This window comes from Danio aesculapii, chromosome 14 (assembly GCF_903798145.1).
Source record: "Danio aesculapii chromosome 14, fDanAes4.1, whole genome shotgun sequence".
In the NCBI taxonomy this organism is placed as follows: Eukaryota; Metazoa; Chordata; class Actinopteri; order Cypriniformes; family Danionidae; genus Danio; species Danio aesculapii.
Genome location: NC_079448.1, coordinates 13,485,217 through 13,542,340, shown reverse-complemented (window position 1 = coordinate 13,542,340; position 57,124 = coordinate 13,485,217). Strand labels below are relative to the sequence as shown.

Sequence of the window (57,124 nt, the reverse complement as noted above, 5' to 3'; positions counted from 1 at the left end):
CACTACCTACTGCGACACTGCGTCACCCCACTTGTCTAAAAATAAAAACCTAATTTTAAAAGATAATGTGATTAGCAGAAATATATTTTAGTAACACTATTTTGATGGTCCATTTGAGTATTAGTAGACTGTCTGCTTAATATCTGTTGATATGGCTTTTTTAACAGACATTTAAGAAACTTTACAAGTACATGTCAACTTACACTAACCCTAACCCCAACCTAACAGTCTACTTATAATCTAATAAGAATTAGTTGACATGTAGATGCAATGTAACTTACATTGAACAAATGGACCATCAAAATAAAGTGTGACCTATATTTTTGCTATGGTTACAAAATTTACAACAGTGGTCGATCAAAATCAGGTGTTATTTTGTATCAATGTAGAATAACTCCAATATAACTTCACTTTAAACAAAAGTTGCACATTGTTACTTTTGACCCCATCACAGTGACTAAAGTAACAGGTGGGTCAAAAGTAACACAACAATATTGCTAGATTTACTGGGTTAATCTTGTTTATTTTAAATATATCTGACTATGAACTAGTTAATGTTCACTGCAAACATATTTTGTCCATTGTTTTTAATTTTTACTTCGATCAAATGTTTCAAAAGCAATCGAACAATGCAAAATGTAAAAAAACTATATATATTTTTAATTTTTTGTATTATTATTGGCAATATATCCTTGACAATGGAAGTTCTACAGCCTCCGGCACCAAGACTGCAGCTCTGCACAAGAAGTTTGGCCAGAGGAGAAATGGTTGTGCCCAAATGAGCCGAGTTTCTCAAGTTTTTTTTGCCTTCACTTTTGTCAGTTGGTGAAGTTTGATCCTCGCCGTTGTCGCCACTGGATTGCATGCTTTGGGACTTCAATGTATTTGCTCTTCAGTGTTTGGACTTTCAGCAGTGAAAATGAAACCACACTGAGCTGAACTAAACTGAACTTAAACTCTGAAAACTGGACTGACAGTTTCAATCTACTATAATCTTCTATGTTAAACTGCTTGACGCTCTACATCTACATTGTAAAAGCGCTACAGAAATAAAGATGAATTGAATTAAATTTGAACATGCATGAATCTCAAAAAACAAATGAGTCAAAACACTGAAAATTAATGTGGAAGTGAAAAATAAGGTTCATCTATTAGCAGTGGGACATAAATAACAGGGTTACTCCAGCCTGAGCTCACGAGAAAACGTAAATATTTTACGTTTTGTCAGTTTAGTGGCTAATTTGTACGAATTTGTACTAGTTCAGTCGTACAAAATTGTATGATTTTAAAAAGGAGGCGTGGCACCTAACCCCACCCCTAAACCCAACCGTCATTGGGGGATGAGCAAATCGTACGAAAATGTACGAATTAGATCGTACGAATTCATACGAATTAGCCACTAAATCAAAAAGTTACGAATTGCCGTGAGATTGTGTTGGGTTACTTTCGTCCCCACAGGAACTCTTGCCATTTAAACCTGATTTACTTTAAAACTGAAAAACTCAAGAGATTTCAAACTTAACCTCTTCAGGCCCGAGGTTTTTTTTTACATGCAGTTTTTATTTCTTTTTGCTATTTGGGCTTATTAGAACCTAATTAGAATAAAAACCCAAGTATCATCTTTTAATATAAAAGTATCTTTTGATACTTTTAGAGAAAAATGATGTCCATATATGGGGACTCGTGGCCCCAATTTACATAAAACACTTTTTGCTGAATATTTTTAATGCATATTTAACATAGAAAAATCTTTTGAACATGCTTTGACTATCAGAGAGTAAAAACATTTTTTTCCCCATTTTGGACAGTAAAAAATAGTGTTTGGGACATTTCATGTGCTGCAAAACAGTTGCAGGATGACACTGTAAGTCTGTAACAAAATATATAAAAAATTCAAAGTATTTTAAATAGCCACTTAAGAGCTAAAATGTGCTGTCCACGTGTGGACACCCAGGCCCTAGGAGGTTATGGATGTGTTATTGCACTAAATAACTTGTAGTTTGATCATTAGTGTGACTCATGAAAAGAGAAACACAACTTGTAATAAGGAAAAACTACAATAATTAACTTTTCGCACTTAAGTAAAGTTTCTGCCATGAAAATTAATGCATGTGCAAGCTGATAGGTCACGTAATCTGTTCCTGCGTCATTAACTAGATGGCGCAGGAAACCTCAGCAGCCATTGAGCTTGCTCCTCATCAGTTGAAATGCTCCGCTTTGTTTTACGCTGTTAAACTGCTAAACGTTTTCTGAGACACTCCTCCACCCCAGCTCCACCTGTGTTTGATCTGCTATGAGGGTTACATATATTATGTTTGCAGCAGCGTGTTATATTTTCAGACGACTTGTCTGTGTATGTACTGAAAGTAGCAGGTCCCTGTACTTGCTCTGCCAAAATAATCAAAGCAGCAGCAGCGTAGCAGATCTATACCGCCAAGACAAAATACATCAACATTGCCATATAAATATTCAAACTAGATCATGACAGTGTTCATGACAGAAATACACAAATTTGGACCTGACAGCGGACACTGTCCCAAAATCACATGATATTTGGCAGCAACCAAGCAATAATTTTGTGTATTATTTATTTCTTGAGATGGTTTTCCCTCTTTCCTAATAACTGATTTCATTCACATATTTTGCAGTCATCTATTGTATATATTTTGTTATATTTGTTGTATTACTCGTTATATTCACATTGTGAAAAATTGCACACAGAAAAAAAAATAGTTCTGCATACTTTTGTTTGGTGTATACTTTTAGCAGACTCTTTGGTTCAATATTTAAATCTCAAGTTAATGAAGTTGAAACGTCTAGTGAAATGTGACAAAACTTTTAGTTATCATTACAATTTAAGTTTCTGGAAAAAAAGTTTCACTCTTAAATTGGTCATGCTTCTATTCCACCTTAAACATTAATGGAAAGTATATACAGGGTTCATACACATTTTTACTACAAAAATTCCATGACTTTCCCAGTCAATTTTTTATGACCTAATGTTTCATGTAATGTCTACATACACATTGTAAATAATAAGAAAAACAATGCACGTTTAAATTACAGCATATCATAAAACATGCAACAATCTCTTCAGTTTCAATTTATTTTTATAGCTCTTATATGTAAAATAGATCATGCTTACACAGCACTAATAATGTGAGACCATGTTTAGCCAAGAAAAGAAATGTAAAAACAACTAACCTCCATTCCAGTATATAGATATTTGTAATTTTAGATAATGTTAATAGTTTGTTAAAATAGTAAAAGTAGGTAAAACAACTACTATTGTAAAGCTTATGTATGCCATTCATAGGCATGTGAATGCGGCAGACCAGAAACTCAAGCACGTGTGACAAGTTTTGCATTTCACTGCATTCGAAAGTTCAAGCTTGGTGAAGTCTTACCTGCGAAGTCACATCAGTTAGACCAATAGAAGATGACTTAAAATAAGAAATTTAAAATATGGAGCAAATCGCTCACTTTTATTAAGGTCTAATCATATCGTATAACCCAGCTCCTTTTTAACCCTGTGCCGTACAACAGAATTTCTCAGGCACAAGCTCTAGTGTGACCGCAGCTTAAGTCGCTTTGGACAAAAACGTCTGCTAGATGACTAAATGTAACTGTAATTTCCATGACTTTTCCAAAACTTTGTGGGTTTTTCAGTTTTTTCCTTTCCAGTCCTGGAAAATGCATTGTCAAAATTTCATAATTTTTTCCAGGTTTTTCATGACTGCATGAACCCTGTATATAGTGCACATTTATGAGAATATGTAACTACACAATATGAACAGACCATTCAAGGCACTCGTTGAAATACCAAATAAACACACAACAAACCCATTTCTAGAGAACTATATTTACACAATACTCTTGTTTTTCAGAGAACAATAATAAAAGTATAAAATACTTAACAAAAATTTGCAACAATGTACATATAAAAATAAGATCAATCTTCTTCAGAACAATAGAAACTGCATACATACAAAAAAATATATAAATATACATGAAATCCTGTCACAGAATCTCAGATGAAGCAAGAGTTCAGGCGACGCAGCTCAGACCAGCACCTGACCTGCCTTCAATGTAACATCATCAGACACCAAAGGGAGAAACGCAGGAATATTAACCCTCTCCCCAACATGGAAATCTAGATCTCTGGTCTCACTAGTTTAGTTCCAGAGAGAGAGAGAGAGAAAAAGAAAGAATAACGTAGTGTAACATATGCATCTCCATTTTCACTCGAGAGTTAATCAGTTCTTTCGATTCCTGTAATAACCTGATTAAAACAAAATCTACCTTACAAGTTTAATGTGAAATTATCCAATGACTACAAACCACTTGAAACTTAAAAAATCACTTTTTTTTGCAATTCTTGTTGCAAGCTCCTTTAACTTTCTTTTTAAAAGGAGACAACCTGAAGAATGTTCATACAAACGTTGTCAGATTTGTGATAAACATCTCCTGCTGTGTCTTATAAAAGCAGGGGTGTCAGATCCTGCTCTGGACGCCACTTTCCACATTAGTTTTTCAAAGAATGTTAATGAAGCTTCAGTACACTGAATAAACTGCTTTTGCGAAGAGCAGTTTAGTACATAATCATCACTTATAGAAGTCATGAACAATTTTGCAACAAGTAAAGCCCAATCCAAATTCTATATTTTTTTTTTTACCCCATATGCCTTCCTCTTGGCCCTTGAAACATAATGTAAAAGGAAGGGCTTCAAATTCACCCCTAAGGGGACAAGCATGATTGTAATACACTAACGCATTAAAACATATGCTTGTTTGTTGTAAAAATTCTTAATAATACCAAAAAATGCTTGTGCATCTCCTGACTGTGCATCTCCAGCCATGTTGTCATTGTAGCTGGTGTACTCTGGAAAATTTTCATACTCATACAAATTTTCTAGTGTGGTCCTGGCAAATCTTCGCTTTAAGGGTCATCTTGCCCTTCCCCCTTAGCCCTGAATGCGCAAAACAAGGGTTAGGGGAAAGGGAAGGGCTAAGGGGCAGAGTTGGGATTTGACCTTAGATTAAGTTTACATACAGTCAGGTCCATAAATATTGGGACATTGAAACAATTCTAACATTTTATCTTCATATACCAACACAATAAATTTGAAATGATGACCAAGATGTGTTTTAACTGCAGACTGTCAGCTTTAATTTGAGCGTCTTTGCATCTAAATCAGGTGAACGCTGTAGGAACTACAACAGTTTGCATATGTGCCTCCCACTTGTTAAGGGACCAAAAGTAATGGGACATTTGGCTTTTCAGCTGTTCCATGGCCAGATGCGTGTTATTCTCCCATTATCCCAATGCAAATACCCTTAAATTAAAGCTGACAGTCTGCAGTTAGAGCACATCTTGATCGTTTCATTTCAAATCCATGGTGTTGGTGTATAGAGCCAAAAATGTAAGAATTGTGACGATGTCCCAGTATTTATGACTGACTAACCTCTCATTCAAGGTATGGCTGTGCAACACAGAGAATGATTCAATGGGCTAAAGACTGATGGTTAATTTGGTTTGAATCTAAACACTGCTGAAGTGTTGCCCTCACAAACTGGACACCCCATGAAAGAAAGAAGAAAATAAAATCATATGGGTTTGAACCGTTTGAGCACTATTTGAGAACTATTGCTTTAAACTGTAAATCATTTTGTGCCTCTTCAAGAGTGCAATTATAAGGCTTGCGGAAGTGTCAAGACCTTCCTGATACTGAACATAGCTTCTTCATGCCTACAGTGAACACAAAGGCAACCCAACTGTACGAACGGCTGAACGCATTCATGAGCAAAAACTCATTATATAGGAAAATTCAGTGGTTTTACTGAGCCACAGGTTCAGTAGTAGAGCGTTTCCCTCTTTGATATTTTCAGTCCAGAGAACACTTCTGTGAGGCAGGCTCTGTGCTCTACTTGACATCCATTATATACACCATTATATATAGATAGATATATTCAAAAGACAACACAGCAGATCTGACCATTTGATGCAAGCAGGTTCACCATTTCAGAAAACACCCAAAATTGGATGTTCACGCTATCTCGTCTATCGAAGGCACCAGCTTTGGGGTCACTTATTGGTGACTGGCCAAAAGCTCATCTATATCTTCCATCCACTGTTGTGTGGACTGATCCTTCAACAGAGAATCCACTAAATCAGTCTCGGCTGGAAACCCAGACAAGCTGCCTCCCGATTGGGTGTTGTAGCTGAACTGAAGCTGCTGATTGGCTGCCCTGTTGAGCTGGTAGGCCTGATTGCACTGAAGTCCTGTGGTGCGATTAGATACGGCCTGTGCTTGGCTAAAGGGCCCCAAGTCAGGCAGAACCTGCTGGGTTTGCGGTGGTGCTTGTGGCTGGCCCTGCTGGGCTGTCTGCTGGACTGAAGGTGGCAGCTGTTGGGGCATGCCTGGGTTATTTGTCCTTTGCTGGTTCATGTTAGTTATCATTTGTCCAGGATTCATACCTCCTAAGGTTCTACCTGCCGCACTATTCCCCATGCCCCCCTGGGGAAACGGGGTGTTGTTGGGAAGTTTAGACAACCTTGACTGCATGTGGAAGCTGGAGTTGGGGAAACCTGCTGGCATGGCTCCATTTGCAGAGCCAGATTGGAGAGCTGGATGCTGCTGGGGCGGCTGCTGCTGCCAGGACTGAGCCTGGACAGGCAAGGCACCTGGAATACTGGTCGGCATGGAGGTGGGCATAGCAGATCCCATGTTATTAGCCATTGCGTTCGCCATGCTGTTGGGCAGACGGGCCAGTTGCTGCTGTTGCTGTTGTTTCAACAAGGCGGCATTGGGCTGGTTTTTCAAGTGTGCTTGTTGCTGGGCTGCTAGAACATTCTGCCTGTAAGCAGCAGACATGGTGGACACTGGTTGTCTCTGCTGGTTGGAGTGGGAGGCATGCATAGAGATGTTGCCATAGAGGACCTGTTGCACATCGAGATTGCTGCAGGGTGGAAGGCTCATGTCTGCTTGACTGGCAGCTGTAGAGGGACCAGTATTTGGACCAGCATTCTGGCCAACTCCCATTCCCATCATGCCTTGTGTCTGAGAGAACATTCGCTGTGTTCCAGGAGCGGGGCCACTGAGAGAGTTTACATTTCCTATTGATTGAGATGCACCTAAAATAAGAAATAAGAAATTTCAAATGAGTCCTATGTTAACCAAAGAAGAAATCATGAAAACATAGGAGAAAAGATTGGTCTCGAATCTGGTCATGGAATGGATCATCAAATATCATCAGTAAACATTCATGACCCTTCCAAATATGATCAAAACCAACAATTTCACATTAGGGCTAATTTTCTAGTCTTGGAAATCGACCTGTAAAATTGTTTCTGGATATTTCTGGCACTTACCTAAGCCACATACTTCTATGTAAGCATCAGTGAACAGTTAAATTATAATATTGTATCAACACACAAGGATAAATACCTCACAAAATCTATAACATAGATTTAGAAAACATTCAAGCAATTCTGAATTATTCAAGCAATGAAGAATGAAGCAATTTCCTTCTTCCTTCATAACCCAGAACTCAGAACTGTTTTTCAGGCCAGTCAAGGTTAATTGCCAGATTTGGGAATAAAGCTTTCCAAACTCTTTCATCACATTTCTACCTAGAAAGCTTAGAAATAGCCTGTTACCAAGTGTAAGCATCAAAAATAGACTCCCAGATGAATTAAGTACCCTGTGTGTAACAGTAGAACACCTTACTATAGTGTACTTCTGACATTCAAATGAGTCTATCAATAAGCACACACAAATGCAAACCAGATGGGCTTGTTTGTTGACTAGTAACAAAAGGCTACTTGTGTTGACCTACCAAGGGAGGAAGCTCAAGTTAAATGGAACTTTACATGTCCAAAAAAGAGGGGAGGTGAAAGATAGTAAGGTCTGATGTTAATTCCTGACTGGGTCCAAACCACTATATAACTATACAATATGAGCAATGGTCAGACTCAACCACATTCCATTAGAAGTGTGTGTCTTGATAAATTCTTGTTGACAGAATACAACTGATCTAACATGAAAGGCAAGTTACAGCAGGTGTAAATGTGGTCATTTGATAATCAGGTAGAGAGAGAAAGGTAAATACCAGAGATGGTGTGTTCGCTGAAGTTGGAGGTGTGCTGCTGGGCCAGGCAGGGCGGAACATTGGTGAACTGGGAGACCTGCTGCTGCTGCTGCTGGAATGGGTTCTGCTGGGCCTGCGGGTTCTGTTGGTCCTGGTACTGAGGTGGTGGACGGGTCAGATGTCTCTGCAGCTGCTGTTCCTGCTGCTGCCGCTGCTTTTCCTAAAACAAACGCTTCGGTTATTACTACAAATCTATGGTTAGCTTACAGAATCTCACAGACTTCAATGAAAATTAAAAATCTGCCATTTATGCATCCTTTTTAAGAGGTTTTAAACCTTTCTGATTTTCTTTCTTCAGTTGAACACAAAAAATGATATTTTGGAAAGCGCTGGTTGCAGGAACCCATTAACTTCTATGGTATTTCTTTCCATCCATATGAAAGAAAATGGGCTCCAACAACCAGCATTCTTCAAAATATATTTTTGTGGTCAAAAGAAAGCAAATCAGAAAGGTTTAAAACCTCATGAGGGAGAGTAAATGATGAGATAATTTTCATTTTTGGGTAAATTACTTGCCTAAATTATCACTAAGTATTTTTGTGAGGACGCTGCCCCCTAAAGGCAGCTCTATGAAGTAGGAAGGTTTAAACAGACTCTCAGATTCTACAAACATCAAACTTACAATACAAAACATTTTAGTATTGCTTTTAATCTATGAGGTTTTGTCAATTTTAACTATCTGTGTTTTGGTATTTTGGTATGTTTCTCTATTGTGGTTTTATTCTTTCTGTAAGCGCTTTGAGCCTAAGGTCTCAAAAAAGCTGAGAAAAGATAATTATAAATAAAATGTATTATTATTCTTATTGTTAATAATAATAATAATAATAATAATAATAATAATAATAATAATAATAATAATATGTAGATCAGGGGTGCCCGAACTTTTTCTTATGAAGGGCCAAAAATCAAACCCTCAGTTTTTTGAGGGTAGTGGGGCGAATGTAAATATATCAAACTGAATTACGTTAAAATTGTCATGGATAATTTCCCAAATAATTTATTTATTTGATATTAAAAAACAAAAACTAAATGCAGTATATAAAAAAAATATTTGCTAATAAACTTATTATATTAAAAACAATCCCACTTATAACAGAATGGAGTTCAGTGGAGCACCTGTTTTTGTCTTGATATGCTCTCTGATGTTTTCTGTCTGTTGAGTGACAGTATTCACATTTCATGAAATCAGATTCATTGACAGATACATTTAATTGAAACATTTCATTTCAGTTGGCTTTTTTGTAGTTGAGCGATAAAACAAACAAACAAAAACAAGGTTATATTAAATTAGAAAAGACAATCTCTTCTCAGATGTGATAGTTTGGCCCGTGGGCCCTAGTTTGGGCATCTCTGGTTTAAACTATGTAAAAAAAAATATTTTAACATACACACTACAGGTTAAAATGTAAGTTTTTAAAATTTTAAGTTTAGTTATTAAGTTTTATATTAAGTTTTGAATTATATTTTTAATTTGATCTAGAATATTAGATCTCTATTCTAATTGTAAAGACTTTGAGATGTGTTTTTTTAACAGTGTTTTATGCTCATCAACTCATTTGTTTCATGAATAAAAATGGCAGTGAAAAGTAATGTTATCATATTTTTAATATTATATATTAAATGTAAATACTTTGCATACAATAATCATTCGTTCCTGTGATAGAAAAGCATCATTTATAGCATCTATTAATACTTTTCTGTCACATGACTCTTTAGAAATTAGAATAATACGCTGAATTAATGCTTAATAAATACAGATTAGTCTTGGTGTACAATTAATAATAATAGTACCATAATAACTATTTTTATTAATTATTAAAAGGTATTTTAGATATAATGTATTTTAAATCACCTCAGTTTTCTCCAATATATTCCTATTTGATGGATTATGAGTTATTTCATTTTAACATTTTGAGTTATATCTTAACATTTTAAATGCGTTCACGGTTAATCACCGTTGCAGAATATTATGTTAGTTTTATTTTTGTTTTATTTTATATACTATTATATTAGTTCTAGATATATTTAGCAGCAAATCATTGATTTCTGAAAGATCATGTGACGCTGAATACTGAAGGAATTACTGCTGAAATTTAAGCTTTGACGTGACAGAAATAAATTAGGTTAAAAAAGGAAATGATCCGTCACACTGTAATAAACTGGAATATTTCAGAATTATCGGATTATAATTGTTAGGACTAAGGAATGTATTTACTGAACATTGGTGTCTTTGTACTATTGGCAATGCATCAAAGTGATAAGAATAAAGAATAAAGCACCTGCTCAACCATGATCTGTCTCTGAAGCTGAAATTGTTTCTGTTGATTCATCAGCTGGATTTGCTGCTGCTGCTTCAAGTAGGCAGGATTATTATGATGAGCCGGGATGCTGTTGCTACTTGTTTGTGGGGTCATGGTGCTGCTGGGGCCGGGAACATGCGTGTTAGGAGGGTAGGAGCCTGAATCCTGCTGAGAAAAAGTGAGAGGTGCTTCTTATTAAAAAAAAAAAAAACAATCAGGTGTACAGACAATTTAATGATCCATTGCTAAAGAAAGTTATTTACACAGTTCCTCTTTTAGACTGATTTAGACTTGAAAGAAATGACTCCCCCTGCTGGCAGTGTACATTTCTAATTTGGAGTAAAAAAAAAAAAACTACTACAATTATTATTTTTATTTAACGAACAATAGTATAACCATACTCTTCTGGTCATCGCTGATTTTATATGGACACATAGCATTTACCAAATTATGTTTTATGTTCAACAATTTACGGCTGTTACAGTGTAAAGTTTGTGTAATAAAGCAATTCCTTTCTGAAGTTACTTACATGTTGTATTTGTAATGTTTATTTGGTGATTTTCTCGCAGATTTCTTACACATGACCCTGGTCTAAGGCTGCACGATAAAAAAAAAAAAAAAATCTGATATCGCAACATATTATTTTTCTGCGATAAATATTGCGATAAAAATACAGTTTCACAAGATAGTTGAATAGCTCAATTTGATGGTTTTCTGGGGAGTCTAACAGTATTCATGTACAGAAATCAAATAATCACAATGCGAAAAAACACTTTTCTTACTTGGTCTCATTTCTAGTCAAAATATCTAAAAAATATCTTCGATCAAGTAAAAATATTCTTTTGTTTTAAAATTTAGATTAGATAGAGATTAATAATAAGTCAAATAATCTTGTTTTCGCTTTGAAAATTAGATATTTCGACTAGAAAATTATTTTAAAAAATGTTTTTGTTGTTGTTGTTGCATAAATTGTTTAAATACAGTGATTAAATACAATTCTGTAGCTCCTGATCAACTATAATTCAGACTTAACATTGTATATCTTTGCGATGTGACTATTGTGGATGCGCACATTGGCATATCGATGCTGAAACGATATATTGTGCAGCCCTACCCTGCACCACAAAAGCAATCTTAAGAGTAAATTGCAAAAAATTGAGATTCATCACATGAATTAATAAGATTTCAATTAATGTTTAATTTCTTAAGATGTGGCATAATTTAACTAAGAAAAATCTGAAATGTGAAAGTTCAAAATATTACAAATATTGAGAAAATCGCCTTCAAACAGGTCAAAATTAACTTCCTAGCAAAGCATATTAATAATCAAAAATCATGCTTTGATAATATTACGAAACTAAATTAACAAATTGTCTTCATGGAACAAGATTTTTATTTAACATTCGAATTATTTTGACATAAAATAAAGATAGACATGTTTGACTCCTACAATGCATTTTAGGCTATTCCTTCAAAAAAAGCCTGTGCAACATAAAACTTGTTTTGTCATCCAGGATCAGATATATCCAAATACCTTGTTTTTTTGTACAAAGAAATGTATATATGAAATGTATATGAACATATCATTGCAGAAATAAGTAAGAATTTCATTCATTCATTTTCCTTCGGCTTAGTATCTTATTTATCAGGGGTCGCCACAGCCGAATGAACTGCCTAAGTAAGAATTTGTGTAAAGGCTGATTTATACTTGCGTTGATTGATCGGTGTGACCCACGGCGCATGCCTTGTGCATAGTGGTGCATTTATACTTCTGCCTGCTGTTTGTTTTGCTCTGCAATAACACTTCCAAAATGCTAGCTGGCAGTGATGTTTTTATGTTCCTCTGTGTCGAGTTTCTTTGCGGGTGTTTTGCTTTTTCTGAAGTCTGCCTTAATGTATAAGTAGCTAAAACTCGCTTATTCAGAGGCAATAGTATATAAGACAAAAGTATGAGCAAGGCGTTTACATGAGTTGCTTTTTTTTTTGTAAAATGTTATGCACTGACGGTCACCATTAAGATAAAAAAGTAGATATTAGAAATTAGTTAGTTAAACTATTATGTTTAAAAATGTGTTGTAAATAAATCATGTGTTGAAGACAAAAATCAAAAATGAATGGAAGCAAAACTAAACAAGTTGATAATGACTTACATGAGCGTGACTGAAAACTACATTTGATCAATGTGTTACATCTGCTCTTTGGTACTTGCCGACTGTTTATAAATTCAATACTGCATTTCCTAACGTAAAACCATGTACACTAGATTTCTGATTAATAGTGGTCTCTGCATAGCCGAGCACTTCCTATATTATAAGTGTTAAAATCGCTATTACCTGTGTCATTTGGGCGTCAACCACTGACGAATGCGGGGAACTAGGCTATTGCGCGCAGCACCGTCACTGACAGAGAGAACAAGTGCGCACGTTGCTGTGTCAGAATCCTTGCTTGTAAAATACACTTTAGAATGCTTAGTTTAAGCAAATTTGATGAACGCGATCATGCGCGCAGCACCGTAATGAAAGAGAGAGCGAGTGTCAGAGAGAGCGAGTGCAAGTGTCACCTAGAGCGCGCAAAGAGAGGCCTCAGTCATATCTCCGCAGTCTGGCACCGTTGGCTGATCTCGCTTCTCTGTGGCGTTTTGACACAAAAATATGCGTCCAAATTTAGGTGGGGGCAGAGGGGGGGGCCAAGCCTGTAGACACGGGGACTGGTGGAAGAGTGCTCTTTTAATAGAATTTGATACCGCACGTTAAATTGAAAGAAAAAACCTCCGCATTTTTCAATGCAGGTGCCTGTGCTCCTTTTGAGGTTATTTAAAAAAAAATAAAAATTTACTGTTTACATGGTAGTCTAGTCTCTAAAGTCTCTAGTCTAGTATTGTCTAAATCATATTAAAATCGGAGCATTAGTGTCCATGTACGAACTCATTGAAATTGTCATGTGATCTCAGAGACGGTGCATTCCTCTGCCTTTGAGCCCTCAAATGTGTCATTAAGTTTGACGTGTTTCCCCTTTTACACGCAACTTTTGTAAATCATCTGCTTCACGTTTTTGTCAGAATCCTTGCTTGTAAAATACACTTCAGAACGCTTAAAAGCAAATTTTGATGAACATGCGTGTTGATCTGCGTGCTGTTCTGAAGAGAGTCGCACTCGCTCACCGAATGCGCTGTACTGCGTGCGTTGTGTGGGTCCGTTCCCTATAAGCAACAAGAACAAACGCCTGACATCGCCTGTTTGTATTCCTCAAAGTTGTTTAGAATTAAATGTTTAGAGATGGTGTGACAACGTGTACCTATGTGTGCCTTTGTTGCACCCCTTTCTTACGTCCTTGTCGTAGCACCAGTGGCACCGAAATTAAGCACCGAAATTCATATGCTGATTTGATACGGTACATACCGCTTACAAAGGTACCAGTGCTATAATGGCACCAGGTTTTGGTACCCAACCCTACTCAAAAACTATGACTAACTACGACAGTAAATACGACGTGTGCAATGACGTTTAGTGCAAGCTCTGTGATTGGTCAGCTTGGTATCTGGTGGAGCCCGATAGAGCGATTGTGTTGAGTCCTGTGAAAGAGCTCCAGATGAAAACTTTTGTTTTGAGTTTACCTTATGGTTAAAGTCGTACACCGGTTCCTGTATCAAATGCTAGCCTTTGGGAAGTGCTCATGCAGAGCGACACAAACAGCGAGCAGAAGTATAAATGCACAACTACGCACAAGGCAGGCGCCGTGGGTCACGTCGATCACTTGATGCAGAAGTATAAATCAGCCTTTACATTTTTTTGAGAGGTGTGCGTCAGCGTCGGCATCAGCCACGACGAGGGATATGCGAGTGCACGAAGGCTGCGTCAGACCAGTGCGCTTGATGCAGAAAAATAAATCAGTCAAAAAAAAAAAAAAAAAAGTCAAAGGCACAGTACGCAACTTTCACCACTAGAGGGAGCATGATCACAACAAACGAGTGAGTAATTTGATGATGCTGTAACTGAATGTGAAATCATGCATCCCCATTTTATATAAAACCAAACCAGAAATTGATTTTTTATCATGTCATTACTTAAAATTTCTCTGGATTTGAGCATTCTTTAAAATATTTGGGATGTCATTTAAGTACATAAGTCAAAATATAAAACACTGTTCTCAAGATTTTTAGATATTTGAACAGAAAAATATCTTACATGATGTGCCTTTATCCATATTAAACACCTAGGCTTAATATTAAACAAGTATAAGATCATGTTTTGTTCCTACTGACTTTGTCGTGAAGTAGAACTAGGACACGTTCTTGGCAGGTTTGGTGAGATTTCCCCCTCCTACAGTATAATTAATGCAATCTGCACCGGCTGAATGTTTCAAATTCCCTGCTTTGAAATTCCACATTTACATTCAAGTATCAAAGCAGCTGAGCAGCACATCTCTTCTCTCTGATCTGATCTGACTTGATCATGAGGCAAAAAGCTTCCTCAGCACCTCGGAGCTGGACTACAGACAGAGGCGAAGATGGTTTAAAAATAAATTAGAGATGCCAACGCTGGCAGCCGCCCTTTCGCAACAAACACCCAGCACACTCTTGCATGCTCTCTCTCTCTTACACACACACAAACACACACACCAAAGGTATTTCGAGGTCAGTGACGACACTAAACAGTGTTATCTGAAACGTGAGCGGAGGACAGAGATTTTACAGAAGAGAGTTAACAACAAGTGAGCGATCTATGCAGGAAAAGTTTAAATCTTGCAAGAAACTGAAAGGCAAATGGGTTAAATGGCTATATTTAAACAGAAGGAACGGTTAAAAACAGAGGCTGATCCGAAAATACTCGGCTCAGGATGACGGCCAGAGGCGGGAGAGCAGAACGCATGAAAGACGGCTTTGTCGCCCCCTCCTCTCTCTCTCTGGCTCTGTCTGTCCTTTTCTCTGTTGACTTGTCTCTTACAGCCCATCCCAGCCCCCACCGCAGTGTGTGTGTGTGTGTGTATGAATGGCTGTCTGCTCTCTGCTCCTTAGCAACCAGCTGCCTGACCCAGACAAACTGTTCAACCCCGGGGCGCATGAGGCCCACTGCCAAACACACGCACACACTACTAGAGGTGGATAAAAAAAACTGAATATGATTGTGTAGTGGAGGTTGTTTGATTGTTCAGTTTTGCACCAATAACTGGAACAACTGGTTGTCTGCTAATGTCTATATCTGCACGACTGTTTGATTTGAATGAAAAAAATAAGATAAAAATAAATAAATAAATAAATCACAAGAATCAACCATGATACACCCTGAAATTCTAAGGGTCTATCTGACATGGTCAATTTGTTAGATTTGTGACAACTTATTTGCATTGTGCATTTTTTTGTATTTAGAATAATAAAGGTTACATCTACAAAGTCCAAATCTAACTTGGTTCGGTAAGATTCAATATTTGAGCCAATCAGGACTTCAAATGCCCAGACGAGGACCAATCAAGATCATGTCAGAGACAAAGAGGCCTTTTATTTATTAGTTCTCTGCATTTGACTACCTCCAAACATTCCCATGTACATTACTTAAGTGCTTATATTGCATTTATAACTGATTAATACATATTTTATGTAAAATAGTTTATATTTTTTAAAGCTTAATAAACTGTTAGATTGTTTTTTTAAAGCATTGTCTGTTTTCTTGCACTTTTAAATGTCTTCGGGTGCTTTCACACCTGTTGATCAATTGTTTTGTTCCAAAGCAGGGATTAAAATTGTTACAATGTTGCACTTTGTTCTTGGTGGGTTCAGTTTCACACTGCTAAGTTTCTAAACTGACCAAAATAGCTAAAACAACTCATGTACGAGTAAACTCTCCTCATATTGGTCAGAGTGTTCCGGTTTATTTTGCCAGTTCCACTGTGTCCTTATTTTAATTTATGGCAATGATCAATAAGAAATTACAAGCGAAAAGCTGTGCTTTAATTTTGAATGGTGACACCCACAGACATCACCAAACATAAATCAGAGGTAAGACTTTCTCATACATAGCCGTTGGCTTGAATGTCAGATAAACCAAGGCTGCAGTTCGGTCAATTTTCCTAACGGATAAACAGCTCTCGGTAATAGTTCAGGATGCTTTCACTTTCGCATTTGACATGAAACACACATTTACCGGTAGGGATGACATCCAACACTACTCATAATTCTTTCTTCATATATGCCTATTACACATCCATAATACACTGTGATATAGCCTGGTTCGTTAGTAGGCATGGGGCGGAATAAGTTTCGGATGGTATGATAACCTTGGATAAAAATATCAGGGTTTCACGGTATTGTAATTACTGCTCTAAAATATGTTCTTTTTAAATGTCTGGGTAAAAATAAATACCTTTTCCCCCTTCGAACGCAATATATGTTATTTTGAGAAACATTTAAAACAGTAAACATGTCTGGCTGAATAATTCAAATGAGTCATTGACTTCTGCTGTCTTCATTTGTTTCAAAAACAGATTTCTTTACAATTTAAAATGGCATCTTTGGATATCTTTTTTGCTGGAGATACTGTTGTCTTAAAAAATGTAAATAAAAATGTCTTACACATACCTTAGGAACAATATAGCAGAAGATATTGGCGGTTTTAAAACCATGACTTTCCAAACCGTGGAATACCTTGAAAACGGTTATCGTTCCATGGCTATTCGTTAGTTTGTTGGATCGTTTTGCTTTCTCACTACAATCGATCTGCTCCAGAGTTCATTTCAATCAAGCCGAGATCACCTCATTCAGGCGATCCTGGACCAATTGTCAATGGCACGGATCCGAGTGCGATTGCTGGTTTCACATATGCCAAACGAACTGCGCTAACGCGGAAAATGCGCCTGGTTCCCAAACAAAAGTCTAGGTGTGAAAGCACCCTAAAACTATGCATTTGTACACAGTTCACATTAGGCATGGGACGAGAACCGGTTTCAAGGTTTATTAATTTTCTGTTATATCGTTCCTAGGGTATATGCAAGTTACTTTTTTTTTGCGACTATTTTATTTAGTTTTTAAATCGCTTATAAACCAACATCCAAGCATGCTATAGACCTAAACAGTGCAATGGCTTACTGTATATCCAAAGAAAAGAAAGATATGAATCTTTTATCAAGTTGTTTTTAAAACTAATGAAGACAGCAGAAGTCAGTGTTATATTTTAATTATTAGCCTGTCATGTTTACGGTTCCAAAATGCTTTAAATGTTTCTTAAATACAAATATATTGTGTTCAATGGAGGGAAAAGGTTTTTTTGTATCCAGACATGTAAAAAGAACATAATTTAGAGAGTAATCACACTACCGTAATACAGTGAAACTGTGATATTTCTATTCAAGGTTATCATACCATGCCTAGTTCACATAATTTTTGTTACAGTATTTGGAATTCAAAAACTTTAAGGCTCAATTTCTCAAAACTCACAATGCAGTTAACCAAAAGTGATATAATGTTAATAAATAATATATTTTAACGTTTTGGTTGGTCTGAGGGTGAGTAAATTAACAGCAAAATTTGGGTGAACTATCCCTTTAAGATTTATTTCAGTATTACAAATGGCAGATATAACTCTATATGGATGTGTCAAATGTTTTCCTGGAGTGACTTCTCACACCACAACCATCACTTTTAAATTTGACACTTTCACATGAAGCAAATCACTTTCACATATTACAATTGATAAATTAATCATGTTTATAATTTCTTACTCTTAGCTTATTCTGAGCATTTCATTTTCACTGTGGTGATGCAGAAAGACATTATTATTACTATTTGTAATATAATAATACTCAGACATTTTAAATCAGTTTTTGAAAACACCCAAAAAAGTCACTTCTAACACTCAATTATCCACAGCTTTTCATTCATCTTACACTCCATTACTATGATGACAAGAACAGAACAATAACATCTGACCTACACTGTTTGAACACGTGAGTTTCAGTGATTAACAAGCTCTGACATGATTTCACATATAACATCTACCAACAAAATGCCCTTTCTATGAATAATGACTAAAGAATAATGTTCAGATTAGCCTAACGCTGAGAGTCCTTCACTTAGAAAACTAGAAAGGGGTTATTTTAATCTTTTTGTGATGATTCACATGCATTTTTCTCTAATGTTGAAATAATTTAAAGATTAAAAAAAAAAACACATCCAGCAGGTTCCTGTTATGATATTCCACAGAACACAAATTTATAAAAAATATATTATTTTTAGTTGTAAATTAATTTTAAGAAAACTAATAATTTAAAATGTAGAGATTGCATTACTTTAAAAGAAGATTGAGTGATTTAAAAAAACTGCAATATAAACAAAAATTAAATAAAAGTAGAAAGGGTGCATTTCAGGACTTGGGCCCCATGGCTGGAATTGCTTAGGGCCCCAAAATCAATAAGTCTGCTGCTTAGTATACTATTTTGTATTCTTGTTTTTTTACATATATTATTGCATTACTTCACATTACTTTCATTTTATTTATATATTTATATATTTATATATATATATATATAAATAAAATGAACGCCTCAGCTTAGTTTACAGTGATCAGGGAGTTATTTTAGTACTATAATTCTCCAACTGGAAAAAAGGTTAGTTGGTTAGTTTATTGGCTGTACATGTAATCGTCAAAACTATATCTGCTGTGTTAATGATGGAGCAGTGCATGTTCAGAGCAAGAGAAGGCCACAATGTTCCCACTTTCAACAAATCTGGCCAAAATTATGTCGCTCCATCCCACATTCTGCTCACATACACGGCAAAATTCAATACATATTGTGATAAACTGCTTATTGTCTTTTTGACAAGACATGTTACAAATTAATTTAACCAAATTTTGATCCATTCCTCTTTCCAATACAAAACGTTCTTCTTTTTCTGGTGGTTTCATTAACATCTGTTGATCATGGTTTAAATAAACCATACAAAATGAAACCTGGAATAAACCATGCCATTCACATAAATTATATTTTAAAACAATGCTTTGACCTTTTTGGATGAGAAATAAACCTCTCTTTTTTGGTCCGAGATAAATATCCTGATTCTGACAGGGTATGCAACAAAATAAGGGCAAGTAAATGATAAAAGAATTTCCATTTCTAGGTGTTTAAAACCCCCTAAATAGAAATAAATGTGAGGTGTGCAGTCTTACCACAGTATGTGGGAGATGTGCTGGTCTGAAGTTCATGCCAGGTGTCCTTTGCTTCTGGATCTGTTGCTGTCGCATCATGTTTAGGATAGCCTGGTTCGGTTTGTTGTGGTTCTGTGTGGTCGGAGGGCCCCTGGGTGCCCCTGGTGGTCCGTCCTCATAATGAGACAGTGGTTTAGTGTTGTTGAAGTCCAACATGGCAGCCTGGGCACCTGGGTTGGAAGGATGGCCGAGGGGCCCTGTGGGTGCTGCTGGGTGACTTAACATGTTGGCATGGCCACCCGGTTGCATGTAGCCAGCTGGAGCGCCCGCTTTAGGAGAACCTTTGTTTGGCATGAGCAGGGTCTTGGGATTGGGAAAGTCTTGAGGGTACAAAGAAGGACTGGTAGGCTTCTCAAGTCCAAACGTTCCACCCATTTGACTTTGGGTGGGAGCGTTTTGGGGCCAAGGTGTAGAGTGGCTGGGTTGCTGGTGGAACTTTGTTGGTTGCTGTTGCGGAGGTTTCTGTTGCGGTGGCTTTTGAACCACATGCTGCTGACTGTGCAATATCGCTCTCTGCTGTTCACGAGCCGCCAACTGCTGCAGCTGCTGAGCTGGAGACAGGTCTTTGGGGGGAACGGGCATCAAGTGATTCGGGAGTGCTCTGCTCTGAATGGACGCCTGTTGCGGATGTGGAACAGGCAGGGCTGGCGATGTGGCCGGAGCTGTTACAGGAGAGTTTGTATGAAGTGGAGGTCCAGATGAAGTTGGTCTCATCTGAGGTGAACCGTTGCAAGAGTCTTGCTCGAAGGCAGAGGTAGCCGTAGCAGGAGAAATTTCAGTCTTCACGCTGGGCAGATCTTGTGGTATCAAGCTCTGAGCTGCAGCAGATGTGAGCTCTGGGTCTTTGCGATCTCCAAAACTAACGCTGAAGAGCTCCTGGATGTCCTCGTAGGGTACAGAGCGATTGAACTCCTCCATAATCTCACTCCAGTCCTGATCATTCAGGTTAAGGTCAGGGAAGAGGCTGTTGTTTCCATTTGCGCCTCCCTGGGGAAGTATGCAGGACAAGGTATCATCTACCGGCTCCTGCTTCGGTTCTTTTAGACGAAAATCGGACTCTGAACCACGCAGTGCACCATTGTCTGTTAAACTTGCTCCGTTGTGCTCTGAACTGACCACTCTGTGGTTCCCATTGGCCATCGTGGCATCAGTGTTCACATTATGTTTGGTGTCCAAGGGTGATAGAGGAGGCACAACACCATTTGAGACCCCATTAAGACCACCCAGTGCATCCTCAACATAGGCCTTTTTATTGGGGGGGTAGCCATCGGTGTAACCATTCACCTGGTCACGGCCTAGAGGTGATTCAGCACTCTCCAACTTCCTCTTTACGGTCTCCTGTAACTGCACATAGAAGACAAAACAAATTATATTAGTTAACAAGCGGTTTGTGCAGGTTTTCACTTATTTGTTACAGATTTGTACAATGTGGCATGCGAACAATACTTGACTTTTGCTGAATTAACCAGACTTTATCAAGCTGTTGATATCTTAAGATCAATATTTTGAATGATTTACTAAGAACCTCAATGTTTGCGATGTGATCACATAAAAAAGCTCCGCAAAAGATGTTTCTACTGGGAGATGAGACCAACATCAATGTTTTTTCTATTTCCTATCAGACACTAGTCAATTGCATGGCTTTATTACAGTATAGATAATAAAATGCATGGTTGAAAGTATGGTTAAATAGTTTGCATAGAAGGTTTAGGCAAAGTTTATCCTAAGTATTTAATACAAAATATTGGTCTCAGGATAAATCAGGGCAGAATTTAACCACTTAATCCTGGTCACTATATCAAAGAAACCATCTGTTGCTGCTTCTGTTTCATTTTTCTATCCGTTTTTAAGATTCAGAACCGCATGCGCATCATAAATCATATGCAACATTTGTTAGCAAAAAGTGAATGCTGTATGGACCAAGATAGTGTTTTTTGTACATTAATGGCAATTGGTTGTAAAACAAGTTCATATTCTTAACAGCTTGCTTGTAAAAGTGAATTAATCAAACTTCTGAAACGACTGCCCTATATAAACTATTATCATGTATATAATAGGCACGAGATGACAACCGTTATCAAGGTAAACCTCCGTCTGGAAAAGTCAAGGTTTTAAAACGGTCCAAATTTTCTGCTATAACGTTCCTATGGTATATGTAAGATTTTTTTAATGCTTTTTAAGACAATAGTATCTCAATATATATCCAAAGATGCCGTTTTAAATTATAAAGAAATCTATGTTTTTGAAACTAATGAAGACAGCATAAATCAAGGATACATTTAAATTATTAAGCTTGACATGTTTACTGCTTCAAAATATTCTAAATATTTTTTAACATAAAAATAGTGTTCAAAGAGTAAAAAGCTTGTGTTTCTTACCTAGACATTTAAAAAAATAATATATTTTAGAACAGAAATCACAATACTGTGAAACTGTGATATTTTTATCCAAGATTATCATATCATCAGAATCTTATACCAGCCCATGCCTAATTTATAATATAATATTTATACACATTTATTATTTTCCTATTAAAAGTTAAATATTTACTTTTATAAATCTCTTTTTTTACCACTTGGTATAAAAATTAATAATACAAAAAAGGCATTAAAAGATTAATACACTAAAATAATCAATATTTGTTAGTTATGACTGGGATCTATGCTCGTAAAAATCAAATATGCAAGTACATATTTATATACATATATTAGGGGTGTCAAAAATAATTGTTTCTTCAGTGCACCGTGATGCAGATTTGTACAATTTGGTATTGGTTCAGTAACAGATCATAACCGGTTATTACGTACTAACATCATTTAACTCATATGCGCTATGTCGCGGTAGAATACTATGGCGAGGGAGGTGAGCAAGAGTTATTAAAACGCAGAAACTCTGCACAACTCACTGCGTGTGTTTGCGGGACAGTCATTCACTAGCTATGTTTCCATCCAAAACTTCAAATTAACTTTATACGTAACACTGGATTAATTGCATAGAAGATGTGCGAATAAAGCAGCGTTTCAATTCAATGAGTCAAAGTGAACAAAATTGTCACTTCCTGATTAACTGGCGCCAAATATCAGAAGTAAAAACAGAATTTGCTGTGGTACAAGAAGCTGCGTGAATCTTTTCTTCATTTAATAAAGGAATTGCACCTCAGAAGGTAATCCTGACACGCAGTGAACGTGTGGTGGTGCTTGAAGGCATGGGACGCGGAGCGCAGACACTCTTGATTCTGGAGGTCATTAATAATATAATAACACTAATACTGAAACAGTTACGACGTTTTAGAATGAACAAAACAACCTTTCAAATGTTTAACAGTGTGCTCAGCCTGCTGGTTTGCCCATTCACACACATTTTTATCATCACATGATCTCTTATAACAAAAATCACATGATTTTTTTAATGCGCATACTGGAATTTGTTCAGTAACAGTGTTTCCAGCACAATTTATGCATTGCTTTTCTTATCGAATAAAAAGTTATCTTACTCCGTTATGCGCATGTTCTAAATTTATTTTCCATCAGTTTCCATCAACTGTTTTTTTTTTTTCAATGCGCATAAAAATAGGTTGATGGAAACGTAGCTAAAGACACTGAAGTTACAGTGAAATGACACTATTTCACTGCTGTGTAGAAAATGAAAGAAAACTCCAAACTTTCTTTCTCTCTCGCTGTGGACACGTGACGTTTCCTCTCCTGTTGGCTGCTATAGCAATACTGCTGCCATTTATCAGTGTCACTTATCAGTAAACAGTGCTAGCGCGTTAGAACCATCAGGTTTTTAACAACTCGCTCGATAGCGCTCAAAGCAAGCGACTGCGGGATAATATTTACGATTGTTTATTTGGTTTAAATGACCATGTTGTTCTGTACATGTACTTGAGTTTTGTTTGATTCATTTAAAAAGAGTGTTTTCTTTGCGCAGGTAAAATTAAAAGGTACAGTTCATATATCTGACTCCTTGTATCAAAGGACAATGTTGTATTACAAATACACAGAAAATGTATTTATATATTATACATTTTAATACAAGAATTCTTGTGCTGTGAAGTAAAATATAAGGTCATACTTTATTTTGACGGTCCCTAGCTTGAATTTAAGTTACATTGCATCTACATGTAAACTAATTCTAATTATATTATTAGTAGACTTTTAGGTTGGGGTTAAGGTTAGTGTAAGTTGACATGTACTTTGAAAGTTTCTTATGGCTCGTTTCCACTGACCGGTACGGTACGGTTTGGTTCGGTTTGGTACGGGTCACCTTTATCAGACTTGCGTTTCCACTAACAAGGGTACCCTTTTGGTGGGCGTGGTGTATGACAGACAGTTTCAGTCGACGTCATTCTCGCTCGAGGAAATGTCTACAGTAAAGCTGTACAGGTCACTTACATATCATATGAGAAGCACTTCTCACAAAACAGATGCTTCATACACATAAATACTTTTGTATAAATGTTTATTAGTAATTTTTCAATGAACATGAGTTGATTATAACTGCAGATCAATGATAGTGCGAAACAGCCTACTGTAACGTCTGTAATTATATTAAATAACTAAATAAATGAACATATATAGACACATACAGCCCCTTACAGTCTCCGAAATGTTACCAACTACAGAAGAAATACACACAGCAGACATTTTCGTCCGTATTTAGGTTCAAAACAATACAAATTATAGCCTAGTCAGTGAAAACCTCTCATCTGTGTCTGTAATCTTCCGCAGCACACGTAGCCTCTGTTAGACAGTAATTTCGTCAATCTGAGTTCATATTAGTCCAAAATGTGAAGATAATAAGTTAGTTATACATGGCATTTTTTTGATGTTTTCTGAAAAAATAATGTGCTCCTTTTTTCCGGCTTCTCCTTTGTTTCTTCACGCTTCACTCTCGCGTTTGTCAGTGTCTGACAGGATCGGGTTTTAAAAGCACATCAATAATCAAGCGCAGGTTATTATCATCAGCTCTAGAAGTTTGTTATTTCAGATATAATGTTAGAGACGCGCGCGAACGCTAGCAAGAAAGCGAAACCGCTCGCGCCTCAGACTGTCTCGTAAAAAACTACGGGGCACAGGGTAAATCTGCTCTTCTCCTTGGCTTTGTGGCTGTTTATCAAGACGACGACAAGGTTTGTTTGAGCCCAGGTCGACCATGGCTCGTTATTATATGTATAAATCATTCCGCTGTAATGTCTCGACTCGTCGGCTGTGTATTTCAAACATGGCGGGTTTTTTGTTTTCATTCTGGCTTGTTGCGTAAGCGAATGACGTATCTCTGTAAACCAATAGCGTTCAGCTGCGCGTCTAGCTCCGCCTTTTGGTACCCTTTCTCGTCTTTGGTACCCTTTCGAAAGGGTGCCGAAAAAGTGGTACGGTACGGTTCGGTACGCTTTTTGACAGTGGAAACGGCTATAAAAGCGTACCAAACCAAACCGAACCGTACCGTACCACTCAGTGGAAACGGGCCATTATAGTCAGTTAAATGTCTGTTGAAGGAGCAGTATTAAAAGATATTAGGCAGACAGTCTACTAATATTTAAGTGGACCATCAAAATAAAGTGTTTTCAAATATAAAATTGTGTATGGAAAGCATCGTCAATGCACCTTGATGCACAGAGATATCGAATTGAACCGAATGGATGGCATGATAATCGTAACCGAATCGAACCGTGAGACCAGTGTAGGTTCACACCTCTAATATATATTTTAATACATTATTTTATGCCCTTTTTTGACACTTTAACCTGGAGTAACTTTTTTAAAGAAAGGTGAAGATGGATTAATTGTGATGTTGTCATTATTAAACTAGACAAATGTAAAACTATGACATACAATACAAACAGCAAGTCACTGAAACTAAAGTAGCACTTCTTTCAATCCCAAAAAAGTGTGTGCTGCATGATGGAAGCTACAACATAACAGTACAATTCATTTACAAGTTCTGGCTGTTCAATAGAAAGTGAATGAGGTTTGAAAACAAGAATAGATGTGCCGTTTTTATCCCGTCCAAAGAGCTCAGTTAGCAGTGTTGTGCTGATCTATGGTCTGGCTCAGGGTGAAGGCATGAACTCCCCCCTCCCAATAGCAGTTTCTGAACCTGAAAAACTGGTCTCTCTGTAACAGCTACAGTCCCTTTTCCGAGACCGCCCCGCATAGGCGGCACACCCACCAAAAACGTCCTTTCGAACATGCTAAAACTCTTCCCAAAGCAATTTTCTGCCGACATACGTCTCTTAATCTGCACTCTTACTTTCCCTCCATCTTCATGCCTCCCCCTCCCCGACTCAAAAGCACCTCCACCGCAGGCTTGAGCCACTTGAGTCTAATTACCATGTGTATGAACGTGTATCCCACAACAAAAGAGTCAGCGCTCGGCCCACGTAGGGGAGCGGGAGTGTGCCGAATTCCAGTCCGTGCACAGGCACAAGCTCTGCTTTCCCTTCATGCCCTGCCTGCTACAATGGACAACCCACGACTAAATAGGAAGAAGGGGGGGCAATGGGTTTGGCTCAAGGGCAGAGAGCGACGTTTCAGCACACTGATCAATATTAGAGCAAAGACTGGGGTCAGTAGACTCAATGCTCTGTCGCTGCTTTGTGGTTACTGCTACCTCCCAAATAAGGGGCAAAGTCCAACAAGTGTTTAACATCCTTTAGAGAAGCTACTAATTAGTCCTTTAACGGCTAAGAGCAGCCAAAATTCTGCAAGTGCAATTGAAACCAGCTGTTCATTTATTAGTGCTTGTTGCCAAAATGAAGTACTACGAAACCCAAGTATTAAACTGTGGTATGCCACTTGACGTGAGCTAGACACATGAATGAAACGTCAAGCTGTGCTACTTTTCTTTGTTGTTCTGTTCTTTAATAAACTCCTAAAAGTAAGAAAAAAAACAAACAAAGTACACTAAAGGAGGGACTCGAGCATTACCAGTGGGGGCGGGCGATTTTGACTGTGGCTTTCAAGGGACCACTTAGCAACCACATAACAGCACCTGGTATCTACACACTCAGAAATACAGGTACGTGAGCTGTCACCTAAAAGGTCCATATTAATACCTCAAGGGTACATATTAGAACCTTAAAAGTACAAAAGTGTTCCTCTTCAATTTTTAGGTACTAATATAAACATTTGAGGTACCAATATGTACCCTTTAAGTACAAACGTGTACCTTCTAAAAAAGTACCACCCCAGTAACAGCTCACGTACATTTCTGAGAGTGTAGTTGCAACATTGACTACGTTTGCATGGACATCAGTAATCAAATAATTTGCCTTAATCTGAATAAACAATTGTATAATTAAGGTGTTTGCTTTTTGAATGTTCCCTTTATAATGCCGTTTTACATGTTTTAGCACATAATTCGATTAACATCATTGCATCACCACGCTATCCACATTTCCTCCAGAATTTCATTTTTAATTTGTCGATTTTAACTGCTGTTTGGCATTTCCCCTTTCATTGAGGAACATTTCAGGCATGCCCCCCATGACAAACAAGATATTGGATGGGAGTATGAACTGCTGAAAGTGTTGTTTTAAATGGAATTTGATAGGTTAGCACATGTCGTATGGGAAAAAACCTCCACATTTCGAGATGCAGATGTCTGTGGTCCTTTACTGACCTTTCATGCAGGTGCCTGACGACTGAAAATGGATCTGTTTTTTCCTAGTTCTTTTTTACCTTGGACATTTTTAACAACTATTATTAATACCTATTTGATTAGGAGATACGTTTTCCCCATCTGAATTCAATGCCTGATTATTAAATGAAATATTCTTAATAATAAAATATTATGTGTTCTTTGGACGAGTGTACTTGCATTATGACGCTATTATAGTGTTAAAATGGTCCTAAAATAACAATGATATTGTTTAATCGCAATAAATTTTAGTGCTATATAATCGCACCACAAAAAAAAAAAAAAAAAAAAGATATAGTGACAGGCCTAATTATGACCTTAATCAGATTAATCAAAAAAATAATAATAAATAATAATAATAATAATAATTCGCTGTTTACATGGTAGACTCTTAATCAGAGTATTGTCTTAATCGTATTAAAATTGGATTATTGGTGTCCATGTAAACGTACTCATAAACATATACTGTGATATGTTAATGTATTCACATTTTATTCCTTAAGATCAATTTGTGGATAGCATCTTTACACTATGGATGTTTCTTCTACAAATTGATCGATGGATTTTAGGCAAGTATTATTATACATACAAGGCATGTCAAAGCACAAACTAAGCATGAAGACAAAGGAATTTTCTGTAGACCTGGCATAAGGCTGAGGAAGGTTACAGAAAAATTTCTGCTGCTCTGAAAGTTCTAATAAGCACAGGGGCTTAGTACTGCAAGTGGAAGATGTTTGGAACCACCAGGACTCTTCCTATAACTGGCCGGCCATCTAAGCTGAGTGATCGGGGGAGAACGGCCTTAGTCAGGGAGGTCATCAATAACCCGATGGTCACTCTGTCTGAGCTCCAGCATTCTTCTGTGGAGAGAGGACAACCTTACAGAAGGATAACCATCTGTGCAGCAATCCACCAATCAGGCCTGTATGGTAGAGTGGCCAGACGGAAGCCACTTACCGCCTGAAATTTGCCAAAAGGCATCTGAAGGACTCTCAGACCATAAGAAACAGAATTCTCTGGTCTAATGAGAGTAAAATTGACACTTTGAAGTGAATGGCAGGTGTTACATTTGGAGAAAACCAGGCACCGCTCATCACCAGGCTAATCCCATCCTACAGTGTAGCATGGTGGTGGCAGCATCATACTGCATGGTTTCCGCTACATTCATTCTTCCATGGCGGGGCGCCATGCCAAAATTCATCCCACCACGGCTACATTATAGCTTCTCATTCAAAACATTTTATTTTTTAATAGCGGGTGATAATCGCACCAAAACGTATTAAAGGGTAAGTAAATTAGAACCGTGTGAACTTTTCTGTAACCGACCGTAGTAGTGCTGTGATTTGTCATTTGTTTAACCCTTTAAGGTTGCGTGCTGACTGGCGTGTGATGCTTGAGGCCAGCAAACACAACATAAAGCTGTTTCACTTTACTTCAGGATGCATTAATACCGTTCTGTAGGTCTTTTGGAGACATTCATAAATATTGCTAGCAAATCTAATAAATGTTGGAGACATACTCACTACATAAACGCACTAAATCACATTTCAGCAGTGTTTATTTGAGAGCGCACAAGAAGATCTGCGCTCAGTGTTGCCAGATGATGCTGACTGTTTCCAGCCCAAAAGCTGTCGAGATCACAAGAGTTTATACACTGTTCTAAGCATATGTATGTGAAGAACGGGGGCTATGGCATCTCTTTGGGAGATCAAAACAGGTTTATGAGGGCAGACCGGGGCTGGCGGGCACGCCGTTGTAAAACCGCCCAAATTTTCACTACCCGCCTATGTCAATTTTTACCTGCAAAAATAAATTCAAAACCGCCCAATCTGGCAACACTGTCTGCGCTTGAGCAGCGCGTATTTGAGGGCGCGAAACACTGTACTGTGGGGATGTTTTCCAGCAGCAGGAACTGGAAGACTAGTCAGGTTAGAGAGAAAGATGAACGCCAAAATATCAATGGAATGGATTCACAACAATTCTGTAAATGTCCTTGAGTGGCCCAGCCAGAGCCCAGACCTATTTTGAGGAAATAAATGAATTTAATCCATTTTGGAATAAGGCTGTAACATAAAAAATGTGGAAAAAGTAAAGCACTATGAATACTTTCTGGATGCACTGTAGATGCCTTTGGTCTGTGTTGCATTTTAGATTTCAGTCATTCCAAGTCATTGTAAGAAAGTCTTTACAGAGCTCTCAGTCTACTTGTTTTGATGTGGATAGCAAGGCAGCAAGCACGATCAATTTCTGCATTGCTAACATAACTTGATTCATCTACTCTTTCATTCAGTTGGCCCAAATCTGACTTTCAAATGATTCAACGATTGCCTAGATTTGTGTTTATTCACCTAGTCAGCAATAAGAATCCACAAATCCATAATATTGACTGGATTTGAAGATAATTCTTAATTTAATTTTAATATTAGTTCAAGATAATTTTTTTTGGAATTAACTTTCATACATTGCACAAAGACAATAAATTACAGCAAAATGTCTTGTCAAACCAAACCTGCCACCAAGCATGAACACACCCTAAACTTACACGGATGCAAACAGAAACCTGACAACTACAGGTCATTACGCCATCTAAACCAATGGTTCTTTACATTCAGGAATTCTCTTGGGGAATTTTTTTACCCACTCCACGGTGATTCTGACACTTTCTCTGGCATTTCTTTCTTGAGTCTTGGTTAGCTCTGGTCAGAAGCAGTGAAAAGCTAGTTGCAGGCCAAGTGCTGAATGTGGAAGATTGAGTTGCAGCATGTTGAGTCATACTGTGAATAAGGGAAAACAACTACATGAACTACAGTTTGCCATAGAAGCCTTACATTCAAGATTTCCTCTTAGACCAATAGTCAACTAAAACCAATAGCTTGTGTATAAGAAGTTGTATCAGTGGGACCTGTAGTTGGTAAAGATGACCAAAAATTAAACACTATCATTAATTAGTCCTCTGTTGTTTTATGGTTCCACTAAAAGAAAAATCAATGTATTTGTAAGAAAGTGAGGGTGAGTAAATGACAATTATCATTTTGGATTAACACATTTTTTTGGGAACACTGCTGTATGTTCGGGGTATATGTTGGGGACGACACACAAACATCTCCTGTTTGAAAGGGTCTAATGTGCTGTAGATGCAGAAAAGTGTGAAAGCGCACCAACACATCCAGCTGTCCAGAGGCCATTGGGAACAATAGTGAGTCAGTGGTGTGGGCGAGCAGGGGGGGAGGGGTGAATGTGAACAGACCTGAGTCATCCTAAACGCTTGTGCATCATCACACCAGCATGACCATCCCAAAACTACTGAGGCAAAACTCTGACAGGCTTGCTTTAAAACTGCAGTCTTCATGCCAAACGAAATCCAAACTAGTTTGACTGCTCCATACGCAAAACATAACCTACTTGGCTAGACAGAATAAACAGTAGTACTAGACCTGAACTAACTGTCCTGCTAAAGTATAAAAACCTATGCAATGATACAAAAAGTTGTGTAATCTGAGCAGATGTTCACCAAAAATAAAAATAAAATGCAGTCTAAATGTCATTAAGTGTTAGTGTTTTTTCTTCTAAGATGTATACAGAGCATGTAATTTACATCAGGTTATATAAATCGTGTGAATGATCCTTCCATGTAGGTTTTACCTTAATCGTGTTTGTTTAAATCAGAATGTAGTAGTCTCCCAAACTAAATCAATCTGGTGACATATTATATGACTTCAGTCATCTTAAAAGGTTAGTTCACCCAAAATTTTTATTAATTGTTCACTCTTCATGTCATCCCAAAGTCCTTAAACCTTAAGGCTGATTTTAACTTAAAAAAAAATGTAACTACACATCGCAATGATGTGTGATAGCGCAAGCTCTGTGATTGGTCGGCTTGGTAGCGCTGACGAGTGTGGGTGGGACAGAGAGCTGTGCGAACCCGTAGTGTTTACAAGTGTCAGTCCTGTGAAGGAGGTCCAGATGGAAATTTTGTTCGGTGTTTACTTTGTGATTAAAGTTGTTTTACATCCCCCGGTTCCCACCTAAAAATTAGTGAGTTTGAGCTACTTCTACAATAAGGTAGCGTTCAGAAAAAAACAAAAAACACCAACGAAGAAACTCGACACAGAGGAACATAAAAACCTTACTGTGTTACTAGCGTTTCTGAAGCGTTACTGCAGTGCAACACAAACAGCGCGCAGAAGTATAAATGCATGACAACGCGCAAGGCATATATAAACATGCAAAGTGCAAACAAGGTTTTAGAAACACAAACTAAGATATACTTTAGATGAAATCTAAGAGCTCCCTCATCCTTCATAGACGGCAACAGTCCTGACTTGTTCAAAGTACAGAAAAATAACAAAATACCAAATCCATCGCATACCAAAATTGCACACTTCCATACTATATAGTACGCTAAAATCAGTATGTGAACCGAGTAGTATGTCCGAATTCATAGAATTCGACAATCAGTATGCGAGAAGTACCCAGATGACCTACTACTTCTTGCTAGATTCTAAAGTGCGCATCGGATGGATGGTACGCTATCCCATGATGCCCCGCGATAGAACTCATGAATGGGAGTGAAGCGACACAACTCACGTGGGTGGGTCACGTGATTATGACAAAATAACGAATGTAGTACTTCCATTCATACTGCTCACATTCATACTGTATAGAACGTACTTTTCTAACGGCCAAGTAGTACGTTTAAATTCAAATGCAGTACCTACTGAGTAGTAGGTAGTTTCGGACGCAGCCTAGATCTCTTTTTTGACACACAAGGATCGGAGCATGGATCTCTGTTAACAAGCTGATACTCTGAATCAGGTGTGTTAATTAAGAAAGACATACAAAATGTGCAGGGCGGGGGATATCTTATTTAATCCCGGCCCTTTTCGCAGTGCCGTACAACAGAATTTCGCATGCTCAAATTTTAGTGTGACCGTGGCACTATCTGACAAACAAGGATTGAAGCAAGGATCACTCTGTTAACGAGCTGATGATCTTAATCAGGTGTGTTAGTTAAGGAAGACATACAAAAAAAATGCTCTAATTGGTGATGTGAAAGAAACTTAACCAGATATGAAAGCATCGATCTGTCGCTACTTCCTCTTCTTTACGATGTTTAGATATAAAGTGGCAACATTTACATCAACTTAATAACATGTTTGAAACGGCACTGGGTGCTTTTTGCAAGTCTTTGAGCATCGGCACACCAAACCAGCAATATCCTTCTAGTGTACACGTTTGTGAGTGCACACGTTCAATTCCATAAATTCAATATTTGTTTATTACATGCACCAAACCAAATGATCTATTCATTCAGTTTGGTACAGATACACCGTTAATATGTGTAACATTAAGAGTTCTCCCAGTGGATCTTTTGGACACATGCACAACACCAGCTAGTGGACCATTGTCATAGCAACATTCACCTTGCTTGTACACTGCAGACAAATGATACTTTAGACTTAACAGCACACCTCTTCTTAACAAAAGAAAAGAATGTTAAATAAATGGAATGCAGTATCTCACGTTGAAAGCCGTTAAGGGTTAGAGTTAGTTCATAACTTTATGTCCAAGATTAAAATTCAGTCATCATTTAATAACACTCCATGTCATTCCACGCCCCATAAAATATTTAGTGCTCTTTAAAACACATAACATTGGCGTTTCAAAAAGTTAATTAACACATACATATGGACTGAGTGGTTTTTAATTGTCAGGATGGAACAGTAGCAAAGAAATTTCAACAAGTGAATGAATGAATTTAATTACATATAAACTGAACAGGTTGTAGATAAATTTGGGAGGACACTCGTGAAAATGTTTGCTTTTAGTACACTTCTTTAAATTATGAATTTAGGCTACATTGTATATTTATTCAAGCTAACTGTGTGCTTAATGCTAACTTCATATACAATTAAAAAATATTAACTTAAAAAGCTTTGGACAAACCATGCACTATATGCATTGTTGTTCCTCAAAGCCTAAAAAAACTAAAAGGACTTGACATCAGGCAACTGTTTCGGATTTCTAAAGATGTTGGCACACACAATAGTCCTCCTCGGCCAAAGCTGGCTCAAAGTCATGCATCTTCGGAAGCAGAGCTGTGTGCAATAAGTAAAAAAAATAAAATAAATAAATAAAAGCCATACACATCACCAGGTGAAAAGGGTCTTGCGTGCTCTCAACGCACACAACGTCAATAGCTATGTTTCCATCCAATACTGCAAATTAACTTTATGTGCAAAACTAGATTAATCGCAGAAAAGACATGCAAATGTCCAACGAGTCAAAGCGAACAAAATAATCATTTCCTGATTAACTGGCGCCAAATATCAACAGTAAAAATGGAATTTGCTGTGGTAGGAGAAGCTGCATGAATCTTTTCTTCATTTAGCAAAATGACTTGCGCCTCAGAAGGCAATCCTGACACGCAGTGAACGCGCACAGTGGCATTTGAAGGCGTGAGACGTGGAGCACAGACTCTCTTGATTCTAAAGGTCATTAATAATATAATAACACTAATACTTCAACGGTTACGGTGTTTTAGAATGACCAAAAACACATTTCAGATGTTTTACAGTGTGCTCAGCCTGCTGATTTATCCAATCGCATATATTTTTAATCACATGATCTTTTATAACAAATTTCAATTCAATTTAAATTTTATTTATAAAGCACTTTAAAACAACACAGTTGACCAAAGTGCTGATAACCCAAAGCGTAGCACAAACTTTAAAATACAAATAAATAAACATAAAATGTCAACATCTCACGCTGTGCTTAAAGCCAAATTGAACAAGTGGGTTTTAAGAAGAGATTTAAAAACAGTAATGGAAGAGGCTTGTCTAATATACAACAGCAACTCATTCCACAACTTTGGTGCAGCCACAGCAAAAGCCTGATCCCCTCTGAGCTTTCCACTGGTCACACCCACGAAGAGCTGGTCGGCTGACCTGAGCAAACGGGAAGGTATGTAAGGACATAGAAGCTCAGAGAGGTAAAGGGGTGCAGCACCATTCAGTCACTTAAAAACAAATAAAAAGAACTTGAAATGGATCCTGAAATGCACAGGCAGCCAATGAAGAGAAGATAAAATCGGGGTGATGTGCTGCCAAAGTCACATGACTTTATTTTTATGTGCATACTGAAATTTGATCGGTAAAAGTGTTTCCAGCGTAGTTTATGCGCATCTTTTCTTATCAAATAAAAAAAGTTATCCTACTCATTTATCCTGCGCATCTTCAAATTTTTTGCGCATCTTGGCGTTTCCATGAACCGATTTTTTTATGCGCATATCTAAAATGCGCATAAAAATTGGTGGATAGAAACATAGCTAATGATGTCATTTACATCTGTGCAGTTACAGCAAGTATAGTAGTCAACATTTGAAGTGGTTTAAAACAATTAAAGTTGTCCTAAAACCATTGAACAACACCCATTCTTGACAATTTTGAAGATTTATTTTTTATCATTTCAAATGTCAAACTACTGTACACTGGGCTAGGGCTGTCGCAATAACCACAATATTGCAATATCGCACTTTTGTCAAGCCAACCGCAAATGAACGAGTAACTGCAAAAAATGCATCATCATCCTCACCTGCCATCATGAGATACTAATGGTAAAATAAATATTTCCCCACTGATCTGTGCTTAAAATGCAATTTCTGTATGATTCAAATGATTTCAATCATATTTATAATTAAATCGTTGTATTTTGCGTATCTCCTTTTTAATTACAGTGTAGGAAGTAAGGTGAAGTAGAACAAGCTGCGCCTCTCGTCAGATCCCTTGCAAACTGCGTTGAGCGCGTGCCTTTTGCTCACTCAGTGAATGCTACTAATGGAATGCTTTATTAACTGCTTTGTAGACATTTTTATAAAATGTCCTCCCTTTGCATATGACAGGTAAAGTATATCACAAATTGCTATCACTTATTTTGTGTTAGGATCTGACACAGAGCCGCACTGAGAAGACATGAGGTGAGGCAGGCAGTAGCTCTGCCGCAATGAAGGGGGCGCATGTGAGCTCAGGGTCATTCTTGTTCAGTTGTTGCTCTTCTCACACATAAAGTTCAACAGGTTTATTTTATGTTTGCTGTGACTGACTGCAAAAAAACGAATTTAATATCTCAGCTTAAAAAATTCTCAAAATTAGACTTTCAATCAAAACGTAAATAAATAACGGACGACCAATGCCGGAGCTAAAGGGCTTGCTTCAAAGTACGGGACAGAAGTTAACTCGATCAATTTAAAGTTATTCAAGTAATTTTAAGACCTCGTTTACAAGTAAAGATAAGACCTAATTAGCCAGAGATGCCCAAAGTAGGGCCCGCGAGCCAAAATGTTGATAGAGGACTATGCAGAAAACATTGGTGAGCAAATCAAGGCAAAAACTAGCATAAATTCATTCTATCATTAATGATATTTGTTTTTACTGTAATAAATTCTTTATAAAATGTAAAAAAAAAAAACATTTTTTAAATTATATATTATTTAGAAATTTTATATTTATTAATATAAATCAATGTTTTCTGGTTATGTTTAAATATTATAAAATAAATTAGGAAATTACCTATGGCAACTATATTTACCTTCAGCCCACTAGCCTCAATACAGTTTAGTTTTTGGCTCTTCAAAAGAAAAATTCAAATAAGGAAAATTCTTGTAATGATGTTCAAATAAACAGGTAATAATATTTTATTAATGTAATTAATTTTAATTCAAACAAAAAAAATGTCAAGGTGCAAACATTTAGTCTTTACTATGAATAAGTGAAAATCTCTGATATGACATTCTGACTCTGATTGGCTGAAATAATTTTTCTCTCTTGGCTTGACTCCCACCATTAGAGTTTATTTTCAGCTATTAAGTTCAACTTTGAGCCGCTCCAGCCAATAGCAGACCCGCAACTGGAGAGGTGGGGATAAAGATAGGAAGGCCCGATCTGATTGATCAAATTTAAATAAAGAAAAAAAATGCATAATGCAACTGTTTAGTCTCCACTTTTCCTCCTAATCTGCAATTGCCTCTCTGGCTATACCACTAACTGAGCCCTCTCTCTCTCTCTCTCCCTCTCTCTCTCTCTATAAAAAAAAAAAAAAAAAAAAAAAAAAAATTTCTACTAATGTTTTGCTTCTTAGACTTTTACACGCCTGAAACTTGTCTATAGCGCTTGTTCACTGCTGCTCTTATAGTTGTGTAAATTGCTTCCTTGTCCTCATTTGTAAGTCGCTTTGGATAAAAGCGTCTGCTAAATGACTAAATGTAAATGTAAATGCATAAACTACAATGGAAACACATTTACGGAATAAAATCCAGTATGCACATTAAAAAAAAAATTTCATGCGATTTGTTATAAGAGTGATGATAAAAATGGGTGTGATGGTGAGCATTAATGGACAAACCAGTAGACTGATCATATTGTAAAACATCTCAAATGTTGTTTTTATCATTCTAAAATCCCTTAGCTGAAGTCTAAGGGATGGTTTGGTACCACTACCTCCCAGAATTGTCTTGAGCAGCTGTGCTCCAAAAGAGCAGACTCATGGCACTGTGGGTTCATTGTGTGGGTTCATCATCTTATAAGACGCAAGTAAGGTATTAAATAACAAAAAAGACACATTGTGGCTTTTCTGTCTGCAGCAAATTATATTTTTCATTTTGATTTGATCAGAAAGCGACAATTTTGTTCTCTTTGCCTCACTGATCGAAATTGTGCTTTATTTGCAAAACTTTCATGCAATATTCCAGTTTTGCACATATATCCAGTTCACATTTTTGGATGAAAACAGCTACTGACAGGCAGCTACACAATAAAATCACTGACGATTTATTTGCATGATATTAAAATTGAAAAATAATAAGTTTGCAACTGACAGCAGACTGCGCAATGAACTATGGCTTTTACTAAATGCTGCTACAGCTGACATTATGCAGGCAATTCATATTTAATGACATTAGATGATGAGCCAAGTTCATTTATAGGTTATACTTTTAATTTAAAGTTTGCATGAGAGCGCCCTCTAGCTTTTGACTGGAGATTTACTACGGATGACAGAACTATGCTTTTCTGACAAGATGCATGAAAATAAAAACTATTCACAGTATTTGCTACATCTTGATTTTTGTACTATGCAGCCCTAGTGTGAAACATGTCTACAAACCTTCAAGTCAATTAAACTCTGCAGACAAAGTAGCTTCTTCCCTTTAAAAAAACAGCCAATAGCATATTGCTTTTATCATAGCTCTGCCAGTAAGGGCGGTTGAGATCAAGCACATCAAATTTAAAGCAAATCAGAAGCATTTTGAAGGGGGGGGGGGGCATGTCAGATGCTAGAGCGCATTTGGTTGGCCAAGATTTGATAAGAAACTGAAGTATGAGGTGACGTAAAAAAAAAAGTTGATCAAATTATGCGAAAGTGACAAACTGCAAGCTTTACATGTTTATATCAGATTTATATAAGCCGGCAGCTAGCTCTCTGCAACTCTCACATGGTTTTAACGTTGTAACGTTTTAATTAAAGGACTACTTGGAGACTGGGATGAAAATGAAACAGAATGGAGCAGAGTATTGATGTTGGGATGGAATAAGAAAAATGAAAATAAGAAAATTGTCAACCTATGCATCATGCTGATGAAGAATGCAATGAGGGAAAGGAGAATTGTGGCAAAAAAAGAGAAAATTGTGATGGATGTATGGGCAATTTTAAAAAGGAAAACGGAAGGATATGTGGAAAAACTGTAAATATATTAAAAAAACGAGAACAATTTACGTGAACTGCACAAAATTTTGACAGACAAAGCATGTCAAGTTTTTAAAGAAATGAACTGGAATTTACCACAGTTTTAATGTTTTGATTCCAAATGATCTTTTAATGTGTATTGTATTATGCTTTACCGTGTAAAATTGTATTTGAAATTATTTTAATAAAATTAAAAATAAAAATTAAAAACTCACATGGTTTCCCACTGAAGCTAAGCAGGGTTGCGCTCGGTCAATACCTGGATGGGAGACCACATGGGAAAGCTAGGTTGCTGCTGGAAGTGGTGTTAGTGAGACCAGCAGAGGGCACTCAACCTGTGGTTTGTGTGGGTCCTAACGCCCCAGTATATTGATTGGGATACTGTGAATGTTGCACACTGGTGGTGGATGGACAAAAATGTGTGTAAAGTGCTTAGAGTGTCCAGAAAAGTGCTATATAAATGTAAGGAATTATTATATTTTCTAAATACAAATGAAACTCTTTAAAACTGTTTTAAAACACAGTAGCACAGTAGTCCCCATGAACCGGAAGCTGCGACCGTAATTTTTTTTGTATTGTGACGCAGTTCCTAGAGAAATGGAATCTTAAATGAGACAACAGTGGGCGTGGCCTGTTTATTCTACTGCAAGCTGAATGGATGTAGTAAAGTAGGCATTTCATTCAGAAAGATGGGGAAAAGGGTTTGGGGAGAGATATTACAACCTTAGAGACAGCTCCTGCTCACCATTTCTGTTTGATGTCAAAATTGAACAGTTGGAGCAGAGTTGTTTAATATGTTAGCCACGCCCAATCCCTAAAATACAATTAATCTGACAATTTAACTGGGGGAAAAAAACAAAAAAAAAAAAACAGGAAGTGAATTTTTTTTATTTCAATTAAAGATTAGTAGGGCATCTTATTTTTTCAAAACAAACTAAAAATTTTTCCCTAATGACATGCACAGATAACTTGTTCACCACAAAACTAGCAATGTGACCAACATGGTTAATTTTGATTTCTTGGGGACTTTAACAGAAACTAACATCTAAACACTTTTATTTTAATTTCATGGGACCATTTCAAGTTAAGAAAAAACACTGCAATCGCATCATTCAGACAAACTGAAATTTAACATTAAAAGAATGCAGACGCATGCACTAAAAGAGCTTTTATGGAAGTCTCCTTACTGTCTTGTTAAACTTTACATGCTGTCAAATTCAGGAGCCTGATTGTTGCTGTAAAACCACCCCTGGTTTCAACACTATCCACTGCTCTCTGTGCCACTGTTTTAGTCAATAGCACTGTTGCAATTTCTGTGCAGAAAAATTAAGTTCACAGGGGCCACGTTTTAATTTCCCAACTGGATTAAAATGTTGATCTTGCTTAAGCTGTGACAATGGCATCACATAGGCCTTGTTCACACCTAGTATTAAGATGCTTTTTGGTCAGTTGAATCACAAGTAGAGGAGGCTGAAACATTCTTTCCTGATTTCTCTGCGGGGAGGGTCTATAGGATAGATTATATATGGGTTTGTTTGATCTTTTGACTCAACATTGCAAAAAATGCTTGCATATTTTGCATTTGAACACAAAAGGGGGCAACACAAAGTAATACAGAGAACACCTGCTTTCATTGTTGCTTTGACAGCCACAAAACTATGGCAAACACTGTGGGTTTGAATTGGAATGAAGACTGGTATAGGCCAGGACACCTCAAGCCAATGGTCAGCCATTGGGAAGCATCAGTGTCATCAAGTCCTGGTGCAAACAGGGCAAAACATCCCATTTTTAAGTCTTTATAAAAGTGATTTCCTGGTTATTATTTTGTTGTCTCTAACATAATGGCATTCACAAAAATGTGTTTGAGAATGTCTGTAAAAGTGTACATGCAAGTGTACAATATATTCAGAGAAAGACTAGAAACTCAGGGGCGTAGCTAGTGGGGGAAAAGGGGGAAAGAGTGCATAGGGCCAATTTAGGCGCCTGCGACGGTAAGCCTCCCAGCTACTAATGACTAGCGGGGCCCACTAAACAATTTTGTGCATAAGGGCCAAAAATCTGGCGACGTCCCTGGATGTGGCAAACGTAACGTTCAATGGACTACAATACTGTTGATTTACTCGCCTTTACTCAGCAACTCATTTTACTTGCTGTTTAATCACCCTCAGCCCATCTAAGTAGAAACTAGAGATGCTTTGAAATCGTCAGTCAGTTGTCATTTGGGGTTTGGATAGTGCAGTCATGCAATGCACTCACCAAAACACAAACACAGCCACGAGGTGATCATTGATGCCCGTCTCAAAACATCTGTGGCACACACAGTGAGCAGCGCAGAGCTCATGTGACATGTACTGGACGCGTGCTCGTGTTACGGTCACATGATCTCTGGGCTGGTGCTGATGCAGCCGCTTAAACACACCTGCAGAAGTTAGCGATGCACCCAAATTAGCACGTGCGTTCAATTACCGTACTGCGTTTTTAGCTTTTACAGATTAGCAGTTTTACTGGTGCTTCGCTGTTTTGTGTTCTAAGGGGTGCCAAGCAACATCTTGCAAGTTCAGAATCTGCTCACGTAAGCTTGAATGCCAGTTTATAAATTAGCATGTGAGGTTTAAACCTACAGTTTGTTAGTCATCAGATCAGAAGTAGAATCGTGATCAGTGTGTCATGGACTCACCGCAATCAGCGTGCTGTTCCTGCTCTGCTCGCCGGGCGTCCCACTCCCTCCGTCCGCTATCTCCGCGCTGCCGCCCCCGCTCGCCCCTCTCTGCCCGACCGGGTCCGCGCTCGCCGCTGCTGCCGCCGGCGGCTGCCTGTGCTTGTTGGAGCGCTTGGCCTTGGTCTGCAGGAAGCGCTGCTGCAGCGCGATGGTCTGCTGCCTCTCCATCTCCAGCCGCTCCATAGCCGTGCTATCATAGCGGTTCTCGCAACCTGTGTGATGCCGCCGGAAAAGCTCAATCCGCCGCCGCAAGCGTTCCATGACGGCACTATGCCGCGGCACCACAAAATCCGCCATCATCAAGAAAAACAGCGGGTTATAAACTCACTCTCGAGTCTCCGGATACCAGCACAACTCAAGACTAATCGTGCGGTTACGGTGCGTGTGCGAGCGTGCGCGTCTTTACAAAACACACTCAACTGCCTCCATTATTCACTGTCTACCTCTTTATACAACAAAACAAATGGCACATTGTTCAGATATGAGCGCTTAAATATATATTTTGTCAATCACAAATTTGACTAAAGTTTCCTCTTAACTAAACGATACGAAGACGCGCGCGCACACACACACAAACCCAAAAATCACAGAACAATCTCCTTATCTAACTAGACCCGGGTACTGACAAGCCAGAATAAAATACACTAAGTTTTTATGAATGAAAACGTCAACTAAAGATATTAAGTTATTCATCTTAAACTTACATTTCGTTCGACTCGATATAACGTTAATATCAGAGGAAAGTTTAAAAGGGTTTAAAACTTTTAACAGTTACTTACGGAATCCCCTTCAGAAAACTTCAACCCGGTTTATCGTTAACTTTTACGTTTATAAAGATGTATACGCAACACTTCGTTTAATCAGGTTGTCTTTCTTAAAGCAAACCCTTTTAACAACAGCAAAATAAACGCGTATTTTTCCGACACACAGTTGAAGTTTGACAAAGACGTAGTTGAGATATAAAAAAACACAGACGAAGTGTTAGAAAGTGCTGGGTAAACGCGTAAACATTACACCCATCCAGCACAAAATAACTTCGGCATTTACGAGTGAGTTTTAGTAGTAAAAGTAACTTTTAAAGTAGCAGTGCTGCTAACAGCTGATCCTCACAGTTACATTACAGCTACGGATGTAGCTTAGCCTGTATGCTAACTAGTCCTCAAACAAAGCACAGTAAACTCTCTTTCTTTAGATTCTGCCCAAAGAGTCTTGAAGTAGACACAACCGACTTCTGTCCCCTGGTTTAACTCGACACGACAACGAAAAAGCAAAAGGTTAAAAAATAAACTCTGCCCTACTGCGCTGTCTCTATTGTTTTCCAGTGTTCAGGCAGTTGTTGGTCGCCATCTTGTAACTATTTTTTTCTCTTTTTTTCCTGTTTTATCCACGCGCTGTGAGTGACATATCAGTCGGGCAATCACAAACTCTCACTGTTAACTCCGAGCACTCGAGCCTTCTTCAGCAGATGCGATGCTGTTATTTGAAGTCACACGTTATTTTAAGCACTTACTGTTTTTAATTATTCAAAATATTTTGTTTCCCAAATTCTTACAATTCTTCATAAAGCGTTAAGAAAAAATAATACGCTACTAAGACACACACACTGAGGTAGACTTAACTCATATTATCTAATAGACTCTGTTTTGGCAGAAAATTTGTTACAATACATTTGTTGATTCCGGAAAATTTTGTCGACTAGTATTTTCAAACTGAGGTCAGGTGACCCTCAGGGGTATGCTTGAAAGTGCCAGGGTGGTCCATGTTTGAGAGCGTAGATTTAAAAGGTAAAACCAAAATAAAATTAAAATAATTATGAATGAAAATCCAAGGGAAACATTAGGATTAAATGTAATGTCTTATTTTTTTTTATTTAAGATCCAAGAAAGGATTAAAACAAACAATATTAGAGTAACACGAATGATAAAACTGATTCAAATAGGAACATTAATTAACATACAAGTTAATTAAATGCTGTAATCTGGAAAAAGAGAATAGAAACTATAATTCATTTCCAAGTAACATTTCAGATACATGTGTAATGTTTTTCATTGTATGAATTTGGTCGGTAACACTTTATAATAACTACACACTGTGAACCATTAAGCATGAGCAAATAGTGAATTCATTATCTGTTAAGCATTATATCTACATTAATAAACGTTAGTTAGCAGTTTATAACTGCAGCTACAAATGCTGTATTTATTTACAAACACATTTGAAATGTTTAATAATTGCACTTTCATACTTTATTTTTCATTACTAAATTAAGTTTTGCATTATTTACAAACCATTTGTATTTAAGGGGAGTTGGTGATTATTAAGATCATTCAGAATGAGTTCTAATACAAGTAAATGATTAATAAACTATTGAAATTAACATTTATAATTCTTATTATTCAAGCATATACTAGTTAATTTGTATGTTAATAAATGCTTTAACTCAACTTTGAGTTTGTGACCTAATCTAAGGTGAGGACTATTTATGCTTTATAAATCCCTTTATAAATGACAATTAAAGGCTCAGTTAAAACAGGGAAAAAGTACATAAACGACATTACTCATTCCTATTCGTTTGAATATACACAAATGAAACTGTTCTTGAAATGAAAAATAAATCTTTGCAACCTTATCTATAATAAAATTACAGTACAGTTTAATAATCGCATCCTGTTATATTGTTAAATTATTAAATTGTTGTTGTTATCTAATTTTGTCATATTTTGACATGTTATTCAGCAAGGTTTAAATTTTACAGTAATTTCACTTTTGCAAAGATTATTGTTCATTTAATACTGAGCCTTTATTTGTCATTTCTAAGGGATATACAAAGCATAAATAGTCCTCAGTTTAGATCAGGTCACAAAATTGCATGAAGTTAAGTTAATAAAGCATTTATTAACATGCATAAGAACCATAACTAAATGCCTGACTAATAAAATATATAAACGTTGATTTCAATAGTTTATTAATCATTTACTAACTCATTCTGAATGATCTTAAAAACCACCAACTGCTCTTAAATGCAAATGGTTTGTAAATAATGCAATACTTGATTTAGTAATGAAAAATAAATTAACAAAGTATGAAAGTGCAATTATTAAGCACATTATAAAGAATGTGAAGAATACAGCATTTGTAGCTGCAGTTAGAAACTGCTTACTAACGTTTATTAATGTAGAGATGATGTTTAACAAATAATGGATTCATTAGATGCTTATGCTTAGTAAATGATTCATAGTTTGTAGTTATTATAAAGTGTAACCGTTGTATTTTCTCCAAGATTCTCTAAATAAGGGGTGCCCAAACTTTCTTAAAGGGCCAAAAACCAAACTAGACTGAGACTAGTGGGCTGAAGGTAAATTATAGCTGCCATGGGTACTTGCTAATTTATTGAATAATATTTAAAAATGGCTTGAAAACATTGAATTGCATTAACTAATACGGTATCCATTAAAAAAATAAAAATAAAATTTTACGTTGTAATGAACTTATTACAGTAAAAATAATAAAATTTATAGCAGAATGGAGTCACACTAGTTTCACTTTATTTGGTCACAGATGTCTTATGCATTTTTCTCTATCTGTCGAGTGACAGTAATTTAAATTTTTTTCAAAGTATTTAAGTATTTACAATGACATTTAAGTGAAACATTTATTTCAGTTGGCCTTTTTGTAGCTCAGCAAAAAACAAACAAACAAAAATTATTACTTTTAAATTACCTTTCTCAGATGGAACGGTGGTTACAATGGGCCAACTTTGGCCCGCAGGCCCTAGTTTGGGCATCTCAGCTCTAAATCCTTTTTAGTTGGATTGGGGTATTCCACTTTGCTAAGATGAAAATGTTGAAAATTTAAGACAGAAAGGGAGGCTTTATAGACTTTTAGAACCATCAGCCTACTCTCAGTCTATGGGCAAGACCTGATGCTTCTCTGTTACTGTAAGAGAATTATGCAACTCCCACCACTATCACTTCTAAAAATAGCTCTTTCTTACAATCTCATAACCACTGATATGAATGTTTTCAGGATGTCTCAGAGCTATTTTTAGAAATTTGAGAAATCAGTACATTTTAGATATGATTATCTGGTGTGCAGCAAGACTTACCAAACAATCTGAAATATAGTTGTGGACCCTAATTTTAAAAGATTATTATTATTATAACAACAAAATTGTCCTTCAGTAGCTCACAAAACTGAAGACTTAAGCTACATTAAAGGACTGCACTAGAACTACTGTTGGTGATTTTTAATGTTGTTTTTTTTCTGAATGAAAGAATGAAAAGGTGACCAAGTGGAGTAAGCACAGTTAAGCCTTTGTCTTTTTACAGACAGTTTATCTTAATTTTTGATGCCTAACAAAGCTCTTAGAAGTAACTTAAAATGTCATTATTATGCTGTTATATTACTTCTCAAGTGTAGTGTAGTTTAGCAGTTTGTGAATGTCAAAGTTTTGAAAAGTTTCTTAGACCAAAGTGCAGGATGAACTTATTGGCTTCATTCAGAATCATATGTTACTCTACCAGTTGCAAAATAAAGATTATACTATATATTATGAATGTGTGCTGTGAATGACATGTATACATATACCGTCTTGTTACAGAAAAAGTGTATTGTTTCACTGCCATTCATAAATATTATCTGATACACACTTAACCTGAGTTAGTCATCCGAGGTGCTTTTTGTTTATATAATATAATGTAATATAATATTCGGGGTTCAGGTGGTTCGAAAGACCCACACCACCACTGACAAAGTCCAGAAATTGACCCCAACATGAGCTCATTTATTCCATTTTTGACTGTTATACCATCATAAATTGTGAAAATTATTAATAGAATAAAGCTTCAGGACAAACAAAATTTAATTATTCAAGTGTACAAATTGTGACAGGAAAGTTGAATGAGCTGGCCAGTTTGTTATTTATGAGCTGCAGTTTTTATTTTGAAATAAGTTTTACCAGATTTTTTAATGATGGATTATAAATTTTTATTTAAAAATGTATCTATATTTTTTATATTTAAGTTTCAAAAAAGTGTGGTTATGATCATCATTTGACAAGCTGATCCAGCAAAGATTAGTTCTTAATGTCATATATATATATATATATATATATATATATATATATATATATATATATATATATTTAATTTTTATACTTTTGTGACTAACAAATTGTTAGTGAAACTTTAAGCACAAATTCATTAAAGTACAGCACATTGTGGATTTCCTTTTTTTTTTTTTTTTTAGTTATGTTACGGCCTTATTCTAAAATGGATTCATTTCATTATTACAAACAGTATTCATAATCATATTGTGGAAAAAAGTTCATTTGAAATATTTACAAATTTCTTAACCATCCTGTCATGTTCACATCCCGCCCCTTACTTTAGTGTTCCTGGTCAAAATTGACCAGTCCGTTATAACTGATCTTAAATTAGCACACAAAAAATAAATTTTTCACCACCAAGTTTTTATTCAACATTTCTTAGCTGTGAACAATCTCAAAGTAGTGTTTAACATGAATTTATAGAACTAGACTTAAAATAACTGCAGTAAAAATACAAATAGGCACTGAAAAAGTTTACAAAATGAACAATAGATGACCGAAATCAAAATACTTTATTACCAATAGACAGCTCGCTAAAATAATAATCACAGAGTCTGACCAAAAAAAATTTAAATTTTAATCCATCTGATTGATTTATCAATCAGCAAAGCACAAACAAATCTGTATCCTTTCCTGTGTACGGAGTGCACAAATTTTTATTCAGTCCTTCAATTGGACTATATAAGTGTATGGAATAGTGACTGAGGGTATGGACACAGAACTAGCACTAGTTATATTTTGGTCATTTTTAAATGAGATGCTAATGGTCTAATCCAATAAAATAATTGATGCTAAGCTAAACTAAAAGTGCTCCTGCTGCTAGACCTAGAGATTTGTTGAATGGAGATTGGCTGGAAAGAAAGAAAGAAAGAAAGAAAAAAGAAAGAAAGAAAAGATTAGTATGAATTAGTGAACAAACTGACAAAACGTAAAATAGTTATGTTTCCCTGTAAGATCAGGCTGGAGGATCGGCACAAGAATGTAAAAGAGATGTGTACCTGCACGTGTGAGTGAGTAAGTTAGGGTGATGTGTATGGGGATGTTTTCTGTCTCATTCATTCATTTTCTTTTCAGCTTAGTCCCTTTAATAATCTGGGGTCGCCACAGTGGAATGAACTCCTAACTTATCCAGCACATATTTTGCGCAGCGGATGCCCTTCCAGCTGCAACCCATCTCTGGGAAACATCTATACACACTCATACACTATGGACAATTTAGCCTGTTCAATTTAGCCTATTCACCCCAATTCACCTGTACCGCATGTCTTTGGACTGTGGGGGAAACCAGAGCACCCGGAGGAAACCCACGCAAACACGGGGAGAACATGCAAACTCCACACAGAAATGCCAACTGACCCAGCCGAGGCTCGAACCAGCGACCTTCTTACTGCGAGGCGATCGTGCTACCCTCTGTGCCACCGCGTCGCCTAACACAATATGTAATATGATAAAATAGACAATATGATAAAAATAGACTTTAAATTATTATCTTTAGTATGTCATCAGTTCTGGTTTTTAATGAATTAACTTCAGACAAGTTAGATTAAATTTATTAAAATTACATTTTAAAAAAGTTATCACACTAACAAAAATGGTATGCAACATTATCATCAATCACAATAGGAAAAATACAATTACAATGGAGAAATGGAAAAGGAGAAAGAGACTAGTTGTAACAGCCCACGTTTAAATTAAAATATACAGTTAAGTGTAAAGTACATGTGAAACCTCTTAAATCACCTGTTATAAGCCCAACTATAATGGACATGGACTTTTAGTTTTCAGCCAGCCAGCCCGACAGCTTCCTGTGAACTGTCTTTCCATTACAAAATCGCCATGTTTAATATCTGGTTTCTTTAAAAGTAAGTGATCTTTACTGCCTGATAGATATTTGATAAAAAGTGGATGTCAGACCGGACAAGAGGCACTGCATTAAATTCCATGTTCCCCTGCCATCTATGTAAAATAGGAAAACTTATTTTACTTCAGTATTTTGAATGGAGTCTTTGCGCTAGCCTGCTGGTACTGATGGCGTGAGCAGTTACACGATCTATGATCTAATTTTATGCTTGAACAACTAAATGAATGCTTCAGTTTATTTAACTGACTGTATTTTAATTACATTACGACATCAATGCTGTAAAAGGAACCCTATAACATTTTTAATAATAACAGACACCTTTTACGGGGAGTTTATCATTGGCTGAAAAACACAAGCAGTACATATACCCCATTGGCTAAAGCTTTGAAAGGGGCATGTTCACAATAATATCAGTGTGAAGTTTAATAAGAGAATTCATACATTGTGGGAAGGAAACAAATGAATTGTCATTAATGGTCCTTTTATTAAGGTGGAATGTCAGCAATGTGTCACACATTGTCATAAAAACCATTTTAGAACAATATTGTAATTTAAGTAAAAAGTTGATTTGAAGGGAAAACGTGCAAAGAAGTTTTATAAAGGGTCTTAAAAAGTCTTAAAATATGATAAAAAAAAAAAGGTCCTAAATCATTTTAAATGGGTCTTCTTTTTAAAAGTTGTCGAAGTAATGTTCCCAAATCAGGCCAAACCCATCCAATCACCAACAATCTGTCTAAATAATGCTTTTTAAAATGTATATTAAAGTTTTTTATTGCAAAGAGATGTTTATTTCACAACAGCTGTTAGACATTTTACAGCAATTTTTGTTTTATCAAAATCCCTAATCATGAAAATAAATCTAAAAACAATTACACAATTCCTCATGACAATAACAGCAAACTATTCCTTTACATAACCTTCCATTTACACAAAAACTATTTACAAAAGAAAGTGTGAGTGGACATAATAATTATAAATTGGCATGAATCTTAAGGTTTTCTAAAAGAAATGCATTTGGTTGAACAGGAGTTATGCTCAATTAATTTGGATCAAAAGCAATATTTTTTTTTATTTATTATTTGTATAGTTTCATAAAAAAAACTATGTTAAGAAAAGTGGATACAACTAGTTTTCTTGTTTTGACACATTAAAATATGTGGTTAAGAAGTAACTGCATTTGGTTTTTCCAATTCCATTGGTCCAACCGGGCCATTACCAAAAATCCTTAGTGTTTAGCCCTGTATAAGTCTAAAATCTCATTCATAATGGTTTTAAAATGGTCTTAAAAAGTCTTAAATTTCATTTGATGAAACCTGCAGAAACCCGATTATATGATGTTCATCTGAAATGTTCTTAAATACTATAAAATGGCAACATTTTATAGAAAAAAAAAAGTAACTACAGTTAAAATGGATCAAAGATTAGTGAGAATGCCAAAGATTTAGCCAATCATCAAGACAAATCAAAGATTCTCCAAAATTATCTAGAAGTTTAATGACTGTCAAAATATGTTTGATGGAAGCTCAGCGCTCAGCAAGAACCCCCCATAAAGCACCATTATTGGAAAAAACAGTATATGCAAAATCGGCTAAGATTTGCTAAGGAACATATCAACTGTCTCTAAGAGAAATGTGGACTGATGGGAGTAAAATCGCTATTTTCTGATTTAATTTTCATTGACTGTGTCAGAACTAAAGCCTCAATTCATTGTGAACCTAATGGCGCAGAAATCGAGTTCATTATAAACAGAGGTCAGAGCCAGTTCTGAATGGGCAGGTCAGCTCCAAATTGGTGAGACTTGAGTAGGCTGTGCAAACCTCCTGGGGTTTTTGATTGATTGCTTTATTTTGTCCAACCTAATGTGTTTTGTTAACGTCTTCACCTACCCCAACCCTAAACTTACCCCTTGCAATAACCTGTTGTTTTATTAATGTCTACACTTACCCTAAACCTACCCTTACAGCACAGGTGTCAAATCCAGTTCATTAAACACACCTGATCCATCTAATTGAGTCCTTCAGGCTTGTTTGAAACCTACAGGTAAAGCTGCGGTCACACTTGACTTTTCTCCCTATAGACTTCCTTTCATACAACACGAATGCGTCAGACTGGAAACGCAGGGTCATGCGTTAAGTTTCGCAGCTCGCTGCGGTGCAAAGTTCAAGCTTGGTGAACTCTAACCTGCGAAATCGCATCACTTGACTGCGTGAGACCAATCAAGGATTAAAACGGGACCTCTCTGGACAGAAATTTAAAATATGGAGCAATCGCTGACTTTTTTAAATGTCTAATCATCTTGTTTAATCCTGCCCATTTTCGCAGCGCCGTACGACAGAATTTTGCATGCTCAAACTCTAGTGTGACCGCAGCTTAAGTGTGTTATAGCAGGGTTGGATCTAAACTATGCAGAGCTGTGGCCCTCCAGGAAGTGGATTTAACAGCTGTGCCTTACAGTAACAAAACTGTATTTATTGTTATACAGTCACAAAAATATGCTATAACTCGATTATGCTATATTTTTGTCCACAGTAGTCACAACTGTAACCCTCCTAACCCCAGCCTACGCATGGCATAGGTTCCTTCCACTTGCAGGTCTCTTGCTTGTAGTATAGAAGACCCTTCTAATTGCAAAAATCATAGTACAGGAATTTTTCTTTTCAAAAGGAAGTTTTTAGTCTAGTTATTATTTATCAGGTATCATGGATCAGTTTAAATACATAAAAATATTTGAAAAGACATGTCGCCTTGTGGCTTAGAACAAATGATCCTGAAATGAGTGTTTTAATAAGACTCCCAAAACACGAGTAAGTATGCAACATCTTGGTTACAGTCATAAACAATTAAGATAATGGAGTGGCTATAGCTCAATCCCCTGACCATAACCCAAACGAAAACACATGGGGTGACATTAAATTGTTTCTGGTTTCCAAATGTTTTTTTGATTTAATTCAAAGCAGATGAGCCACAACTATAAAAATGAATGGTTCTGCAACTAAATATCGAGTAATTTGAACTGAAGTGGAAAAAATTTCGTTATTTTAAATGTTTTCAAGTTTAAAGACAAAAAAGTAAATACTTATTTTGTTTTGAACAGGTGATTTTTTATTCCATTCTTCCATTTCTTAAACTCTTGTAATATCATTATCATAACAACATATGCATAAATAACCTCATTTTTACAAACACCTTATTACAGTCTTGTTTTATATACAGTTGAAGTCAGAACATATACATATGTGTGTGTGTGTGTGTGCGTGCATGCAAAATGACACAAGCCACAAACTCATAATCCACTTTTTTTTATTAACAAAAAAGTTGTCCATAGGTAGACGTGGAAACTCTGATCTCCCTTCAGAATGTTTACTTGCTTTGGTTAATATTTGCTGAACATTCAACACAACAAACTTTATTATGTTGTACCTTTATTTTTTACACATCCTGAAGAGATCAATTGTTGTGAGAGAAAAATAAAAGTTGATTAATAATGATTTTTCTTTAGAACCAGCATTGCTCATATATAGCATGTTGAGAGTGTTGGGTGTTCCTTAAAAAGAAAAGTAATTCTTTACTAATTACTTTAAAATTGTATTTTCCAAACACTTTGAAAAGTAGCTTAATTGCTTCTGTAATTTAATAACACTATCCATTTAAGTTTCAAAGCATAGGCTGGAGTCAAACAGGACCTTTTAGCTTAATTACAGTTTTTCCCAATTGTTTACACACATTTTCTGAAAGCATGTCTCATATTGTCAGAACTCTACACACAAATCAAAACACACACACACACATTGGGCAAAACTCTTCAATTCTCCTTCAAAATGAAACTTTACATTCAAAACAATGTGATTTCTTCTCAAAATGGTATTTTGTTGTCAAATGACACACAAACTATTACATGAATAGACATTTCTAAGAACCAGTTGATCACTGATGTGCTTAATGTAAAACACTATGACCACTTCTCCATTCATCATAATGACTTACTGTAAGCCTTTTTTGTTCAGTGTTACACTTACTACAGATAGTAAATAGGCCTACATAAGTGCATTGTAAAATATTTCAGAATATTGTTTTTATATAAAACACATAAATACACGGTGCCAAATATATTTTACTGTATTTTTCCCCACAAAAACAGTGTACAGTGTTCATCCCAACCAACACAAAGTTGCACATAAGGTGGTCTACATAAACCATCAACAGAAGTATTTACAGAATACAGTTACAGTAAAAGTGTGGATTTCGGTCATACATTTTCCATCCCCAGGCAGAAAAAAATTCCTCAATAGGATTGAGAAATGGAGAATATGGAGGGAGATAAACAACTAAAAAACGTGGGTGGGCAGTGAACCAGTTATGAACCAGATGAGCTCTCATTTCTAAATTGCAATTATGTGTGACAGGTGTTTACTGATGTGATGAGTTAGTATGCAAAGTAGGACAACTGACTTTACAATGACACTGTGTTCCTTGTGAAAACGAGAGATTTTCTGCATGAAAATTGTGCCAAATGCAGAGAATTGTGTGTAGCGTTTTGAAAAAAGTGTGTTTTAAACCTGCAATTTGAGTGTAAAGCAGGAATTGTGCTTGTAGTTGAGCAGAATTGGTTCAGGGGGTTGATGCATCAGTTACATGTTGTAGTCATTGTGTCTAAGTACAAGTAATTGTGTGTAAACAACTGAGGAAAAACTGTAAAAAAAGAAACGCAAAGAATATTAAACGAAAGAAATGACACCATTTCATACACACCATTAAATCACAAATTACTTTGTGGTTTCTGAACCAAGTGCAACTGCTTGACAAAGCTAACCTTCTTTATTGAGGTACTATGGTACTAGTTCTGTGAATTTACACCTTATTTCAGGAGCGTCAAAGTCCTGCACAGTTTAGTTCCAACCCTACGTCGACACACTAACCTGTAGCTTCAAAAAGCCTGAGTGACTCAAATTAGTTTGATCAGGTGTGTTTGGAACTAAACTGTGCAGAGCTGCGGCCCTCCAGGAACTAAATTTGACACGTGTGCTTTATGTTATCATAAATTAATTTCTCAAACTTATCTAGTTCAAAAGTTGAATTTTTCAGCTTTATTCTAAATTATTAAATTTATATTGAGTATTTAAGGCAGGTACACATTTTAGATAAACTTAATGACCTAAAAATGAGGAGTAATCCTTTACTTTACATGGAAAATCCAATTACTTTGATTACACCCAACACTGCTTGATGCTCATTAATTCCACATGAAGCCAGACAATACAACACAAAAATCACACATCTCTCATTCGTCAAATCAGTTTATTTTAGTTTGTGAGTAACATGATGGATTTTCCCCCCAAACCGTCCCAGCAAGACCAGAATCCTCATCCAGACTCATGATCTTAAATTCACAACTTCAATGATGCCAGTAAATCACTCAATAACTCTCCATCCTTCTATCCATCCACACTATTAAATCACCTACATTTGTGAAAGAATGGTAATCCAAAAACAAAAGAAAGAAAACAACAACAGCCCAAAAGACAGGTATACAGAGCACATTAATGGTTGCAGACAACACCAAGCAGATAAAGTGAGACATTAAACAGCAGCGCAGCAGATATTGGCCTATATGATGAGTGATTTCATATTTGATTTAATTCCATTTCTCAGTTACCTTTGAAAGTGCCAACTCTCATTAGTCTTGGGGTAGAGCTCATGTTATGGCATCTCACCTGATCCGTTATGATGGAAGAGCAACCGATGAGGCCATATTGAGAGTACAAACAAGTAACTATAAAACTAGCGATAAATCGTATGCTAGTTTTCATTCGATCAGGGTACACCCCTAATAGTGCCATTTTTCATATCTTTGGGGTCTAGTATTTAGGGGCAGAGTCAATGCAAAACATCGGGACTCCAAAACAGTTTGCTTCACACCCAGGACTTTCATGTTTTCTCTTCGATTGACACTTACAAGAAAACTCTGAGGGTGAATCTCACAAAATTGATGTCAAAAACGTCACAGAATGCAAAATTAAAATGATTAAGGTTTATAATTAAGCACAGTCAAGTAAAACGACCATTTATACATCGATGTAGTTGACAAAAATAAGATTATAGATTGTAATAGTTATGAAAATGACAAATGCTAAACCATATCCAAACTTAAAGGGATGGTTCACTCAACTAAGTGGTTTTAAACCTTTATAAGTTTTGTTTTCATTCAGATGATGAACGCTAAATAGTATATTTTGGCCACTGACTTCAATAATAGCAAAAACAAATACTATGGAAGTCAATGGTTACAGGTTTCCAGCATTCTTCAAAGTATCTTCTTTTGCGTTCAACACAATAAACAAACTAAAACCGCTTTGGAACTAGTAAAGGGTGAGTAAATGATCGAATTTTCACATTTAACAATCTTGAAACTGTAAAAACACCCCCATACATACAATGTAATTTCACCTTCACACTTAAAACCTGACATTTTCCTGAGATTCACCCTCAAACGCTTGAATTAGAAATACCTACCAATAAACGGTCCCTTAGTCCTCTTGTTCTCACGTGGTGTGAATGTAATTGGTTCAATGAAACGGGAAGCTGCTGCTGCCGCTGAACATGGCTGGATAGGATATGACACCACATCGAGAGTAGTAGATAAACACTTCACCAGTTTTCGATCAGACAAACAAATGAACGCGAGAAAGTAAAACATTCGCAAATAAAAAAAAAACAATCTGTCCCGTTGTTGGGCTGGACAGGTTAGAAATCTACGTCAGAGAACACCTTTGTACAGCAATTCACGATTTAGTAAAAAGTCCATTCGAATAAACAAAAACAAACAAAGAATAAACATTAGACGAAATCAAAAACAAACAAACTCACAGTACATTCACAGAAACCAAAACAAAAATATTAGCAAATCTTGTGTCCTACAAGTAAGGCAGTACAAATCTAGAACCTACTAATCTAGCTGGCAATCTCCCTGCTGGATACTTTACTGAGCACGTGCAGTACACATCTGGCTGCGTTCAGCTCACGGTTTGGCTTTCTACTGGACGTCCAGTCTACGCCATGACAAAAAAAATAAAGATCAACCTCACGGAATAGAAAATGATGAAAACCTCTCATTTACGTGTTAAAACTGAGGTGTATAGCTAAGCGGTCGGCTTTTAGAGTTCTTCATAATAATATATCCTGTCATCTCGCCCTTCTATGGCTTCTCACGCATTATTCTAGAACAAAAGTATAAAGCTGTTGGCCTGTAAACCTTACAATACCGAGTGTGCCATAGTGTTGTTCTGGTTCAGGAACACTGTCTGGAAGTGTGAGAGTAGGATTTTTTTACTTGAACGTCAGATGCACAGTTCAGGAATGGTAACAAAGATTGGTTCCTTATTAGATACGGAGAAAGTTTCTATGTGGTTGAATGTGATAGCCGTCAACATCCTCGAGAAAGGGTTGAGGTGGTGTTGGTTTCGCCGTTGGTTGTGTGGTGGAGCGTAATGTTTCGTTTTGACCATCGTTGCAGCAGCGAGGATGGAGCAGAAGGGTATGGGGAAGGGAGTAGGGGTGAGGAAAGATGGAGACGGACCCGGAATGGGGAAGAGGGATGTTGGGATGAGAGGAGAGGAACTTTTTGCACTTTTTTTAACAGATTCAGGAAGTCCATCAGTCCTTTCTTGATTTCCTGTTTCTGGGAGACCTCCTCAGAATGTCATCCTCTGATTTCTACACAAGAAAGAAAAAAAAAAACGAGTGAAATTTTAGAACAAGCATGTTTCAAGTTGCAATGCTTGTGTCAATCACTATGGTTTACATCCACCATATTATAATGTGCATTTTGGAATATTTCATTAAACGCTTAATAGAAATGCTAACATGCGCATAATCAGGAGTCTCAAACTGCCGGCCCACATGCCAGTTGCGCCCCCCCTGTAACTGACGTCAAAAATATAATGTGATTTGGCCCCCCAAAACATATTTTTTGAACCACTATCATTGTTGAGCAGTCGCATGTATCCACTTGCGGTGCTGACCCCCACCTACTGGACATTTAAAGTACTGTACTGTATATTTGGGTTGCTTTCGGTTTCTCTTGGCGTGTCGTCGAAAGTAAGGCAGATGCAGATTATTTCTGGGGCTGATTTAATATGGAATAAAATCTCTGTCATAAATATTTTGTGCGTAAATAAAATTCACGCATCTGTAATTATGAAAACGTAAAGCAAAACGTACCGTCGTAAAATTACGAGTACGTTCAAATTCCAAAATCTGCGATTAGAACATACACGGATACGACATTATCTGTTTGTATATGACTGATAAATTTACGATGGGTGTACTTTAAAGGGTGTACTGGGTGGACAAACTGATTACAAGTACGAATCAAAAAGCAACAATCCACTGTCGAAATTAAGTCACTGCTGTCATGAGCATTAATAAACAAGCGAGAGCCATCGATCACAACGGTGCTCCTGATGGGAATGTGCGCTTTGAGAAATGTCCATCATGAATGATATTGAGAAGTACAATTGCCTGTAAAGTCACTAATGTTACCAAATCTGCTTTCTGCTGTCTTGTTATCCGTCAAAACTTTGGTTAAGCAGCAAATGATTGGGACAGAATAATAATATTTATTATTATGCCTATTATTCAATTGTAGCATTTTCATAGCAATTTAAACTACCCCCTTCTAGATGTACAATAAAAAACAAAATGAAGGAGCTCTGACTGCATATCCTCTGGGGAAGAATGTCTGAGTGCATCAATTACATCAGGTTTCCAATTTTTTTTTGTGCTTGAATGTTAAAGCGGACCTCCTACGAATTGTCAGTCACTGAAATGACCCCCGCCAATTTAAGTTTGAGAGCCCTGCTCATAAAACATACCATGTCAGCAACAAAGGATATTTTCAAGGCAAAAAATAAATATACAATTAAAAACCAAAAACAAAATGAATATATAAATTAGATCTGATTTTTAACGTTAATACATGGAAAAAACAATTTCTGAACACACATTATATAAACTTATGAGCACACTTGAGCACGATAAACTTTTTATTTGATGAGGTAAAATGCTCAAACTACGTTGGAAACCCATTATTTAGCGAATAAATTCCAGCATGCGATAAAAATCACAGGCCATTTTTTTTTTCTTCGAACAGATGGATGTGATGGGGCAACTTTCGACAAACCAGCAGACTGAGCACATAATAAAATATCATTAAGTTGTTTTGGTCATTCTAAAATCCCCTTGTGCTCTTTCACGCATTGTGCAACCGCTGGTTTATATTTCTGCATTGAGTGACTGGCGTGACCCATAGAGCATGCCTTGCATGTAGCCGTGCATTTATACTTCTGCATGCTGTTTGTGTTGCTCTGCAATATCAATTCCGAAACGCTATCTGGCAGTAGGTTACATTCTTCT

The 57,124-nt window shown here is 36.7% G+C and overlaps 2 protein-coding genes across 3 annotated transcripts in view; both read right to left on the bottom strand.

Moving 5' to 3' along the window:
* Positions 1–3,843: 3,843 nt before the first annotated feature.
* Positions 3,844–42,084, bottom strand: maml1 (mastermind-like transcriptional coactivator 1). Of its 2 annotated transcripts, none has more exons than XM_056471964.1 (5): positions 40,704–42,084; positions 19,607–20,989; positions 10,431–10,619; positions 8,113–8,311; positions 3,844–7,135 (listed from the first exon to the last, which is right to left on the bottom strand). In XM_056471964.1, the coding sequence occupies exons 1-5, from the start codon at positions 41,043–41,045 to the stop codon at positions 6,090–6,092; spliced, it is 3,159 nt and encodes a 1,052-aa protein (XP_056327939.1). In that variant the 5' UTR covers positions 41,046–42,084; the 3' UTR covers positions 3,844–6,089. The 2 variants fall into 2 exon arrangements, with proteins under 2 accessions (XP_056327939.1, XP_056327940.1); XM_056471965.1 differs by having other exon boundaries at positions 10,431–10,616.
* A 10,907-nt stretch (positions 42,085–52,991) lies between these two features.
* canx (calnexin) overlaps positions 52,992–57,124 on the bottom strand; it is a 42,799-nt gene continuing 38,666 nt past the window's right edge. Inside the window, exon 15 of the mRNA XM_056471804.1 lies at positions 52,992–55,423. Coding sequence (XP_056327779.1) covers positions 55,364–55,423 — 60 coding nt within the window. The 3' untranslated portion in view covers positions 52,992–55,363. The remainder of the gene's footprint in view (positions 55,424–57,124) is intronic.

What these genes read in the sequence shown, in the direction of transcription:
- maml1 (XM_056471964.1), bottom strand. Translation starts at nt 41,045, where the DNA reads ATGATGGCGGATTTTGTGGTGCCGCGGCATAGTGCCGTCATGGAACGC. An exon ending in GGAACAGCACGCTGATTGCG is followed by an intron (nt 20,990 to 40,703) that starts GTGAGTCCATGA and finishes TTCTATGTGCAG; the next exon opens with TTACAGGAGACCGTAAAGAG. An exon ending in GACAGATCATGGTTGAGCAG is followed by an intron (nt 8,312 to 10,430) that starts GTGCTTTATTCT and finishes CGTTTGTTTTAG; the next exon opens with GAAAAGCAGCGGCAGCAGCA.